Genomic DNA, 59,759 nt, shown 5'->3' with positions numbered 1-59,759 from the left:
CTTCTGTAGGGGAGGATGCAATACGGCAGCACAAGGTGAAAAGGTTTCCCATCTCTTCCATCCCGTTGCAGGGGAGGGAGCCTCAAACCCTTGCTTCCTGCGTAAGGTTTTCGGCAGTCTGACTAATCATCTAATCATGCATTTTAGCAAGCCTTGCTCCATATGCTTACAACATGATTTCTCAGCCTTTGCATATTACCACAGAGAAGTTCAGGAAGGATGTAAATGATCGAGGCAATCTGGACTTCGAAAAGGTAAAGCAAATACTGCTGTGGGGGAAGGAGGGTCTGGCTCAAGAGAGATGAGGTGTGATTTGGAGGTTGGCCGCACTAAAGAGCCGGCTGTAGCCGTTCAGATTTAATTTTGGAAGCAGATACTGTGGCTGGCTTGAATAACCTTGAAGCTGAAAAACTGTGTGGTGTTGTTAATTTTGAAAAGCACTCCGGATAGCTGCCTCTTAAAATATGAAGATCTGTTTATGAGGTGGAAATGTAAATAAGCTACCATCAAGTAATTGCAGGTGAATGCAGTGATTCCATATTGATGTCTTGCTGAAGGGATTGTAGGTCATGGTTTAAGCCTTAAGCCTATGGGGGGAAAACTAAATGAGAACTAATATTTTGGGGAGACTGTTCCCCTAGCTTAATTACTGCAGTCTTGATCACTTTTAGGGGAGGCATGTGGTACTAAGCACAAAACTGCAGAACTTCAGGTTTGCTCTGCTGTGGTAATTACTGTGTTGCTAAAAGAAACTGAATAGCATTGTGAGAACGTGGAGGAAAGAAAGAGCCACTGAAGAAAAAAATCTTTTCAAGCTGCTACATGATACAGTATGTAGTTAAAAAGGGGTGGCACGGGCAAATGGGGCTAGCAGCATGCCTGGGCTCGTGTTCCTGCTGGAGGCATCCCTGATTGTATCAGAGGAGGGGGATGAACTATTCAGGCTGCATACGTGTGTGGGTGTGTGTACCTAAAAATACATGTCCAGGTTTCACACAGTCATATTCGTATTTGTTTTCTGTTCTGACAGTATTCTGTGAAACAACTTCTGTTCATTCTGATGCTAGTAAAGCCTGGCCTTATGAAACAAAACCTGCTTTCCTGTTACGGCTGCAACTGCTGTGCTTTGTCATTGACTTGGTACATTAGTATATTTTGGCCTTAAATCCGTTTATTAGTCACTGGGTTTCCTGCACATTCGCTTTTCATTCAGTGATGTCCAATGGACACCGATGGGATGTGCAGAGAAACTACAGCGGCCGCAATAGCTCCTTAACCCACAGACCGCCTGATGCGATGCTCGCGCGAGCAAAGCTTGCAGAGCTGAATCAGCCGTGATGGCATTCAGGAGTGGCTCTCAAGCCGTGTTGCAAGAAGAAATTTGCTCCTTCCTCCCATGAAGAAAAAGGTTTGCTTTTTCTTACAGACCTGCCTGGAGTGCTGTATATACAAGAGTTTACATCTGGCTCCATTATATAATGTAACCCCGAAGCTACTCCCTTTTGTTAAACATGCACTGCGCTTGTTTTCTTGTGAGAAAAACACGTGTGCAGATCACATCCATCTTACTGCTTCTGTGTCCCATTTTTCTGGCTACATAGTCATTTAACAAGCTGTTGAAAAAAATAAAAAGCTCCTGCAGGATCTTTTCAAAATAAAAATCTCCCTGGTTATCCAGATAAGAGTTGCAGAATAACAAATCAGTGCTGCCTTTGTGTGGTGCCTGCATGACTCTTACTAATACAAGAGTCATAACTGAGGAATGGAATCTTTGGAGACAGAAGGTAATCTGGCCATAATATCAAGGAGACTTAAATAATAATAATATAAATTGCTGATTGCCAAATGCTTCCACCTTTTTTTCCTTTTCTTTTCTTTTTTTTTTTTTTTTTCAGTGCCTGAGCTTTTAAATGAGTTTGGCTCAGACCAAACTAATACCTTGTTTGGAATGTCATTAATAGTAGGCTCAGTTTAATTGTCTGAGACTTGTTCTAAGAAACATCCCTGCCAGTCGACTGCTTGTATAATGGTTGCAAACCTCCCAATCCCCACATGACAAACTGATCCTTTCGTATTCGTATGTTTAGAAAGTGTCGTTCTATTGGCACAAGACACAGGTACTAGTTGAGGATGCTTAGCAGCTTAGAGTTGAGCTCTTCCTTTCTCTTGTCTTCAATAAGAGCTGGAGGCAGACAGCACCTCTGAAACCTGAGACAAGAGGAAGATCAAGAAACTGAATGAGAAACAAGTATCAACATTTTAATGACAAGGGAATATTTTCCTTAAAGCTTTGTTTAAATGATTGCTATGGTTACCAGCTCTGTAACCAGGATGCTCCAGTTACACAAATAGTAATTGAGTTTAGCCTGCTTTTTAATCTCAGTTTTCTGCCAAAGAATATATTGAGCCGCGTGGGAGTCTTTCCCCGCCATCGGGCAGCCTTTCCATTTGGTGCGGTCAGTGCTAGATTGGTTGGCCGGGCTGACGGCGGAGAGGGAGCGGGCTGCAGACCTTGGCGTATGGCCGGGGAGGACATGGGAACCTTGTGGTCGGTAGCAAAATACTGCCGAATTACTGCTGTAATTCACTGCTGAAGGCGGTGCAGCAGCCAGGTCGGTTGGAGTACAAGCCAAGCGCAGAGTAAAGGGGTGTTCCCTGTCAAAAGTTTTATGGCAGTTCTTCCTGATGTTTTTGTAAGCAGTCCTCACTTAAAAATTGGCAGGGCTTGTACCTTGTTGAATTTAAATTCCCATGGCTCTGGCTGGAAGAAACCCTGGTTTGCTTCTTCACATATTCCCTCCCACTGGGGCTGAGGGGATGCTCAAAGCCTGGGCGGGGGGCACGGACCTGGCTCCTTCCATACCTACCGAGCTGGCTCTCCACCTCAGTGCTTGCAGGTACCAGAGGCAACACGGAGAGGCTGAAGCCAGCCCTGGGGCGGGCCAGCACCGGTATGACAGAGCTGAATTATTTTGCCTCTGTGTTCTGCCTCCCTCACCTGTAACGTGCTTGTGACCCACTTCTGAGGACTATTTATCTTAAAGGTTTGCATGGAAAAGGAAGGACGCTTAACTGCCTCAGCTGCTGTACGTCAATGGCATAATACTTGTTGCCCAGGGGAACATAAAGCATCGCGAGCTTGCTCACGTTCCCTGCACCACACAGATGTCTCGTGAAGGTCCTTGCTTCGTTCCTCACGTGCTGGAAGGAGATCGGCGAGGGCGTACTGTTAGCGCTGTGATGTGACTGCTTAATGCGAGGCGGCGTGCCCGTGGAGGTGCAGCAGCGGCGCAGCAGGTGGAGCAGGATTGCCCAGCCATCTTTCTGCTCTTTGGGAAGATCCTAATAGAAGTAGCCTTCAGGAGCTGCCTGTCTGTAGCTGGAACAAATGAGAAAGGAGTAGCTTGCAGCAGAGCCAAGAAGCCAAGCCAGGATTTTGGCAACGTAGCTGTCCTCTGTCTCCTGAAGTCCATGGACATGGTGGTGTGCCTGTTTATGCCAGAAGAGGATCTGTGCTAGTACTTCAGATAATTGCCGGATGTCAGAAATTCAGAGTACAGGTATTGCTGGGAACAAGTGCTGTACAAATTAGTCCAGTCATGTGTTTGGCGGATCTCTCATTAACAAGGAATTCTTAGTAAGAATTATAATATTCTTATTAATGAGGAATTACCCTCTACATCCCTTTCACAGGAAGAAAAGAACCAGAAATCTGACTCATACATTTGGCTGAAGACATGAAAGAGGTGATGGGAGAATTAACATTTGACTTCCCCTCTGGAGAGCGTGCAGCAGAGCATGGTTGGAGGGAGGAACGGCCTGACACAACAGACTGTGTTGGAAAGGCGGAATTAGTATTTTGGTGAAGATGGGGAGAGCTTCAATCACGGTGTTTGATGACTAGTTTAGTTTACTTGCAATTTAAAATTTGGCTTGGGAGAAACCGTTGTCATGTACAAAGGGCTTCCTTTGGTCTCTCTCTTGTCATTACTGTCGCTAGAGCTGGTAGGAGTTAAGACCTGTAGCACTGGGCACAGCGTGGAGCTCTTTGAGTGGGGAGTCTGTGGGTTGCACTCAGCTTTTGCCGAGGACCACGTCTGCACGCTGGCGCTTTCCTCCGCGGGGAGGTTTGTTATTTGTGTGGATTTTGGCATGCTCCCTGCCTGACCTTCTCTGATGAAAATATGCTGGCAGGGCAGGAGCGCAGGGGAGCCCAGCCCTGTTCTGCTCCTGGGCTGAAAGCACGGCTGCCCCGTTCGTTGTCCCTTCACCGCTCGGCTGCCCCCTCTGTGCAAACACACACCTACACCTAAAGCAGCTGGACTTTCCAGGCCAGATTATTACTGAATCCCCTGCATGCAGCTGCTGATTAGAGGAAATGTAGTTTTGTGAGCCAAGCCAGAGAGAGCGGGCCAAATTTTAAAGTGGGTGTGTATAATCTTCAGAAAAAGTACTGCGTAATGGTGAACTCTTTATTTTCTTCTGATTGTTTTGACAGAGGTCAGGGGACGATAAACGTGCATGCGAGAACTTGCACTGGTTTAACTGCATCAATTTGAAAATGGATAGGCATGAAGAAGACCTAGAAATGTCTGTATTGCACTTTTGAAAACCTATAATGTGGTACTGAGGACCTCAAAATAAGCCTGACTTTCCTCCATAGTCCTGTCGCTCCCTCTGACTGCCGTAGGCACAGTGGAAGGTATTTCAGAGAGGCTTTTGAGTTCTGGAGTCAATAGTGCGAGGGCGCAAACCATGTGAACTTCATCATAGTGTCTTAACCTTGCCCTTGGCTTTTCAGACCAGGTAGCAGCCACTTCACAAGTCTAGCAGTTAAGTAGTTAATCATCAGCTGTGGCTGTGACTCTTAGCCAAGTTGTTTCACGGAAGTTTTTAAAACAAAATTGCATATCCAACAGACTTCAAAGTGGTTATCACACATTTATTGTTCAGACTTTGCTGGTTGGAGTACCCCTGGGAGATGCCCTGTGGGGTACGTTTCTGTTCAATATTTTTACAAATGAGCTGGATGAAGGAGTTGAATGCACCATTAGCAAGTTTGCTGATAGTACCAAACTGGGAGGTGCTGTTGACTCTCTCAAGGCATGAGAGGCCTTGCAGAGCGATCTGCATAGATTGGAGCACTGGGCAGCGATCAATGAGATGAAATTTAACAAGTCCAAATGCTGGATCCTGCACCAAGGATGGAGTAACGCCGGGCACAAGTATAAATTGGGAGAGGAGTGGCCGGAGAGCAGCCCTGCAGAAAGGCCTCTGGGGGTGCTGGTTGAGAGCAGGCTCAGTAAGGGTCAGCAGAGTGCCCTGGTAGCCAAGAGGGCAAACTGTATCCTGGGGTGCATCAAACACAGCATAACCAGCTGGTCAAAAGAGGTCATTATCCTGCTGTATTCAGCATTGATGCAGCCTCACCTTGAATACTCTGTGCAGTTCTGGGCCCCACCATTTAAGGATGTGAAGGTCCTTGAATACGTCCAGAGGAGGGGAACAAAGCTGGTGGAAGGGCTGGAAGGCGTGTCCTATGAGGAGCGGCTAAGGGCTTGGGGCTTGTCTAGTTTGGAGAAAAGGAGGCTGAGAGGTGACCTCATTGCTCTCTACAGCTTCCTGAAAAGGAGAAGTGGAGAGAGAGGTGCTGAGCTCTTCTCCCTGGGATTCAGTGACAGGACGCTTGGGAATGGTGCAGAGCTGTGCCAGGGGAGGTTTAGACTGGACATTAAGAAACATTTCTTTACTGAGAGGGTGGTCAAACACTGGAACAGGCTTCCTAGAGAGGTGGTTGATGCCCTGAGCCTGTCGGTGTTTAAGAGGCATTTGAACAATTAACTTTAACTAAGCCCTGAAGTGGTCAGGCAGTTGGACTAGCTGATCGTTGGTAGGTCCCTTCCAGCTGAAATAGTCTAGTCTAATCTAGGGTAGCTTCTCAGTGGTAGGCTTGTATGACAAGAAAAAATGTCTTTACAAGACTGATTTAAGCTTCTTAACCTTTAAGGATTAGAAAAGACTTGTTTGTTTTGTTTTCTGTGGTTGAATGTAACACAGATGGGTGTGCTTTAACCAAGTTCTTGTGGTGCTGCATTTTTCTTTTTATTAATCCTTGTAACATTTTTGCCTGTCAAGTAGGAACAGTACATGTGTAAAGTTCATACACCTGTGTAAATGTTATTGTTAACAATTACTGCTCTGCTGAGGACTCGGAAAGATTTGCCAAAGCCTCTGGAGAAGAACTTCATCAAGCGTTGGAACCTGAGCTTATGGGAGGTAAGGGCCAAGTAGCTGATGCTGTGTCACGCATCCTGTTGGAGCTGCAGCTGCAGAGGGGTGAGGATTTTGCATTCCCAGCGGACCTGGATGAACCCACTTGTTTGCCAATGGTTGCTTCTCTGCTCAGCTGGCACAGCTGCCTACGTAGTCATCCCACAAGCAAAGCCAGGTCAAAATGATCTGGTTTGCTTGAGCATTTTCCTAACTAAATGTAAAGCTGCCTGATGCTTTTTCACCAGGCTGAATTAGGAAATGATCACATATCATCATAGAATCGTCTAGGTTGGAAGGGACCTTTAAGATCATCCAGTCCAACCATCAGCCTAACACTGCCAAAACCACCACTAAACCATATCTCTAAGCTCCACGTCTACCCGTCTTTTAAATACCTCCAGGCAATTCCACCACTTCCCTGGGCAGCCTGTTCCAATGTTTGATAACCGTTTTGGTGAAGAAACTTTTTGTAATACCCAATCTAAACCTGCCCTGGCACAACATGAGTCCATTTCCTCTTGTCCTATCAGTTGTTACTTGGGAGAAGAGACCAACCCCCACCTCTCTACAACCTCCTTTCAGGTAGCTGTAGAGAGCGATGAGATGTCCCCTCAGCCTCCTTTTCTCCAGGCCCGGTTCCCTCAGCTGTCCCGCATAAGACGTTCTCCAGACCCCTCAACGAGCTGGCAAGGTGGCAAAATCAGTGAGGGGTTAAGCTGTGGTGGAGTTCATGGTGAGGTACTGGGAAGACTGGAGGATGAATGGGAAGTGGTGGCTGCTTCGCTTGCATAGCAGCAGTTCGAGGAGGCATGGAATGTGCTGCTGCAGTGCTGCAGTTAAGCATGTACGTGGGCTCTCTTTTCATGAAACAAGGGTGTCCCATGTCATCTCAACCTCAACAGAAGAAGAGCTGGGTTTGTTGAGCCTGGAGAAAGCTTGGGGGAAATGAATTGTTGTCTTCAACTACTGATGGGAGGCTATGGAGAAGACAGTGGTGCACTGTGGCAAGGCGAGAGGTCAAGGGCATGGGCTGCACCAAGGAAGATTAGACAGAAAGAAAAAATATTAATTGTGAAGGTAATCAAACAGGAGAATAAGTACTCAGAGATGTGCAGTCTCTGACCTTGGAAATATTCAAAACTGACAGGACCTGAGCAACCTGATGTAACTTCAAAATCGGTCCTGTTTCCCTTAGGAAGGGGGAGGTGACCTCTAGAGGTCCCTACCAACATAAAATATTCTATGATAGTAATATTTATGGTGTTTTAAATTAGATGAAAACAATGAATCTTACTGAGAAGTAAATGTTGCTTGGACTCAAAATAACTTACAACCATGTTCGCTAACCAAATTTTATATGCAGGAATATGAGGCAGAAATGTCATTCATTTATCTGAGACACAGGGTCCCAAGAGCAGGGATTATAATGCAAAAATTGCAGAGGTTTCAGGTGTGCAACCCGGTGTCGGCATTGTATGTCTCCCTCTGCTATCTACCAGTGCGGATGGGATTCTCCAGGGTGCAGCAAGAATCCCAGCTCCTCCCTGGGGAAGAAGGGTACCAAGTGGAGCAGCGATGTTGCAGTGGATCCCTGCAGCTGTGGCGTTACAAAGCTTACACCATTAAAACGCCTTACTGCAGCTCTGCAGGTCTATGCGCCTCATAGCTATAATACAACGTGCTACATCATATGCTATGTTACATTAATACATCATTAAGATGGTAGTATAGCGTATGTTAATTCACCAGTAACTCTGGATGAAGCTGTGTTCCATCAAGAATCACTATTGGTATGTGTATAATACAGACATAGAAATAGATAATAGCAAACGTAATAAGCCGAAGATGTGGAAGACCTGGGTTGGTTAATGGCAGCCACTGTTCTGCACACACAAGGTAAATGCGATCATTTATAGAAGGAGAAGTTCAGTCTCCTTTCTGGGGAGCCAGCTGAACTTACCATGCTGTTGTGCACCATGCTTGTAAATTGCAGTTATTTTAATCTATGTTTTAAAGTGTTGTGGGTGTATTTAATGGTGCAGAAAATGACAGGTGAAGAGGAATGAGTTGACCGAGGCAGGTGCAGAAAACTGCTGCTGAGTAAGGCTTCTCTCGTGGTGGCAGGTCCATCTATTCCTGACCCTATGTCAAGCTGCTATTTCTGTCGCCAAGACTCTTCTGAACAGACTTTCTAGCTGTACAGAATAACACCAGTCAAAAGTGTGGTTTTGTGCAATGGTCTGGCAGTCTAGCAATGGTTTAGAAGCACAAACTTAAAACTAAAACTGTCTCCAGTTGATGTAATTCAGATGTGACCCTGAATTTCGGGAGGTAACACTGCATTACCAACCCACCAAAAAAGGCTGCTTCTAATAAAAATGACACGGACCACACTGGTTTTTTCCTTTCTTTGAAACAAATGCCTCATTTTCTTTACATTACATTCAGCCTCCAGTGTAACAGAAAGATGAGTCTTTTGTGTTGTGGGATGCTGTGGTCTATAGACATTGATTTAATAACATTTTGTAGTACAATAAGCAAAGAAAGACAGAAACTCGGTACATTCATATTGCTGAGGGAATTTGCCAATTAGGATCTACCAGAATGACTGGGAGCGGAGAAATGATCCCTGAAGCCGGAGCGATCACCTTGCTGCTGGCACATGTCCTGTTCTTGTGTGTGAGAACGCAGGGCGTCCGTATGGAAGCACGAGAGCTTTCATTTTCTTTGTGAGCAGAAAATGTAACGCACAGTTCGAAACACTGGAGCTGGTCATTATCGTCGTGTGTTGGGTATTGTCTTCCCCCTCTTTTGTGTAGAGGGTCAGAATGAGATTTAAAATACAACTTTTCAAATCTTGTTTTCAGTCGAGGAGGCATCTGCTAAAATAGTCGATGGAAAGGCTACCATTAACTCTGAGAACAGCATTATGCTCCAGAGATAGCATCCAGATGTGTGGATTCCTTTACAAGCGAAGGATGGGTGAAGTTCAATTAGCAGTTATTGTGACCAGAATTCAGGTCAGGGTTTTATGAGATGCTGTCACAAAAAAAAATAGAAAAAACCAACTGGATCACTGCAGTGATCTGAGTTAAAATTAGCTCTTCTCGGTGGTGTGGGGGGTATTTTTAACCTGCATCGTTCGAGTGATCCAGTTCAAGCTCAGCCACGCAGCAGCACGCTGGCGAGGGCAGTGGGTGCAGTGCGTGGGTGGGAGCGATGCCTTGAACGGGGGGACGGGGGAAGGAGCTGTAAGTCGTGTTACTGCTGGAGCCCGCATTTTATTTTTAATTCTGTGGAAACCGGTGGAAAAACCCGGGAAGAGATAGCTGAGTAACATGATGACTAGCACAACTTGACTCTCCCCTTGGGACTTGCTTAAGGTTTTTTCCATGTACGATTGCTGCGACACTGGAGGTGTTCAGCTTGCGACTGTGTTTTGCAGAAACTGAACTAGCTGGCAGTTTGTAGGCTGAAGCTTTCTGGTGCCAGCCATAGGGCACCGGGACTGCCTAAACTGAGAAAACAGGAATTCCAGAAAAAACAGTGAATCTCAGCAAATGCTGATTTTAAAAAACCTATTGCTTTTGTTGTTGTTGTTTTTAGTTATACCCTCCAAAGGAATGGATTGAAAAGGGGGCTGAGCATCACAGTACCCAACTTTAATGTTGCTGACACCTGGCAAATCATGGAATGTTAAAGCTAGGAGGGACTTTGAAAGGTTCCCTCTCTGGTTGAGGTCTGGCATGTGCCGGTGTCCGTGTGCCCAAAGTCGCACAAGCCAGCCCTGTTATCACTTTGGTAAGGTGCCTGGCCCTGTGTCCACAGCAGGCCTCGCTGAGCTGGCACATGGTGATGAGACCTCAGAGGCCTCTCCAGTCCCCTGGTGCCTAGACCACAACCCTTTCTTTAAGGAGTCCACAGTGTTGTGTAGCACACCTATTCCCTCTGGGCTGCAAAGACAGACGCTGCCACAGCCTGCCATTCAAGGTAGGTTTTTTGCCTAGAATACTGCCCAGCTTTGCAAACTGGAAGTGGTGTGAAGTAAGAGTGATCTGCCAGAGGAGATCTTCATGGCCTGAGTGTTACTGCTGTGCAGGGGCACATGGATGCTCAAAAGCCTTTGGCTCCTCTCAGCTTCTGCACTGAGTGAAGCACTAGCACCCCAACCCTGCAGTAAGCTATTTTTGGGAGCCACACCAGCAAAAAAAAAAATAGTATTTTTTTTCTTTTGCAAGCTTGGTTTTCTGCCAGGTTAAACCCCAAACCAGCCTACAGCTGGGTCAGAGGGGTGCCGGTACCCAAATAGGAGAGGAGGCTGTGATACCCAGCAGAAGTGGGGGAAGGAGGACTCCGTCGGTAGTAGCTAGTCTTTAAAAGCTTAAAAACTACCTGCTGCGCACACCAGTCGTCCATCTGGTCCTGTATTCTGTCTCTGACTGTGGCAATAGGATGATCCCACTTTAGGTAGTACTGCGATTAAGTAGTAAGCCAGCAGGATTTCGGTACACCTGAGCTGACCTAGTAGCTTGCTGCTGCCAAGAAGACTATTCCCACTTTATCCAGCACTTGAACATGCTGGAAAATAGTCCTTTTTTCCATAGTTGGATTACTTTTATGTTGGGCTAGTTCACCAGAGAGCCTGACAAGCTCCAGAGCTGGCGTGGAGGAGGGTCTGCAGAGCCGTAAGCTGGCGAGAGGAGCAGGACCCTCCTCACTGGGGAGACAGAGAGTGGTTGCAGCACCTCAAACGGTATTGTCAGCCCTGACCTAGATCTCGTGTGAAATGAAACCTGAATCTAATCATATTTTGTTCTATTTTTAACATGGACTCTCCAGCAAGTTGCAGCGAGCGGAACAGGTTTAGACCCGTCATTGGGTGGGAGGAGTGTGAGAAAGAGCGAAGAGCTGCAGGAAGTGGGTGAAGTGGTGGAAGAAATGGTGCTCTGCCTTTCATCCTTTCTGAGGCGAGGATGTGAGCTGGAGCGCTGCAGCACTTGGTGTTTGGATGAGCTGCAAAGCAGAGGCCGTAGCCACTTGTGGTCAGTAAAGATTGCTTTTTTGGCACTTTTCCTAAAAAATGCAATGTGTTGGCCAAATTCTAATTGAGTAAATCCATTTTGTCTCTCTCAGAGCCCCTGAAGTATTGGCTGGGTAAAATGTTGGCTTCATAGGAACAGTGCTAATGACCCAGTAATTCAGCCCCTTGGATGGGGTTCTCACTGGACAACAATGTGGGGAGCTCAGCTGGCTTCAAAGGAGCTACTCTGATTTACACCTGCAAAGAGCTGGACCTTTATTTTCTGCTGATGGCAGTGCCAGAATTGTCAGGGCAAGGTACAAAAAAATAAGCAATTAGGGAATAAACTGGTCATTGAAAAGGTTTCTTTCTATTACCAGACAGTTAGTGGTCGGATTCTGCTCTGAAGTTTTATACCTAGTGAAAGCCTCTGCTCTAACTCTCTGTATTTCTGCAGTGTATTGCTGTTGTTTTACAAGCCGAAGCAGGTGGCCCTCAGCCCAAAGTGAAGTCATAAGTAATTCCTTAGCATTTATAGCTTGAAAAGCATTTTGGGATCATCTAAAGGCACTCTCTGTGGTATATTTTGATAACCAGCATATAAAATGATTCATGCCAATAAGAGATTTTCCCATACGTCCTTTTTTTCCCCGTTTTTCTTTTTTTTTTTTTTTTTCAGAAAAAAAGGAATATTCTACTAATACATAACTTATTTTCTTGATCAGTGAACATGAGACGTTTTCTTCATCTCTCCTTTGTCTCAAGGCTCATGGCCACAAGGGGCAGCATCTTAGCTCAACTTTAGGATCCCTTTTTGTGCTGAGCGCAGAGTGTTTTGCCTAGGCTGCCTTCCTTTCAGGCTGGAGTGCAAGTATTTCATCTGCGCCTCAAAGTTTGAGCCTGCTAACTTTGACAGAGACAGTCTTGCACTTAAGCCTTTCCCTTTTATTCTTTTCAGCATAAAAATATTTTCAACGGGATAAGCAAAGTAACCTCAAATCAGAGATGCAGGAAGGAAAAAAAAGCCAGGATCCAAATATAGGGAAATGTAAAGCTTTTCCCAGTCTTCCAGCCAGAGCCGCAAGCAGCTGTGACAGGGAAGAAGGATGATGTGGTTGTTCCCTCCTTGTGAGACATCCTTATGGGACACAGAGCACATGCCTCATTAGGCAACATGAATGGGTGTATATGCGTGTCTTTGTTGCATCCTCAGGGTAAATCCAGGAGTGCCCCAGCCTGGATGCATCACTTCAGTTGCTCTGTCTGGTCATGCTTACATTCTGTGGCTCCCTTGAGAAGGGGCAAAGAGCAAAGAGCATTCCCTTTAGACCCTTGTCCGTACACATGTGATGTAGATATTGTAAAATACACTTTTCTGGGCTTATTTCTGAACCACTACCTCTTTTGGCTTTTTATATGCCCTTTCTTTCAGACCATCTCCACATATTAAGGGGTGTGGAAGCTGCTTTGCTGATGTAGAAAATTGCTTCCAAATGGCATGTACCCTGGCATCTTTCTTTGCCACCCCTCTCCCAAGGTCAGCACTGAAACGTAAGGCCCTCCGCTGCTCCTCGCCATGCCTGCGGAGGGGGAGCTGGCCCATGGTTTGTTCAGCCATCTGTGGCCCACAAGCAATTACCGCTTGACTTGTTGTGTTGGGTCAAACGCGATGAGTGGCCGGGGCTGCAGGGCGACCTGAGCTGTCAGCCATGTGAAGCTGTGAGCCAGTGGGGACTGCGGATGTTGACATTTCTGGGTTTCCCTGGGGTTTGAGCGCTGGCCCAGCACTGTCCTGCCACAGCCACAACCACCGTCTTCTCCTGCATCTTTGAAAGGCATGTCGTAAGTCTTTTCTAGGCAGAAACCCCAGCATTGCACAGTAGTGAACAACCTTAGTGCAAAAAATTCAGGGGACAGGGAGCCTGCCAGCACAGCAAACATCCTTTCTCCACGTCTGCCCTTCTCTGTCCTCCAGACTCCCTCATCCAGCTGGCCCGTGCTGCATTGCTGGGCAGGCTGGCTGGAGGGCAGGGTTGTCTCCGTCCCTTATGCTTGCCCCTTGGCCCAGCAAAGGTCACAGGTGAACGTTAGTATGAACAGCAGTGCAGGGGTAGCGTGTGGGCCCAGGAGAGGAATGAGTCCTGCTGCCATTTCTTAATAAATTAAAAAGAAAACTCTAAATTCATTATGGATGAGTGCAATGGTGTTCATTGCAAAGGGAGACAGGCAGTGTGAATTTGGAGACGGCTGCATATGTGGTTGGTTGCAATCTGATTGACAAAGTGAATCTAAAGATGACATTAATAGCGAAGCCTAGAATGAAAGTTCCACTGTATTTTACCGTATGTCCTTGTTCTGGGTCACTTGCGCTGTTGCTGCAGTTCTGTCATCTGGATTGTATATTCCATGCCTGCCTCTACTTCTGTTCAGTTTTGTGGGAAAAGTTAAGCTGAAACAGATCAGCTCTTTCTTGCTAATCACTCATCAACAAGATTTATCATTACTGTGGTCTGCCACAGGGATCAGAAATTAGGTGAGAGGGTCATGTTAGCATCATGGATGTGATTTTAGCTGTCATCATGAAAATCCTCTCACATCTGGATAAATTCTGGGCTATTTAAAAATATTGTGTTTTACATGTTCACCAGGGGAGCTGTTAAATTTTTGAGGTGACAAAGGACAGACATGCAGAAAGGGAAAATATTTTTGTTCTTTCCTTGCAACTTCTGCAAATAAAGGCTGTTGCTGTTTCAGAAGCACCGCGGCAATGAATGGTTTTAGTAAGGAAGATATAGCTACCATCACCACCTTTCCTCACCCCCAAATCTGTGCCTGGTGGTATAGGAATAACCGTGTGAAATAAAAGCAAGACTGAAGGAGGGAACCACAGTACACATCGGGACTGGTGAGACCGGCAGTATCAGTAGGAGAATGACGATAAGGATGAACAGCAGGGAAGACGCATGTGTCTCTACTACTTACTACTTCTGAATGATCACAGAAGTGCGCTGGGTTTGAGTGTGGAGGTACCTGAGGGATGTGCAGCAGAGCTGACAGGCAGACTGCGATCCCAAAGGCTTTTCATGAAGACACTGCTACCGTGCAGAGGCAGCTTTTCTATTGGGAACCAGTACAAGAAGAGAGTAAGAGGAGGCCATCAATTAATGTCAAAGAAGAATAAGAGAAAGTAGGTTAACACACAGAAATCTGTGATGGTGATGGTGCTTTAAAATGCCAGTCTGATGCAATGGATGATGAAGAGGTGCATGGTTAAATTTGATAGATTTTCTGCCTCTACTGAGGGTACTTCAGCCTCCCACAGCTCTACGGGCCATGAGATTACACATAAACCATCCCCATAGTGTGACTATAAATGCTCCATCCAGCCTGGGATCAGCCAGAATTTTCCCTACGTTTTTTTTCCCCATCTCCTGCAAACATGCAAGGCCCAATCCTGGAATTAAAAGCGGGGAGGGTCGCTCTCCTGGGCTTTGAGTGTTGTACGTAAACACTGAGAATGAGGAGGAAACTGTAATAAATAAATGCAGTTGGTAGACGGTATGGAAGAAGAGAAGCAACAGGTAGGTACGTGGGTAGAAACTCACAGGGAGTAATAGGAATTGCAAGTATGTGAGTGCAGTTTCAGATGCAAGAATTAAAAGGGTGAAAATGAGGAAGGCAGAATAGAGTGGGAGTGATTTTCCCAGAAGGTTGTGTAATTATTCATGAGGGATGATGCTGTAAGAATCAATCATGACTATGTAGGAAGTTCTTATCTATAGGATCTTTGTCTCCCTGCTTGCTGAAGTTGGAAGGTATGAGGCAACAATTATATAATTAAAGATGCAACCATAATGATTATGCAAAATGGAACCAAGTTACAGTTGCAAGGCCATGTTGATCATTATTATTATGTAATTGAATATTTGAATATATAAGAAAACAACTAAGGCATTCTAAGGGCTTCCTTGAAGAAAAAGAAGTTGGTTTCATGCAGGTAATTACTAAAATGGCAACAGAATCAAACAAGACCAAGAAAGGAAAAAAAACCCATTAACAGCTATATAAATTGCATTAATTTTAAAAGTCACCTTAACAACAAACAAAACTTGTACTTGTAATGGAAGCTAGATTTCTACAGACTCAAGTCAATGGAAACTAAAAAAAGTAAATCAAGGGCGTGTCACTTTTTATCTTAGGATAAGGATTTGTTATAGGTTAACATTAATATAGGCTGCCCAGGGAAGTGGTTGAGTCACCACACCTGGAGGTATTTAAAAGGTGTGTATACGTGGTGCTTAGGTGCATGGTTTAGTGGTGGACTTGGCAGTGCTAGGTTAACAATTGGACTCAATGATCTTAAAGGCCTTTTCCAACCTGAAATAGTCTATGATTCTATGATTTTCACAGGCACATAAGGGGCTTGATTTTCAGAGATGGCTTAGGGCTTTGAATCTGAATGTTTGATGGGATTCATCTTACCTAATTTAGACACCTAGTAAAAGACATTCTAAATTTAACCTAGTTGTCTTTGGCTGACTCTAGAATCAGTGAAGAGAAACGTCTTCAGAGAGAAAGTAATTTCTTCCGTCTTGGATGCCAGTCTTACCGTGAGACAACTTCTCAAAAGATGCCTATTCTTCTCCACTGCTTATAAAAGGAGCTTGTGGTAACTAAGACTTGAATGATCTACTTTCAGGTGACTAAAGACATGGGATAAATCCCATAGTCTTGGTATTTAACGTAAGGCATCCACATTTGAAAACTGTAGCCGTAATAGCTACTCATAAGGCCTTATCAAAACAAACTTTTGCAAATCACACTCTGTATACTCCAACGGTTAGCTCTCAAAAAGGATGGACCAAGTAGTGTAGACACAGGCCTATGCAACCAGAGTGTAGACCACGTTGGCAGCAAGCAAAGAGTCAAATCCTGCTTTTGGAGGGACTCTGTGGACACAGTCTCCCATGGTCTGCCAAAGATGGCACCTTTTCTTGTGGTTCACCTGTATTTCAACTTCGTTTTGAATGAGCCACTTTGTCTTCAGGAGCTTCTTGGGATTTGCGTATGAACACGGGTTGGTTTGATTGTAACATTTCCCTTTCCAGCCTCTGGACATCTTATTTAATTGCCCTTTTCAAATTGTTAAGCTATCCAGCTCAGACTCCAAAAGGCCTAGACAGAATTCAGAGGAAGGAGATGAGAAACAAGAACTGTGCCAACAGGATTTTTTTACTATTCTTCCAAAAGCCTTCTTGCTCTCCTTGCTTGAGATCTTACAGCTGTCTGGGTAGGTGCCCTCTCTTACCCTCCTCCTTCTTTATCTTTGTTCTTGGTACTAGAATCCAGCAGTTTCTGACAAGGTGGCTACATTATCAAGCAGTGACGTGTTGGCAGGCAGACAGGAAAAGCTGGTTAGACAAGAGAGGGGATGAGAACGTAGCCAGTCCCCGAAGGTGTCTGTAAGAGGGATTCCTGCTTTCCTGATACCTGTTTGCTTCTGGGCTATTTACTTGTGCTCCACTCCAATGAGCGGGGTGACAGGCAAGTGTGCTCGTCCTTCTCCTGGGAGCATCAGCACATGCAGCAGGGTCAAGAGGAAGCTGTGGTGTATGGGTTCATGTGGCTGTGACTGGGAGAGATGGGACCATCTGAAAGCATGATCTCAGGGGTATCTTCTGGAATACATACTGGTACCTTCCACTGTAGCTCCACTCTGCTTCCTGTTCCTGGCCTAAAGCCATCATCTGCAACCCATTTCTGAACTTATGACCTCATTTGTGAGCTGGAAGCAGCCATGACCCCCTCTGTTGGGTTCATGATTCCCAAAAGTACGACAAACTAGGAGGTTTCTGTTGGGTGCAGAAAGAAGGTTGTGAGCCCTACCTTGGGAATTGCCATCAATTTGGAAATTGCTGTTGTTTTCAGTCATTTTATGAGGAATCAAAAAAAGATCTTCTCCCCTTTTGAAAACAAAACCTCTTTTAGACGACTAAGCAGAAAAGACCAATTCAAGGTGAGGCTAGGAGCTTGTGGGTGTTCAGGCCATGCAGCGCTGAGTGGTAGTTTACTTGTACAAGCATTCACCTTTTGTTATTGCACCTTTCCTTGGATATGGCTGACCACATCGATGGTTTCACTACTTTACTTTATAATTACAGATTCCTTTGACCTCATTTATTAAAATCACTACGTGTCCCAGTAGGCCATCATCGTAACATTGTAGGCAACCTCGTAACAAACAGATACAATTAATTATGAGTCTTTAAATATAGGTATGTGAATTGCAATGATTTTTGAAACATGAAACTTCAACACTTTAAAATTATTTTGCTGAATGAGATGACTCATTATGCCTGGGAAAAAAGATCCTGTAATTTCATTGTATTTTCCTGTCATTAAGAAAATATTATGCTTCAAGCAGATGAACAGTAAAATTTGCAGACCCATTATTACTGGATAGTGGTAGCAAAGAGAAGTGCATTACATTTGCCTACAGATATGTGAGTGTGTTTTAGCACCCACATTTTGTTTCTTTTTTTAAAAAAAAAAGGTATCAATTTAGAGGACAAAGCAGAGCTGTGGTTTGTAGAAGACAAGCCTGGACACCTCAGTGTCTTCAATCGACTGCTTCCATGTCTGTGTACCCTGTTTTCTCTGCAGACTGACCTTGGACAGACCACTCCGCTGGTTCATCCACACGTTCTGCAGCTTTTGGTGGGCTTTTCATGGTTATCAGCGTATTCCCAAGGGGAGTGGGCACGTTTTGTGTGGGTATTGGCACGTTTTCGGGGGTTGCTGGCATGTTTTCAGTGGGTTTTGGCGTGTTCCCAGTGGGTACTGGCATGCTCTCAGGAGGTGTTGGCGCACTTTCTGTGGGTGTTGGCTCCCTTTCTGGGAGCGCGGGCATGCTTTTGGTGGGCTTTGGCACGTTCTCAATGGGCATTGTTGTATTTCCAGTAGGCACTGGTGGGCTTCCAGTGGGTGCCGGCATGTGTTCAGTGGGCATTGGCGTGCTCATTCTGGGCTGCTCGCAGTGATTCCTGGCCTCTGACAGTGGGGTGAGAGGAGAGGGGAGCTCTGGCACCAGGACAGCATTGCATGTTTGAGCACCACAGGTCTCTGGAGTGCTGCAGTTGCTTGGGAGGGATTCCTCTGCCTTGTGGGACACCCCGAAAGCTTCAGCCAGCTCCTTCAGCATGTTCTCATCAGTAGTGTGCAGCTCAATGCTTGCCTGCTCAGAGGAGGAAGGGCTCGTATCAGCGTCATCTTCTTCTTCTAAGATGCCATTTCCATTCACCTCCTCAGGGAACTGTGCCTGCTTTATTTTTTTGTACAATTCATTCCTCTCTTCCTGCAGAGCCCGGCAAAGGTTCTCTAGCCTCTGGATTTTCAGCGCGAAGCACTCGTATTCCTTGGACCTCATGGCTTTCTGTGGTCAAAGATATCAAACAAAGGTGTGGCCTAAGTCTGGGTGCAATGCAATTCATCGGTGGAACTGACAATTAAGAAACAATTTGAGATCTAGGCAGCCCTCACAGGACTCTGCCAGGTAGCTGGCTTTCATCAACTGCTCTACAGTAACTATGGTCTTTTGCACTGAAGCTTCAGGAGGAAATTCACCCCTGCTACTGTAGCGTATTAGCATTCTCCATATGCATTCAGATTAATTTCACTCAAAAATATTTGCAGGAATACCCGTTGATGATCTGTAGAGATGGAAAAACATACTGGATGCCTGTACAGATAAGCATCCAAAAACCTACCTGGACTTCTGGTGGGTGTGGATGTGAATTTGGGGGAAAACAAGCTGTATTGTATTTTTTGTTTATTTTGCTTCCAGTTTCTGTGAGAGCAGCCTAAATTGGAACATTTTCTTGCTTCTACACCCAGTGAGGAAACAAGAGATATAGAAACCGGTAGAAATGGCAGTAGCACAGAGCTACGAAGTTAACCAGAAAGACCTGGTCCAAGTTCAGTGTAAGTTTAGGGTGAAACTTCAGGCAGCCTCTTATCTTATTTGAACGAGTTCCAACATGCTTATGAATTTCCTCTGCAATGCCCCTGTGACAGCGTGTTTAAAACTATGGTGAGCCATAGTACTTGCTTTTGGCTCTTAGAGTTTGCCTACACAGGAAGTCAACGAAAGGCAGGAATTTAAAGTTCATTAGCTAGAGCACATTAATTCCCTGGGTGGATGCTCTTATGCAGAAAGAAAGTAGCGTGAAGTGAACTAATGCCAATTTGCTTCTATGTGAGAGCATTAACAATAGCACATTTTTAGAGCACTTAAAATTCACAGTTACATAATTCAGTTTCCCGTGGACGTAATGAATCTAAAAGCCATAGCAGTTGGGATTTTAGCACAATCTAAAAGCCATAGCAGTTGGGATTTTTGTCTTTTTTTTTTAAAGACATCTAATTATCGAGGTAGCTTGAAAAAAAAGACCCTTAGATTCAAGAACAAATCTTTTATTGACTTGTGGCAGTTTCAGGTCATCTCATCTCCTAGTTAAAGCATTATGTGGGGGAAGAGGTGCATCCTGAGAAGAGAAAGACCACTCACCTCTTCAATCATGTCCAGTAATGCTCTGTTACAGCTCTCAAACCTGGATTTCCAGGTAGCAGTATCCTTTTCCAACTTCTTCATTTTCTTTGTCATCTATAGAAGCAGGAGGAAAAGCTGAATTACAACAGGAATTCCATGCCGCAGATTAAATTAGGGCAGCCCTTTTATTTAGGTCTTTGGCTGCACTCATAACACTGCTACCAGGTGCTGTAGTGGCTGTGCTAAGTAATATTAAAGGATGCATTTGGTTTTAAGTAGCTGCCATATAACTTTCAGCCTCCAGTCTGTAGTCCTAAAGCAGGACCAGTTGATTGTGTGTGTAAAAGTATAGCCAACTCCCGGAGTACAAACTATCACAAAAACAAAAGGCAAAGAAAAGATGACGTTATTCTGTTTGTCTCTTTACAAAGACCGCAGTGTTGCGCTGCTGGGAAGTTAAAGAAGGGCTTGTATCTTCTGAGTCAGCACTGTCAAGGAAGTTCCCTCTGGATTAGTCACCTCTGTACTAGCTCCAACGCACACTGCTAGCTATATAGCACCATCTTTCCCTTTGGTTTTCTGCAGGCTGAACTCTGTGAAGATCATTAGAAGCTGCCCAGATCAGAGCACCGGGATTTTGGGCCCTGGTGGCAGAGCAGAACATCGTTTATTATGAAAGCGGGTGTGTGTGTTTTTTGATTCTCATTGATTACAGGAAACAAGTACACCAGCTGCAAGGGGACAATCACTTGAGCTTAATGGTGGGAAGGTGTTGGTCGGCTTCAGCTCTGCCCACACGCCCCAGTGGGAAGACATGTAGCCTGTGTCAACCTTTCTGTATCAGTGTCAGTCATCCAGGAAGCTCTGGGCACTCCTGGAGACACGGGCTGACAAACGCAGCTCCAAATTCCCCCCCTTTGGTATCTCTGAGGGGTCTGTACCCAACCACCACATTAGATTTTAGGTAAAATGTTTGTTCTTCAAGGCAATTTCTGTTTCAGATGAAAGGGAGAGTGAATTATTCAGCTTGCAGTGTTGAAGTCTACGCTGCTGTCTGTTGTGGCTAAGTGTGCCCCAGATCTTATTTGGATGTTGATGAGATTGTTCTCCAAAATGTGCAGAAATGTCCCCATCCCAGATAAAATTATTGCAGTGAGAAATATCAAAATCTAAAAGGAGAGTCTCAAGCACAGAGTTCAGGTATGAGCTGCTACTCACTTTCTCCATCTCCTGTTTGAACGTGGCAAACACTTCATTGCTTTTGGTCAATGTTTTCTGAAATTCTTCAAATCTTTCAGAGTAGAGAGTGATCTGCATTAACAGGGAAAAAAATAACAACAGTCATTTCAGTCTCCAGAATGGTGAGCTTCTATTTTGGTAGAAGGTAATAAAATAAGTATTGTGTTTGGACATGGAAATAAGCTTCTGTTTGGAGACCATGGACGACAAATATTAGGGAACTGAAACTCTATGCATCTTTTTAAGGTTGCAAACTATTATGATTCCTCTGTTGCAGAAAGGTAAACTGAAGAAGAATAGACTGAATACCCAGGCCAGTGATTTTAAGAAGGGAATTATGGGTGCCATATTTTCCTGAATGTTGTAGCTATGGTGTCTCTACGTGGGGTGCCCAGAAGCAAAAGAATTCCCTAGAAGTGGAGACTTCTGAGAACATTTCCCTAGGTAACTCTGTGGAGATTTCAAGAGGACAGCATTAAAGCCTACAAAGATTTCCAGTCCCTGCCTTTCCTCACAAGCCCTGTATACTTCTTTTCTATATACCATTGTGGCTGACACCTACTGGAAAGGACTCCTAGGATGACCTACAGAATGGAAACCAATAATGTGATCCCCGGGCCGTCTCTGTGGGCAGGGATTAACCTGAGCTGGTCTGACCACTGATGCTGTGCAGGACCAGGCGGTGGGATTAACTCAAGGGGAGAGCCAGCGTGGTCAGAGTTGTGCCTGAGCTCTAAGCCTTGCTTCGCCATGCAGACATCGCCAAACTCCAACTTTAACCTGAGGGCGTAAACTCTGGCAGGCTTTAGGTGAGGAGCCCAGTACAGCCCGGCTGCCCAGCTGTTTACCTGCCTTCTTGATAACCCAAGAAGCCAGGCTGGGAGCTGGGTGCTACCCTGGCTACGCTGCTTCTGATGTCTGAGCGAGCTGGGGGGAGAGAAATCCCCACATCACGCTGCAGCCACAGTTTCCCCTCTTCCAGCTTTCCAGTCCCCACTCGGTGGCTCAGGCTGTGGCCAGGAGCTGCACCAGGCAGCAGCTGATGTGCTTCACTGGACTTCACCGCTGAAGGGGAGCCTCACTGCTCCCTTCCTGTGTTATCTGGCACTTGGGGCAGCCCCACCACTGAGCAAAGGCCACCCTGTGCTTCGCACCACCATCATCCTGCGCTGGATTCCTTCAAGCTGCATCCCTGCATCGCTGGCTTGAGTGAGCTGAGGGGGCACCTTGTCAGCTCTATTTTGTAGCCTGTGTGCAGATTGCAGCTGCGGGCAAGGCCAGCAAAGGCAGAGAAAACAATTCCCTGCCAGCCTCTTCTGCCAGCTTCGCTTCACTTCATGAAGCAGAGCAGAAGAAAGATGTGTTGCAATGTGCCAGCGTTTAAGACTATTAGGGCTCCATATTTTGCTATCGGTTTACACCTGGTAGGCACGTGAAAGTTCATCTGTGGCTGTATTTTGTCAGTGAGACATATTCTTATATCTAAAATCTGTGGATTTTTTTTTAAATTGTTCTAAAGATCTGAGGTTAATTTTTATGTGAGAATATCTTGGTTTCTGCATTTTCTTTCTTTTTTTTTTTTTTTTTTTTTTCTGAGTGGGAAAAGCGCTTCCGAAGCTCCAAAATCACGCAGGATGCTATACAGATAAAGCATCATCATCTGCTCATTGGAAAAGAAGATCAGCTCCAACTCAGCCACTTCCTTCTGGTGCCAGAGCACCCCCAGCAGTGTTTAGGTGGTTGGACATTTCATCTGTCCAGCCTGACAGCTCTCATTAGAAAAAGAGTGATTGGCATAACACTCAGTGGCTGAGGTGGGGCGGGCGCAGTGCAATGGGAGCTTCAAGAGCAGCCTGCAGTATTCAGGCATCCGGCTGGGGGCTGGCTGCCCTCTCCGCACTGGCGGGGAGCTGAATAAATGGTTGGATAGGAGTTTTTATTTTGTGTGGTGCCAGCCAACATATACCTTCCCCTGCCACTACTCTTCACTTACTGAGGAAAAGAAGGTTTAGGATATGTTGCTTATAGTGGGGTGTGTCTAATATGGGTACGTTATGATTCATGTTCTTTGTGGTTAGTTGTTATGATGCCCCTTAAAATATGTCGTGGCCATAATTGCAGTGTGGTGTGGGTGCTCCCGAGCTCGGCGACCATGAATACGGCTGCCCTGGCTGCAGTCCTTCCCTGCCGAGCTGGGTGAAGGTCAATAAAATGGGAGGTCAATCCATGCAGAGCTCCGTGGTGCCAGTATCGGAGCTAGCTGACATGACGCTTGAATGTGTGTATTTATACAAGGCTGTAGCCGGAGCTGTGACCTATGCACAAACAGAAACGCAGAGGGATCTGTTGTAGCAGCCTGAGTGCCACAGCGTAAGTGGGACACTGGTACCAAGTGAGACATTTGGAGTAGACGTCATGGCTCTAAGGAATAGTGCCTGAGCATCCCAAAGCCAGGTGAGGGAACAGGGGTGGGAGCCAGCAAACTGGAGCTCCTAGCCCAGAGCCATTGTCTTAAAAAAACTTGCCTCAGTTCTCTGCCTCTGCTTTTCCCTTCTAACTTTTCCCTGTTGTTTAATTAGATTAAAAACCTTTCAGGTTTGAACAGGGTGAGCTCTGATCTCAGCCCTAGGCAGTACCATAGTACCAAGAATAGCTTCTGCAATTTAGATTTGAATAATAAATGAATGTTTTCATAGTGGTTGGGAACAGGCTGCGAGAGCTGTCTCTCACCATCAGCATGCGCTCGTGCTGCTCGGTTTGGGAGACGAGGACCCCCTTGCTGCTGCCCACCACCCGTCCAGCTCCCCTGGCAGTGTGGGCAGCGCTGCCGCCAGGTGAGAACTTGTCAGTGCAAAGCTTTGGGAAGCGAGGGCATCTCCACATCGCCTTGCCATGAGGGTGGTACAGAGAGGACACCACTTCGGCCCTATTACGTTCTTCTTGATTGCCATAGCCCAGTGGTTGTGCTACGGCAGGTACCAAAAATTAAAGGCCTTGCCTGACTTTTATCTTCTCACTTTGTTTAAAAGCACAGAGCTAAAAAAGTCCGTCTAAACAACATGCCTGGGGAGGGTGTGCAGCATCCTGGTAAGCACCACCATGGTTCGGGTGTATTCCCTCAGCTGGTGCCAGATCCTTGTCACCATTTGGAGGGCCAGATTTGGCTGCCTCAGGCACACTGTGCCACCCAGAGACAGGCAGGCATGAAGCTGATGTCCCCTGACTCCTTCCAGCTCCAGAAAGCAGTGGGTGTTCATCACCTCCTCTAAAATGGAGTGGTATCTCACTTGCTAGAGCAGGCAGGGAGGGCTATGCTATGGCTTCTCCTTATCTCATTGACCAATGTCTTCTCATAATTTCCATGCAGCAGTTCCTCTGTTAATATCTATTTGTTGTTTTGAATCAAGGAGCTATTTATGCTCTCTCTGTTCCGTGCTTGCACAACACCTTACACAATGGCACGTGGTCCATGGGGGAGGTCTTCAGTGCTACCATACTACTACTACTACCACTACCACCACCAATGGTGTTATTCCCAGTAATTCCAAATGAAGGTTGATGTGTAAGGGACAGGGCTCTCACGCTTGCACAGAACACCTAACTGCATGTTGCATTTCAACAAGTGAATCACTTAATTTTCATCTGTGCAAGTCTGCGAGGGGCATATGTATTATCAATGCCTTTCCAGACTTGTTTGACTGGATTTTTCTAAAGACAATTTTACCGTTTCAAAGGTATGCTTAATATATTCTAGCTTTTATCAATACCTTCAATTTCATTAAACTGGCTACAGAGGTCTGCCTGCATACAAAGCTCTTTCTGGTTGAACATAAAAGTTTAATTACAACCACTCTGAGAAAATTAGGAGCAGGTTCGCAGTCAGGACAGACTCAGCTGGAGGCCTTTGAGGTATGATTGCAAAACCTGTCAAACTGGTGTCAGCAACAGTTTATGTGATGTTCTTTGGTGCGCTACTGGCTTATCTTAGCCTTTGAAAAAAACACGTAAAGGACCAAGCCTCTCTTAGCATATTTCCAGGTTATCAGTTTAATGTTAGCCTTTCTTGACTGCTCAACAGGTAGGAATTAGACCAACTAGAAGGGCAGGGCTGGAACAACTTACCAGTACGATTAACTATGAGCAAGGGCGAGGAGGAGGCTTCCTGATGGGTGAGGAGACGGGCAGCTGCAGAGGGGCTGAAAGACTGACACACACCCACCCCCCTCCCAACGGCTCTGCTGGGAGGGTCCGTTCTCACAGACAGGTCAAAGAAGATAAACCTACATGACTGTTTCCGTAAGTCTAGGAAAATCTACTGATGCTGCCTCTTTTTGGTGTGAAAATCCAGCATGTCATCTAGTGTTATCACTCGTATCCAAGGCCAATTATTGCATTGCTCTCAAAGTGTAGTATATACTGCCTGTTTCTTGTTTTTCCTGCCTTTCACTCCAGCCTGACTCTTAGTGTAATTTTGGCAAGTAATTTTATTTTATTGAATGTTTCAAATTCCAACTAAACACTGAAATCCTAGAGGCCCCTTTGTATAAGCCCTTAGTAGGCAGGAATCCTGCTAAAGTTAATGAAAACGCTGCCTTCACACCCCAGTCCAGAAAAGCACGTGAGCACATCAGCTCTGGTTTGGTAAATATGTTTCATGATATGTATGTACTCCAGTGCTTTGCCGGATTAGAAACTGTCCTGAAGGGTAGTTGTGGTGTATAATCAAGCCAAGGCACACACATTGTTGTGTGGTTGAATACTGTGAACACTCATAAATCACAGTACCATAGATTGTTTTTAGGTTGGCAGGGACATTGAAAGATCATCTTGTCCACCCCCCCTGCCTTGGGCTGGGACATCTTTCACTAGATCAGGTTGCTCAAAGCCCTGTCTGACCTGACCTTGAACACTTCCAATGATGGAGCATGTACAACTTCTCTGGGCAAACTGTTCCAGTGTCTCACCACCCTGAGACTAAAGAATTTCTTCCTTATATCTAACCTGAATCTACCCTCTTTTAGTTTAAAACCCTTACCCCTTGTCTTATAACTACTGGCCCCGGTAAAAAAGGCTGTCTCCATCTTTCCCTTTAAGTGTCAAAGGGCAACACACAAGAAGGTCTTCCCAGAGCCTTTTCTTCTCCAGGCTAAACAACCTACATGCCACAGTATGATCTGCAGTATGGGCATTACCTTACAGTTGGCTTGAAAATAACCTGTTTCCTTTGCAATACTCTATGGGATATAGCATGAGGCTAGAAGGGAAAGCGGTTTGGATACTTTATCTGGAACGTGCCTCATGGGTTAGAAACTGGGAAACAACAGCACACCATGCAGTCACCTCCCCTACATCACCTGTGCCTGCAGGACAGTCTCTTGCTCCTTTAACATTTTGGCCTGGAGCTTCCATTCTGCAGCTTGGTTCAGGAGCTGTGTTTTGGGCAACAGAGAGAAAATTGTTAGGTCCCTAGTTTATCAATCAGCTGGAAAACCTCATCCTCCAGCTACCTATGCTTCTGCCACTGCTACCTTGATAAGGAGTGATCTAACTTTCAGATGAATGTAGTTAGAGGAGTTAGGCAAGACAGAGTATTTAGTGCTCTCCAGAGACGTGGGACAGGGCATTTGGTTTGCAAAGGCATATCTTAATAGGCGTTCAGAACCTACTTGGAATTAAGTGTGCAGTACAGTGGGCTCTAAAAAGCGTGGTATTTAACCTATCTTCACTAGATTTCTGGAGAGTGGTTATGATACTCTCTGGCACTTTCATCTCAGCACAGCTCCGGCCAAATTCCTGCTCTTCAGTGAATGGCAAACTCCCCTTTGCATTAACGATCAGGACTCAGCACACAGGCACGGCGACAGTCAGGCCTGCCTCAAAAAATCTGCAAGCTTTCAGGAAAGGAACGCACAGTAAATATCACACATCTGCTGATGCCTGTTATCTTTGGGCTCTGTTTGCATTGACATGCCATCAGCGGAGAATCCCAGCTCGGGGGCGACAAACGCCTCCCTTGGATCAAGGAGGCAGCCCAGGAAGAGCTTGACTGCAGTTTCATCCCTGGCTGCTCCTGAGGAGATGTGATTCCCTACTTCAAGGTATTCAGCAAAATGACATGCTGACGTGCAGGCTGCAGATGGGAGAGTTCGGTGGAGGCTGAATGAATTGTAGAAGTGAGGTGTACAGTACAGAGATTTTTCCAGGCTGCAGTTCTGAGCCAGCACTTCCAAAGCGTGTAGTAATATTCTAGCAACTGGTTTAATCTGAAAGCAGGAAACATTTACTGAAGTGTTAAAGAAATGTGCCTATGGCCTACCAAACATTTATAAAGCATTTTACTGGCTAGGCCAAATGTATTTTAGAAAAAGAACGTTAATGATAGTTTGAGAAACGACATATAAACAAGTTAGTTTACCACAGGACTTTCTTCTGTTAGATTAAATTGCACTGTTTAGAATAGCACAGTTCGGTTCTGAAAATATATTGAAAATGAAACCACAGTGTAAAAGTCACCTACTCTCATACTGGAAGTGAAAGGTGAGTAGAAGCACATGCAGAAAATTTATTTGATCCCTCATAAAAACTTTTATTCTAACCATTTTTTTGGAAATAACACATGTAAACCACTTGAATACCACCTGGAAAAAGAGCTGAAGATGTATCCTACAAATGCTGACTGAACAACACAATAAATTCCCTCCCTGTCTCTAGCTATTTGTGGCACAAAGACAATCTGAATTTGACTTGTTGCCCATGTGTATATATATATCTATCTATCTTAGCTCTAGAAAAATATTTCTTCCATCAATTTGGCTTTTTGATTTGGACCCACTGAATTTTTATCATCTGCAATTTCATAGACAAGAATGTTCTACAGCTCAAGTATGAATTTCATGAAGAAATACCATGTTCTGATTGCTTTATACCTGACTTTTAGAATTTATGGTGAGAATTTAATCTGATATTTGGTTCAAAGGAGATAAGTCAAATTCTTGACTTTAGATCTTGTTGACTAAAACTTCGAATAGGTTGCTTCATAGCTGGTAAAAAGAGATGGTATGAGTAGGCCTAGGTTAAATAAACCTCAGCTGATGCATTTGTTTTCTTGGGAGAGGGTATATTTTATACACACAAAAATAATTCATTTTTTTAAGTTTGTATGAAATCTGGTTTTTTAAGTTTCACATTTCTCCCATATCTACTTGTTTGGGTTTTGGGGTGGGTTATTTTTTTAGGAATTATAGGGTGTCCAGTTTGATTGTTTTAATAAAAAGTGCTTTGAAAACCTTCAGAGCTACCCAGTCTCTTGGCCAGTCATTACTTCCAAGAACGGGGCTTTTATCTGTATTGCTTAAATCTCAGTTAGAGTTACCCTTGTACCCAGTGTTCCTGGGATAATGAAAAGGTCCCACCTCCCGTGCCACATCTTCTGCCACAGCACAGGACATGGACAGAGAAGGCAGAGAAAAGTTGCTTCTTTTGCCTGTTAATGAAATAATCCTTCTTCTCTCCTATTGACCCACATAGCTTCTGCAGCCAGTAAAAATCTGAGAGTTGATAAACTCTTCTGTAGTGGAAGCAAGCCACAGAGAGGCTTGCTCAAATTAGCACGCGGTCTTATGCAGCCTGAGGTTATCTGCAAACACCAAGCTGGGAGAAAACGAATCAGGAGAACTGACACATTTATTAATAGGCTATGAAGTGGTAACAAGGAGGCTGAAGTATAAAGAAATGAATAAATATTGCATGTGGTGTTTACAAAGCAGCACTTCAGTGAAGTGTGGTGATATTATACTGTATTATTAGCATTGTGATAGCTGCTGGAGGCCCAGATAGTCACATCATGCCCAGGACTGAAAAAGCCAGTCCCCAAGAACATACATTCCCGTTTAATGACATGGATCTAGGGGCTGGCTTAATGAAAACTAAGCTTCTCTTTTTGCTGCCAGAGTCTGCAAATTCCAATTATGTAGAAATCTGGTCAATACCTTCCAGTCATATACTTGAAAGCCACAGAGACTTTAAACTGCAATTAATTGCACCTCAAAGTTCGTATTACAAGTGCTAAAAATGTATGGTATGGGGAGGAAGTCCAAGTAGCACTGACCAGTGATGGGATGATAGCAGAACTGCATCCTTAGGTAAAGCGGACCCTTTGGGAAGGCCACACAGTGTGAACCATTACTCCTCATATTGGGAATCAGATTCTTAGTTGCACGTGTAGAGTGAATTGTGCAAGCAATGAGATGACCTGCCTATCGAGATGTGATGTACAGAGGCTGCAGGAGGGGGCATCTCTCCTTGTCTGAGGTAAAGAAATTTTGTACAGGGGCAAAGATTCCTGTATGGGAGAACTGCATAGGAAGACATCAAAGTGAGCCTTCAAGGAGTAATCACATAGATAAAAGAATACAAAAACAATTAATTTAAAGACATTTTCAAAACCCTGCAGCCAAAGTCATGCACAGGGATGTAAAAAATGGTATGGAGAGAATCGGCACATAGTTCTGAAAGCCTTTCCCTCAAATGACAGGATGCTGAAATGCAGTAAGGCTCCGACTTTGCACATTACTGAGCAGGAGAGAGATGCAGCTAAAGGAGAGGACTCCATCAAAACCACCTTGATTTCATACATACTTATATATACATTACTCCCACAGACAGCAGCACGATAGCTGGGTGGGTGGGACTAAGCACTCAGCAAGATGATTGAGGTGGGAGACACGAGTAGGCCAGCTCTCCAGCTGCTGGGCTACCTGGGATGAATCATGACATGCTAATCATGCCTAGACTCATTGCGTGGCTTTCGGCCGGTCATTTAAGTTCTTCAGCTAAATCTACCTTGCTCTGAGGTGACGTTAGCAATACATCACCAGCCTACCTTAAAGGCAGGGATTTTAAGCATTAGCTTGGACAGTGTGAAAAATATTCTTTGTACATGGTGCATATCATTATACACCTACTTCTTAAAGGCTTTGTAGCTTGTTTTCAGACCCATTATTTCATAGGTGCTACTCATACGTACAGCAAAGCCACAAAGAAAACCTCCCACTCCCAAATGTAGATGGTGATGACTTTCACTGCTTTAAAAGAGATGAAAATAACAAAACTGTGCGTATCAGTTCTGGATAAAATACACAAAGAAGGTTTAGCTAGAAACAGGGCCAGTCACAGGCAACAGGCAGCCCCAAAACCCATGTTCTGTGAGGCACAGCAAGAAAGGTCATTGCTACAAGGCCGTATATGTCAGCCTTCCACAGAGCCAATGCCCTGTCTTACACAACTTTTTCTTTTTTTTTCTTTTTTTTTCAGCATCTGAAAACTGGTACTTGGTAGCAAAACTTGCAGTGACTGCAGTAAAGTAAACCCAAATTTGCTTTCTCATTGTAAAGTATTTCTTAGAAGCGTTTCCTGGGGTTTGAGTCTGCCAAGAATCAACCATCATGAATGAAATTTGGGGTTTTGGCTTTACACAGCTTTCACAGTTAAAGGGAATAACTCAGCTGGACTACAAATTGTCATGCAGCAACATGCAGATGTGCACACAGAGAAGCCCCAGCTCCTCTCCCCCTTAAGTCCTTAGCTGGGAGTAAAGCTGAGCAGGAGTGGGTGTCCCCGCCACCACATTGGTGCAGAGGAAGAGGATAAATGCTCTTATGGGCAATTTTTGGTAAGAAGTGTTTTCTGTGTTTCTCTCTACCCACAGGGCTTAGAGTCCCACACTTTCATCCATATTTTATGATACTTTGACATGCTTGTGCTAACGTATCTGTTTCCAAATACAGGGAGGGGATAAATATCCTCTCTTTAGAGCTCTCTCATGCGGCTCCCAAGTTAGCTGGAGGACTGGTGAAAGCTGAAGCTTTCTTCCAGCCGATGACAGCCTGTCACTCCCCTTGAGTAGTCTCAGCTGCTGCCACCACTGCGAAGAAGGACTAGATGTCAGTCCGATCCTTTGTAGATGTTAGGATTGCTGTGAAACTACCAGGCAGCCTGAGAAAATTAATTTTGGTCTGATTGAGTTGCAAAATGTGTGAGACCAGGGAGGAGTGCCCTTCTCCCATTCCTGCTGTGCTTGCGGGGGGCATCTCTCCTGCTCTTTGCTGTCCCCCTGCCAGACGTGTGCCCCCTCAGGTGGGGAGGAATGGCAGAGGAGGCTGCTGAAGGGCCCCAGGCCCTTCCTGCCTGAAACAGGCACCGGCAGACCAATGTGGGGAGGGGAACCTCTGCAAAAGAGAACAGGAGGCTTTGTCACAGCAAGCAGCTCCTGTGGCCTCCTTCGCTGGCAAAACCAGACCAGCAGGAGGACATCTGGAAGGGGCTCTGAGCCTGGGGGAAATACTGGCCTTCAGCCCTCTCACTTTAATCCCATGTTCCTGTTCTCCTCTCTGGTTGTTTAAATGTGCTCATTTGTCACGTGAGGAGATGGAGTATCATGTATCAGAGCTGTTTGAAAACTAATGGCATCACCTGACCCAACGTCACCATGAATCAACTGTGCAGGAACGGTGAGTTATCTAGAGCAGTCTGCTCTAACCTACCTCTCTGCAGTGTGCTTCAAAATCTGTAAAAGCCAATGAAAGCAGCCTTTCAGGGGCTGTTCCTTTACATCGAGCATTGACAGTAGCAATAAAAATGTCTCTGCTACTTTATCCCAGCTCGGACCTGAAGAACCAATATATTAGTGAAATAGCATGCAGGGCTCGTTTTGGCCTAAAGTTAGACAAAAGACAGACAGATTAGAAGGATAGGTACGTATTCCTTTTCTTTCTGATGTCGCTCCTCGGCTTCCTTCATCATTTCCTGAGACTGCTCCAACTTGGCATCCACCAGTTTCTGCTGAAGTTCTCTGTGCTTAAATATTTTATCAAGGTGCTGTAAGAAAATAAATTCTGCTGAATGCACAGGTTAAATTGTGTACACAGACCTTCATGCTCATGCATGTACAGCTATCTCCCGGAACACTCGTAACACAAAAATACTGCAAAACAGGAAGACTCCCAACCTGCTGCAATTACTAAAAAAACTACAGCGCTGATAAGAACAAACTGTGGTAGAATTTGCATGGGAAGGGAAACCTGTTTACATTCTCTATTTGGATTTATTATAGCAAAAAAAAAAAAAAATTAAAAGTGCCTTAGCATCTTTGCCAGTTCTATGGTCTACATATGAAGTCATCAGTATAATCCAATATAGCTGCAGATCAAATAATTGCTCATCCCTAATAAATACGCAGGGGGGACGCTTTCTTGGAGCTGGTAAGTGGCCAGCAGATATAAGCCACTGCATGGATAAATGTGTAAAGGCACATTGCACCTGCAGTACTTGGGATCATGGGCACGGCTCGTGCTGTTCTCTCTGTAAACACAATAAACCCAAACCTTGTCCACCCCTTTTGCTCTGACCGCACAGGCACAAGGTGGGCTTGGAGCGCCTGGGTGAAAGCACACGAGTGGGGACGTGGAGGAGATCAGACCAGATGAAGCAGAGGCCTCTTCCAGCCTGTCAAACATCTGGCTCCATGGTGACCTTCAGGAGGTAAATGTTGCTGGGAGCCCTCTTCACTCTTGCTTCATTTAGATAAAATTCTCAGGAGCAGATATTCTGAACACAAGCCTCTGCTTTACATTTTCTTCTCATAGAAACCACAAGACAGGAATGTGCATTTCCTTCATTCAGCATGAGACTTCATACAGGATGCGACAGATTTGGAAATGCATGTATCGTATCGGGCATTCCAGATTGTAAGGACAGATTACTTATGTTTTATTCAGTAGGATAATGTTGTCTGGTTGCACTGAGGCTCACATTAAACGTATTTAGAAACAATAAAAAGACCCATTGTGATATTTGTTAGTGTTTGTCATAAAATAAAATTTAAAAAATGTAGTTTGGGATTTTACTGGAGGGTTTTTTTGTGTGTCAAAAATTTTCTGACCAGCTCTAATGTTTACAGAAAGAATAATTTCCCATCTGTCTATTAGCTGATAGATTTTATGGTGAGCACTGTGCCTGCAAAGAAGAATTTATTCCAATGCAAAGGGCCTCCTTTATCTGTCGTCTTCATTTTCTGCTTCTGCGGAAGGGTCAAAGCATTTACCTCAGAGCCCTTCTCAGCAACCTGTGTCTGGAAGGAGCAAAAGTATATTTGGCATCACCAGCAGAGCAGGCTGTCCAAAAAGATGGGAGCTGGGAGGTGCTTGGTGGGGACTTGGGGAAGGTGGGAGCAGGAAAGGGGTGCTGGGGGGGTTCCCCGGGGTTTTGGGGGAGCTGTGAGGGGGCTGGGGGTGCATTTTATCAGGCAGTTGGCACACTTCGCTGCTTGGGCGCCTTGGCCCCTCTCCCCACAGCAGCCAGGCTGCCCGGGGTGCCACAGGCAGGGTGCTGGTCCACCACAGCTCCTTGCCCAAAGAGTTTGCCAAGCAGAATCCAGCAAGCTTGCTGCGTGCATAGTCCCACTCAGATGGCTTGTTACCTCCACAAGAGACCCGAACGACAGCCCGCGGGGAGGACAGGCTGGCGATTGCCTTCTGCTTTTCCCTGGGGCAGCTGGAGCATCGCTCTCACCTCTTCCCGCAGCTCGTACTGGTCGATGATGCTTTTCAGCTTCTCCGCCAGCTCCGTGTTCTCCTGGCAGAGCTTCATGTTCCTCTCGCCTTGCTGCTCAATCTGAGTCTGGATTTCACTCAGCGTGCCCTGGAAATGATTTGCTATTTCTTTCCTCTTCTCCTCTTCCTCCCGTGCCCGCTGAATTGTTTCCTCCTGTTGTTAAATGGGAGAGAACAGTGTCATGTAAGAAAGACGCATAATAAGCGGTTCCAGAAAGATACTGTTTCAGAGTAGCATAAGACTTCTCTTTGAAGGATTATACGTCTTTGCATTCCTCTTTGGAGATTTTCTTGCTTTCATCTGCTACAGCATTAGGCGTGATTCTAAATTTACAGAGCAAATTACACAGTGGCCTTGAAAAAAATTAGGGAAGTAAGAATTTGCATTTATAAAGATGGATGTAGAGCAGAGTTTCAGATCAAAGCAAGCCTGGAATAGGGGACATACATGCATGTCTTGATTCATGACGCTGCAGCACAGCTTTTGTTTTGGAAGAATTTAGCAGAACTAGTCAAAAGCTCTTCTATTGGAATTCTTTTTGATTGAATTAAAAAATCACCCTTTAAAATGCCTCCTTTTAACTAGGAAACCTCATAGCAAATTTATGGTCTTCGGGATTTTCATTTTCAAGATAAATCCATCACTTTCTGCAGAATCCCTCCCAATTCCTCAATTTTTGTTCCCTAACTTTTTAACTGACATCAACATTTGCACTAATTTATTATGTAGTGGAATCAAGGATTGCTCGAGGGCTGTTTCTTACAGAATCAAAGCAAAGAATCAAAATTTTGCCTGGAGAAAGATCGATGGATTTTATTTTTTTTACTGAAATTCTGTTTTGGATTGGTTTATATAAAAGACAATGCGGAAAGAATCTGGATTCGTTGCTCTGGATCCAGAAATACGGACTGTTTTTTTTCCCTACTCATTTGCTTCCAGGGCAGTCTGCCCTTCTGGGGAATGTAATCCTGACGTGGAGAGGTTAGGACCATATCTGCTGTAGCTACAAATCATGCCAGAACCACGTTAAGAACCCTCTCCCCAGCATGCAAATGGCATACTCTAATAAGGTTTCAACTAGCAGAGTCATTTACATAAAAATCTCTGATAACACTGCATATGGATATTTTCTATAAATATACTTGAATAAAGCCTTAGCTGACTCTAATGAGGTATAATTTATATCCTAAATGTGACATAAAAGGTGTTGATTCAGGCCCTGCTCTTAAAGTAAGATGAATACCAAATGACCCAATTTCTACTCAGCATGCACACCACAAGCCTAATTTTGGACAACTGCCATTCAAGGTAGGGGACATTTGTCCTTCTGCTGACCGGGGAGTGATAGAGATGGCAACGCATGGATGATGGGAGGAAAGTATTGCAGACATTAGGGCTAATAATACTGTAGTGCACAGAAATCACCATGAAGCCCTGCTGTGCTCTCCAGTTTACAGAAGAACGTGTGTGTGTACTCACAAACAGAGTAAAACAAAGTGTGAGCCCAGAAGGACTCCTCTTAAGAGGAAGCAAGAATTACAGATGGTGCTGCGCAAATGACTTGGGGGCGTCCTGGTTCAGTACCTGGACTGGAAATTGGACACACAAAAAGTTTGCAGCAAGATGAAAGAGAAGCTCTGTAATTATTATTTTTTTTAATTGGTGAGAATGATTTTGAGTTAGCCTGAAACATTTTGCTTGACCAGACATTGAGCTGTGCTCTGTTTGTAGTTACTTTTTGGTTAACTCTTTCTAGGACAATTTTGAAACAGAAATGTTGTTCCAAAGTAGAGTTTAAAATGCTACTCAGAAAGTGTTTTAAATCAACTGCTTTTGCATTCCCAAAATGAAACATTTAATTTTCTTTTTTAAGGGGATGTTTCCAAACAATGCTGTCCTTCTTATTTTTGTTCAAAACTTTGCCAAATTTAACTTGAATGCCTAGATAGTTTTGGTCAAGTCAGAACTCCATTTTATCTCTAATACACTGCTTAAAAAACTGCTGATGCCTCTTTGTTCTCCATTGTACAGGTGCAGCCCTGAGCAGGGAGAAGAGTCACTTCAAGAAGTCAAAGACAGAGTGAGAAATGGAGCTTGCACATCTGGAGTCCTATTTCTATGGCTTCAAAACATCCTTCCTCAAAAATACCTTATTGTTTCAGTGGGCCAAATGGTGTTATGACATGTCACTGCTGTGATTTAAAGCTCTCAGGAGTAATAAATCCAGCTGAATACAAAACAAAAAATTGGTGGATTGTGCATAAGTCACATCACATGGTTCTGTTACAAGGTGAAATGAGACATCCTGAGAGTAGCAATCATGCAAATGTAAAAAAAAAAAGTGCATGTGTTACTCAGAGGATCTTATTTCCTGCTCACCCTCTCTTCTGCGGTAGAATAATTATACAGAGCACAGAGCCAATACCAAGATTCATGGTTAAAGACACAGAGCCAGGAAGCATTAGTTGCAGGGCACAGTATTTCTCTTGATCTCTTCTGCTCAGAGAAAAAGATATTTGAGGAGAATATTTACTTGGGGGGCAGGGGGGTGGGTGTGTCCCAGAGAGCTCTTCAGAGTCCCTCATAAAACGGCAGTGATTTGTTAAATCCTTGAGATCCTGGTTAGAGATTAAGGGCGGGTGTGGGTGAGAGGAGCTGGCTGAGCAGAACGGCGACTGCGGGGCTACGCCACTCTGCAAACACCTGCGGACATGGCCTCTTCCCTGTGCCAAGGGACAAAACCCCGTGCCTCAGTGCTCGGCCGTGCCGTGGAGCTGGCTGCCGTGCTGCCAGGGCCCACCCGATGGTACGCTGGTGCCCGGTCCCCGGGGTTTTACCGTTTCAATCTCAGAGGCGTCTAGGTGCTACAGATAATACCATGGGAACACTGATGTGTGTTTGGCGGTGTCTGCTTTAAACCCGAGCCTTTACTAGCTGTAAAAGCCTATGGCTGAGGCTGCGTCGACACCAGAGCCAGGGAGAGGGCTGGACGCCCATGGTGCCACCAGCAGGGCCCTGCGTCCCTGCCAGCTCTGCTCCAGGGCTGTGGGGCCGGCTCCCCTTCACCCACCTCTCCTGGGCAGGCACAGTCTGGCAAACCCCAGGTCATTGGCATGACCCAGGTTTTATTATCACAAGGCTGCAGCCCCGACTCTTTGCTTATACCTGTGCCCATAACCTGAGAAAATGCACTTTTTGCCAATAGGTCCCTTAGTCCTTCCCATTTCAAGACCCCACAGTGTAAAGTAAGATCCTTAAGTTTTCCCCCATACTGGAGGCTTGAAGACTGACTTCTGTTTTGTGTTACTGCTGTTGCAGCTGGAGTAGCTGACTGGAGTCCAGAGCTCCTGGTTTGCTGGGTCGTAGGGATCAGAGAGGGTGTTTGGAGTGGCTGGGGTATCATCGTGGTGAATTCATAACATACAAATCACACTTGGCCTTGCCAGCCGCTTCGCTCTGTGCTTATCCTTTTAATAGTTTTAAATTAAGTGTTTAGTTTGAGTGAGAAAAATAAAGCATTGTAAATTCTTTTTAGATTTCCATTTGTAGAAGACTGAAGCCCAGCCATAAGCTATTATTCCTTTTCCTCTGCCCTTTCTTAATCTTTGTGCTCCGTATCTACCCCATCAAAGATATATTCTCATCTCCCACTGCAATACTGCTATCACTCTCGTGTTTTACTGCTAAAAATGTAAGAATATGTTGAATAAGACCTTGTAAAATTAAGACAAAGATATTTTGCAGTTTGGGATTTATCACTGGAATGTGAGATAATTTGCAAACAGAAGGGCAGGATTGTCTCCGGTCCTTGTGCCTCTCTGGGGCAACTCAAGAAGACTGTTGGTTTGCTGAAGTCATATCATCCAAGACGATATGAGCAGGGACTCCTCATTTTCAATGAATCATTCTCTTCATTCCCAGGCACCACGGTCTGAGACAGTTTGGAGCTGAGCCCATAACCAAAGCTGTTGACTTTTGTGACATTTGTACGAAAGTCATTGCTTAATGTCTGGTAGCAGGAAGGACAAGTGACCTGAGATGTTCATGTCACTACAAGATGCTAAGTAGCCACCAAACTGTCAGATAATTGGCAGAGAAATGAATTGCTGTTGGTCTTTGCAGAGCTGCTCTCTATTGCAGTGGGAACACATTGTGCTATTTCACGAACACTTATTCTGCTTTTCTTGGAGGGAGAATTAAACATCTGTTTTCTGCTGTGAAGTGTAACTGCAAGGAAATAATCTGAATAGCTGGACTGTAAGTAAGTCAGATTTTGAGGCCAGCATCCAATACTAACCAGAAATTTTTCTTCTCTGATCTGCCCTGTGGATTTTCAGCACAGCTCCGCATTGCATATTCATCACCACTTGGCTGCACCGATCTCCAGTTAATGGGAATTCCACACACCAGATGAGTGAAGACGACATTTGCATGACGTGATGTGCATGTAATGTACCACATGGCAAGTCAGAGGACGAGCCAGGTCTCTCCTTTGCTATTGAAATGACACAATCTCCTACAGTTTTTATTTTCCACGCTTTGGAAGATAACTAGAAGTGCTAATCCCAAGTGCTAAAAAATTATGAATCAGCTTCTCTGTCCTGCCAAAACCAAAATAAAAATTACTTAACCAGGAGATTTTAAAAGTAACATTTGATGGATTCTCCTGTTTTGGGCCCTCTCAGTACAGTCATAAGCGAAAGAAAATTGCACTCATTTAAATAAACAGAAGATGAGATTCACAGATCTCCAGAAGCTAAAGCTTAAAGGCAAATATCCCAAGAATTATGTTAAAACTCTTAGAGACACAAAACCAGATCAAGATATTAATGCCTTTATTTATTAATTTAATCCTCATTCATTCCGCAGGTGTATGTTGTCTTACTGTCTTATTTAACTTTGGGGTTTTTTTACACTGAAAGCCCAGGAACTAGAGGAAAGCTATCATTCTGGGTTTCTTAAAAGGTCTCCAAATTCCTAGAAAGAAGTGGCTAAAATTTGAACACTTCTTCCTACTACAGAATCAGCTCAGATACCTTTCCTGGCTCACCTGGCATAGGTAGAGGATAAGAATCAGAATCGAGTCTGAAATCGACCGGCTTATTTAGGGAACCTAAACAGTCCAACAAGTGGAAAGATTTTGGAAAGAGACTTCCCTAAATGTGAAGATTAAATGTGTAATGAAGTATTTATATGCAAAGAGAAAGGAAAAATTGTGCTCTCTAGTAGTGAAATGAGTAAGCATATGGTAGCTGGGAAATCATGTGAGGAATTCAACAAAACCTGTTCCAAATATGTTTTCCAAATATAATTAGTTTTTCTCTATACCCAAGTTTCCACTGATTCGTTCCACTGATACGATTTATTTGTTTTAGAAATATCAGTTAAGTCTTTGCCAACCACTGTACACTGTACTCTTAAATCACTTTAAAATTGTCTTGTATTTCTGTTGAAAGATTTTGCCCAAAGACAGTCTGGTAAATCAGTGTGGATCAATATCGAGGTATATAGCTCAGATCTGGTACAAATGAGAGGCAAATTTAATTGGCACTACCAGTTTTGTGCTACTATAACTGAGCACACAGAGATTTGCTTCTAGTTTTCCTAACTACCTGTTAAACTGCTTTTGTCCTTCTACTAGTGCACAGTTTGAGTATATAGGTAGCTATTCCCCCTCCCAGCTATATTCTTACCAACGTACAATGAAAGTCAGAGCTAGACCCTGAAGGCTCGTTCCTGAGCTGGTGGAAATGAATGAAAATCCATTAGAGTTAATAGAGGTTGTATCAGGTGAAATTCTTGCTGCTGAGAATTCATATCTGTAATTGTATACATAACTATATCCCTATAAAGAAGGATTTAAAATAGATCAAAGCAGAGGCTTTTTGTATAATAATAACACCACCATCACTAAAATGTACTCGGAAAAAAAGTAAGATCACAACAGAAATATACTTCTTCAACCTAAAATTTTTGAAGAAGCATAATCAAATTATAAATTTCACATTTAAATGGTGTGATGCACCAAGCAATAGGCAGACATGGCATATGGATCCCCGCCTTTTGACACTCCTGAAAATTTCCTTTTTGAACTGATTCTCATAATCCAAACGACTTCCACAAACAGCGTTGGCACTCTTCCTCTCTCGCGGTTTGATGTCTGGAGGCAAATGTCCTGATTTACTAACCCTCACAGATCACTTGAAAATGCCCAAGTGCTCAAATTACATGAAAACACCCACCCCCCTTCTGTGAGTCCTCTGGAGTGAAGCTGATGCTCCTGTTGTTCTGTCCACACACATGCATTCACACCTGCAGTCTCAGGGACCTGGTCTGTTGGCACCACTGGTTTTCTCTGCGCTGAGCTCCCTGATAACTCCAGGAGGGCTTACAGCTAATGTGGGCAAACTCAACATCCAAGAGCGCTTGGATATTCCCAAATGAGGAATAAAGGGGTCTTGGTGTAAATGGGCCTCAAGACTAGAGCGTATATATAATTATATATTGCACGTGCAGATGCAAACGTCTCTTTGATTTGGTACTAGAGCAAGATGGGAAGGCATCAGCATCTTCTTCCCCTTCCACTGCCAGGTACCCTGATAAGGCCACTGCTCACCTTGAGGTTTTTGTTGTGCCTCTGGAGCTCCCGGCAGAGGCTCTCGAGCTTGCTGCGGGCGAGGATGGCTCGGCTGTGCTCACTCTGCAGCTGGTCCTTCTCCTTGGTGATCTGGGCCTGCCTCTTCTGCAGGTACTTGAGCTTTTTCTGCTCGGCACGATGTTCTTCATGCTGGGCAGGGAACAGGGATTAAAATGAAACAAAGAGGGACAGGAAAGAAAAGAAAAGAAAATTAGCTCTTTTGGTTTGGGGAAAGCCTTCACACTTTCTTAACCTCTTAGGAGATGTTTTATATTTATCAGCACTAATGGGAGAGGAGTGAGCGACCTGGAGGGAGGCCCAAGCCTGCTCGCTGCAACAGTCCCAAGTGTGCTGTATTGTGGGTGGGTGAACATAATTTTGAATACTCTTGTCACACCATTTCAGCCCTTCCTTCTTTGGACTGAATTTCTTTGAACGGCTGCTGTGAGGTTTTTATTTTTGTTTCAGTGTTAGGAACCGGAGCAGTCGGCAGTGCTTTACATGGTGAGATTTCTCTAGATCATGAGATGATGCAACAGTTGCTCATTCTGTTTTGCAGCTTCCTGAAAAAGAAGCAGCTTCTTACATACGTAGGAACCTGCTGGAAAAAACAACAGCAGAAGAGGCGCTGGAGACCAGGAATGTCGTCTGTGTGGGGGCTTTGCTGCTGATGGAGGAGAAAGCTCTTCAGGGAAGAGTTGCCCAAAATGATGCATGGGCACCACTTCTTGCTGGGCTCCTCTTGCTCGTGAGTGCACATGGGACTGTCAGTTGTGTTTCTGGAGGTCCCATCATCAACGGGGGTGGGTTGCAGGGGATCAAACCTCTTTCAGGCTCTTTGGCTCCATGTAATACTGAAGAAAATACGGACATTCCCTGACATTCACTTGGTAACTTGCTGATCCTGTGGGTGCATGGCTGCTGCCTTCCCTAGAGGGCTGGCAGGGAGGAGGATGTATTTGGAGGGGGGATGAGGGGCAGCAACAGAATTGGTAATAGCGGTCCCTGAACAGACTGGTCATTTCTTCTGACACGTACCTATTACTGGCTGTTTTGAAAAAAAACCTCCTGCACTGCAAATTAACACTGTAACAGACAAAGAAGCAGTTTGCCTCTGAGGCTTTTAAAGATTTCATCTCCTGTTCCAACACACAGCAGCCCTCCTAGCTGTATTACAGGCATGCATATATTGTGGAATATTTCTGAAGTCCAGATGTTTTCTGCTTGAAAACCAGCAGCATATGAGCTGCAAAGTGCAAACTTTAATAACACCTGCTATTAAGATTAGATGATCTAATAATATGGTACCACTAGTGTTAATTATTAACCCCAGTATGACTGGGAAAGTTTGCGAGTACAGCAGAATGGTGGGCAACTCAAATAAGACAGTCAACAGGCATCGCATTTTATGCTTTCTCTGCCCCAGGATCTCTTTCCTGCAGATGTTCTGTAATTTATGCTTACAGTACAGAGCTCTGTGTATTATCAATCAAATCACAGCTAGGCATACCACAAAATAATGCAATCACCAGTTTAGAGTGTATTTACAGTTTATGTCCAACTTTCAGTATGCATATTGTGTGTTTTTACCCCAGCAGATCAGAATAGGGGCTTTTGCATCTAATCAAGCTGCACTAGCTGAAATAATTTTTCTAGCATTGTAGGGAAAAAATAGCCTGTCTGTAATTAAGGCTGAGATTTGTTTTCCTTTATGAGCTTGATTTTGGCCCCTTCCCCTTCCCTTTTAAAAACACAAAAAAGGTTCTTTTTGCTTCACATTTTAAATGCACAGCCTGTGCTGAGCAGATAATGATTTATCCAAATTTTAGATGATTCACTCAATCTGTGCTTGAGATGGGGGGCTTAGAATAAAATAGGTCTTAATTGTGATATGAGAAGTCTTCCAAGCTTTTTGCTCTTTTTTATTTTCCTGTAAAAATGAGCTGTGCTAGAAACTTATATTTCAAAGTTCTCAGGAATGTCTAAGACAAGGCGTTACTTTTGCACTGGTGAAGGGAATTCACTGGTAAATAGGAATGACAAAAGGGCTGCTAATGATACATTTTTAAGAATAATTAATGAAATATTAGCTAAAATTAATTACAAATAGAAGGAGTTCTGATTTTGGAAGGCTGACCTAGAGAGATAAACTCTCAATTATCTTGACCCCACTGCAGACAATGACAATACTCAGATTTAGTTATTAGTCTACAGTTCTCACACCCACCACTTGCAAGACCCTCAGGACCTCTGAAAATAAACTGGTCACGAGCAATTCTGCAACAGCTGTTTGTAGGCAAAAGCTGAAGTAAAGCACAGTCTGCTTTACTAACCCGAACTGCTCTGCCTACACCAGTATTAGTGAATAAAATGTTCTTTGATGGCAAGTAGGGTGTTGTGGCTTGTGCCCAAATGGCTACACTGTCTTGCTTCCCCATTCCCGCAGGCATGGCTTCCTTCACACTGGCCCATGCTCTGGCCTGATGCCTTCCATTTTCAGGTGTACCTGCCACTGTAGAGTATGCCAGGGCATGAAGACAGGCTGAGAGAGTTGGGGTTGTTCTGTCTGGAGAAGAGAAGACTTTGGGAAGACCTTATAGCAGACTTCCAGTATCTGAAGGGGGCCTACAAGAAGGCTGGAGAGGGACTTTTTACAAGGGCATGTAGTGATAGGACGAGGGGTAATGACTTCAAAATGGAAGAGGGGAGATTAGATTAGATATTAGGAAAAAATTTTCACTCTGAGGGTGGTGAGACACTGGAACAGGTTGCCCAGAGAAGTTGCGCATGCCCCATCCCTGGAGGTGTTCAAGGCCATGTTGGATGAGGCTTTGAGCAACCTGGTCTGGTGGAAGGGGCAGAGGGGGTGGAACTCGATGATCTTCAAGGTCCCTTCCAACCTAAACCATTCTATGATTCTGTGTGCTAACAGTTAAACAGCATATAGCTAGGTGGCTGTGGGGAAGCAGTGGTGCTGCATAGGGTCTCCGAGTGCAGACAGCCTCTTAAGCCACAGCCAGCAGCAGCACTATCCAACACAGCTGAAGCCATTGCCAGCCCCCAGCTCAGCCTGGCATGTGGCTGCACCTTCCCCTGGAGCCGATCTGGCTGGAAAACAACTCAGCAAAAGCAAAAAGGAACCTGAAGTGTGTGATGGGGATGGACGAGAGGGAGCAGAGAGTGGCAACCACTACAGCCGACTGCTGACAAGTTATTAATCACACTACACCCCTCAGCCGTGCTGAGTGAGCAGTGTAAGGCTTTCTCCAACAAGCTTTTGGTTCTATTTGTTAAATGATTTATTTTAGTGACATTGCACAGGATGCCAAAAATGAACGCTCAGTATTTTGGGTTTGGCACCTTTCTCCTGCATGGGTTACTGGAAATATGGCTCCTGTTTTATACAGTGCTCTGATGATATTTGAATGCAGTGGAGAGTACGTTATAGAGGAAGAAAACCTATTTCAGTTAAGCCGTGGGCATGAAGTCCCTTTAAGCATGAGCTAAACCATAAGCAATCTGAGCCCAATTTATGAAATCAGAGGATTTTATGTGAAAAAAAGGAAAGGTGAACCTCACGTTATGATGAGACACGGACACATCTGTGCATAAAACCAATTACAAAGTCAATGTTCTGCTTGGTACATTTTTCAGCACTCCACAAACTGTAGAATGCTGCAGCCTTTTCATTTGTAAGATTTCCCCAGCTTATGGCCATACAGCCTTTTAACTACTTACAAGAAAATACTTGATCTGAAAATAACCCATCAAAATTGCAGAAAGAACAGAGTCAGGTAGCTGGCGTTGTTACAGGGGTAACATTATGGTGGCAGGGGCTTTGACTCTTCATTTCACTGTGTTGTGGTTTCTCTCATGATGAAACTGAGTTCTCTGTCTTCTGATTTTCTGTTTCCTAACATTTTATACTAAACCCTGTATTATTTTTATTTTGATTAAATACATAATTTAAAGCAACACTCACATACAGAGGTATGCAAAACTCCGTGCAGAAGGCAAAGGCAGGAGCCTAGACACTGGTCTCCAGGGTGGGTCAGGTTGGTGGATTTGCCTTTAAGTACAAATATTCTGCCTCACCAACATTTTAGCCCAAAGTCGAGCTTGGTTTCCTCAGTTTTCTCCTTTCACCCATAACTGATTATTTAACCCTGACAATTATTTTGGGATTCACTTAAGAGGAAGGACACTGCTACTACATGAGGTTTGACCATGTTGCACAGCACATGGTTTTTATACCTTCCTGTATAGACAGCTTGCACAGAAGAGAACCAATGCTCTACTAACCAGCTCAGCATACTTCTTAAATAACAGGTCCATCTTCTCCTCTGGAGAATTCAGCTTGTTCAAGCTTTGCATCAGTAGGGTGGCTTCCTTCCCTTGAAAAAAAAGCACCAGAGATTTGATGGTAGAGGTAGTTTGTAGCTGACCTACTGTTATAAAACTGTTTTTTTGATGCATGTATCTGTAAAAACTCAGGGATAAATGAGGCATTTTGGACAGAAGAGAATAATTTTTGTTATGAATTTCTGGGTTTTTCTTCTCCCCATAAGAACAAACATGCCTGAATTTTCCTCCATTTCAGACCACCACGTGCTGGCTTCTAGCAAAAGCACTGGCTGTGAAATGCTTTTGTGCTGTATAATCTAATTTTCATTTAATATTTTTGCAACATGACCGGTCACATATATAGCACATTTGACTGAAATAGGATGGAAAGGGCCTGGACCTCAAAGACCTAGAAGCCGGATCTCTTTGCAGGCAAAAACTGATGAAAGCTGGTGTACTCAGCTCCTACGCTGCTCAGCCCGGACAAGACACAGGGAAGTTAGGTATGGAGACTACGGTGCAGATGCAAATAATCAGAGAGCAGCAGGTACTGCCAGCCAGATCTGGGCTACATGATTGTGGTGTAAATCAGTTCCCTGACTCAGTGAAGAAAGTATGAATACCAGACACTATGCATTCCCAGTGTAACAACTATCTGGGCGTGTATAACTAATTCACTGTGTAGCCATTTATGTATCGCTTCTCTTCTGATACGTTTTGGTATTCGTTTCAGCCCTGAGTATGAGCTGGAGCTTGAACACTGCTTGTTCATCGAATACAAAATGTCCCTGGCATCCCTGGAGATAAGGATGGCTGTGGTGCCAGGGACTTGGCTGTACTTTTCCAAATGTTCCTTTTTCCTGAGGCTGTGAGAACAAATTTGCTTTCTGCTTTAAGCTGGACTTTTTCTACTTCAAGTCTAGTGCAGTCCAGGAGTAATGCCTGTGGAGAAAATCCACTATTTCACACTACGTTCTCTCTACAACACCAGTATAAACACGTTGAAGACAGCCAAAATCAAATCCTGGAGTGAAAATTGTTGCAACTGCAGCTGAAGAACTGTGTAGTAGTTTTCTTAGGTAGTGTTTTCACTGATCTTGGAGAGGTACCAATAACTGCACCAAAGCCAAGGCAATAGAAACTGAGGAACTTACTTTCTCCTGGACATTCAAGGAATTTGGGGAAAAAAAAATCCCTGCTCTGTCCTATGCTTAGTCCCTTTGTCTGTAAACTTGTCCTGCAGTGATTTTCTATAGGTTTAGTCTGCGGTTGGGTTTGGGTTCTCATGCAAAGGAGAGGTTTCAAGACTGGGGGGAGTTAAATGTAGGAAGGGAAATAAATTACATGTTGCTAGATTGGGATGTGGCTACATTGCTCTCTAGTGGCTGCCCAGCAGAAAGGACATACTTTACAAAAACTAGCTGAGACTCCTTTCTAACTCAGCTAACAGAGCCTTGCCGTGTGGCCAAGGTGCTCTCCAAGTACTGTGCTTAGATAAAATAAGCGTATTGGCTTGTTTCATATAGTTCGCGATGGGACCAGAGGTCTGCAAGATGAAAAATAACCTGGGCATGACACTGCATTTGTTCCGCAGATTCCCACTCCACATAGTAGCACCATTAGCACCGTTATGACTGCTGAGAAGTCATACCTGAGGAAGGAGGGGAGGAGAAAATTTACTGAGGTACAAACGAGAGGCCAGGTTTTCCTTTGGCCAAGCAGCAGCTTTTTGGAGGTGTTGTCAGACTCACAGCTTTGGCTTTGGGTGGCATCAGAACTGTGTGATATAATTCTAAGCTTTTGTCTTTTTAAAAGGACTAATATCTGATACAGCCTATCTGTATCTGTCAGGTAGTTGCTGAAAATAATTGTCAGTTAGAGAAAAGTTGTAACAGTCACCGTAACTTTTAGTGGTGACTAGAGGTCCCTATCATCCACAGCAGAGGCTTAACATGGGAGCGGGCAAGGACCAGGGAGGTTTTGCTTCTGTTTGCAGAAGGGCTGCATAAGTGGATAAGTACTTGCCTAGTCCTTTCAGGATTTTCTTCTCCAGCTTTGGCTCCTTGCTGCCGCTGGGCTCCTTTGCTCTGGAAGTATCCCCAGGAGCCACCTTCTCTTTCTCACCCTCCTCATTTGCATCTTCGTACTCCGCATCCTCCATGCTGCCTGGCTCTCCCTTCTCAGGCCTGTCGGTTCCCATAGTGGCACTTTCCTTCTCCATCAGGCTTGCGGCGGACCCGTAGGTTTTAATAATGTCCTCCAGCTGACGGCTCAGCTCCTCGGAGATGTCACACACGGTTGCTTTGGGCTGGGCGCTCGGCTGCTCCGCAGGGGCTGGAGCTGGGGGCTGCGAGCCAGGGGCAGGATTGTCCCCGCTCTGCCCCTGGATGTCCTGCCCAGGCGAGGTGGGAGACTGGTCGTTCTCCATGCTTGGTGCAGTACCTGACATCAAACAAATGGAGCGTTAACTTAAAAGCACGCGAAATTAGTCTTCTAACTGTTCCCAAGGCTCAGACAGCACGTGAGTGATTTTGTGTGGAACTTGGGACGGCAGCTCATCGGTTGGTTCTAGCTTGATAAATATGTCACACTTAAACGAACAACCAAGGTGATTTACCTGCAGGGAGAAAAGCAAATTATATACTTTCCAAGAGGAAAAGCCTGCACAAACCTAATGCTTAAAAATCAAAACCTCTTATTTGTGTTGCCAACGATAACACATGAAATGACACCTGAGTCATTTATACCACTTCTCTCCCCGAACATACTATTTGCCACATGTTTACTCTTCTTGATCTGTTTACCTGCAACACTGGCTACCGATATGGGCAGTGTCACTTCAGTGCTGCATCAGTTTCATTTCCTCTTTCTCCCCCGTCGGCACATCTTAAGTCAATAATGACAAAAAAATGAATATCTTAAATGAAACCAGTACACCTAAAATTGCACTGTGCTCTTGGAGAGCCCAGCGTGGTGCTTGATCTACAAGAGGCCTGGCTTGGTACTGGCACCATAGTGGTAAAGAATGAGATAAGCAGCTATAAACTACTCTTCTCTTGTACTTGCTGCGTGCTGCTGACAGCTTGTTTGACAAAGTACAAAATACAGAATAAATCACAGTGAAGTAAAACCGATTGGGCGTAACATGGGTTGATCGTCAGTGGTGCTTTCTGAGGCGAATTTCAGCTAATTTATTCCCAATTTGCAATGGGAAGCTTTTGTTTTCCCATGTCTTTGAGCAGCTGCACTCAGCCAGGTGAATCCAGAGCCCCCGATGTGTCTGTGTTCCTCTGGAGGCTGCTCCAGCTTACCCAGGACCGGGCGATGAGGGTGTCAGTGAGAGCGTCCCGGGCATCTGCTCCCAGCTCCTGCAAGGTGTGGGCCAGCAGAAACAGCATCTCTGACTGCAAGTGGCTGGAAAACTCCATGTAGAGAAGGTTCCTTCCTTCTCAGAGTGCCAGCAGAGCTCCTGTCACCGCTGCATTGCCCTCACGAGGTAGTGCAGGTGTGCGGACTGCACAGCTGGGTCTCGCCCTGCAACCGGCCCTCGCTTCTGCTTGACTACAGACTCTGTACTCTTTTAGCCATGAGTCCTTTCTGTCTCTTTTGCAGCCTGATTTTTGTTCCTCCCTTTAATGATATGGTTTACAATGGTGCTGGGGGGGAACGATGAGAGCAAGAAGATTGCTTTCTTGGTTCTTTTCCAGCATCTGAGGTGGTTGCTTCCTTATTTTTTAAAAGACAACTTGCTTTGAAAACATGGAGCTAAGTGAGAAGCATTTTGTTCCCTGTTCAGTTGGCTGCAACATACACCTTCTATGGTGTCTAAATTTCTACAGCTCATAAACTAACTTGGCCAAAGGCAGTATGTGATAAAAGAGATGTAATTTACTGTAATACATGACTTGGTGTTCATTATGAAACTCTCCCCAGTCAAAGCGATGTTTGGAAGTGCAGTGATGGCCATCGCTAAGGCAACATTTTTCAAGATTTGATTGTCTAGCTGTTTGACTGGGCTTACAGATAAGATAGTCAAATATTGTGGTTTTATCATCTCCCAAGCAATTAATAACTGAAAGCTCTGAGTGGGGCTCAGGACGTGCTTGAAAACTGTTAGCTACAAATCCATGCCCCTGCAGTCCTCCCACAGGTACAACTCGCCAGCAGGAACAGCTTGGCAAGGTGGCCAGACCTGGTCCCACGGACCCTGTCAGACAGACACATCCCATTTTTTCCTTCCTGCTTGTGGCATGGTCATTATATCACCGCAAAGTGATTGCAAAATTATATCTGTCTGATTCGATTTCATATTGAGTTTTAATTTACGTTGAAAGATTAGACCCTTCATGTGCAATTTAGCTAAAAAATTCCAGATAGCATGAATGTTAGACTGCAGTTTGTGATCTTATTTTAACTAGAGTTAATTGACTGCCAATTAATTCAAGGTCAGTAAGATTACTGTAAATGTTAAGCTAGAAGCTCCACAAAATATGTGTTTATTTCTGACATGTTCAGACTAGTGTTTACAATTGTATTCATTAATTTGAGCTAATTGGCAATTGGCGATCAATCAGCTAGAAAACCCAGGATCACCAGCTCTTGTCTAGACAGAACAAAAGTCTCACAAAGTACATACCCAATTTAAACTAGCTATTTTTGTAGTATGTTCATCACAGAAGGAGAACAGGATTGCTAAATGCTCCATTTGCAAATATCAATATCTCTTTTCACAGAATGACAGAATCACAGAATGGTCAGGGTTGGAAGGGACCTCTGGAGATCATCTAGTCCAAGCCCCCTGCCTGAGCAGGGTCACCTACAGGAGGTTGCACAGGACAGCATCCAGGCGGAATTTGAATGTCTCCAGAGTGGGAGACTCCACAGCTTCTCTGGGCAGCCTGTGCCAGTGCTCTGCCACCCTCAAAGTAAAGAAGTTCCTCCTCATGTTGAGATGGAACTTCTTATGTTCAAGTTTGTGCCCGTTACCCCTTGTCCTATCACCGGGCATCACTGAAAAAAGACTGTTCCCATCCCCCTGGCACCCTCCCTTTAAGTATTTATAAGCACTGATAAGATCAACCCATCTCCCCCTCTTTGTAAGAAGGCACAAGTCGACGTGGTCATCACTGCACCCCGACTCTCTTGGCTGCCTCCCAGTTCCCAACTGCGTCACTCATGGAGCAGCACCGACCGGCTAAAGGTTTCCTCCTATGTGAATTACTAAGCACGCTTGCAAACACAGTAGGCTTTAAATCAACAGTGGCAATTGATTTATGCACAGCGTTTCTCAGCAATAAGGGAAACACACGGGTGAATGAAAGAGAAACTGGATGTTTAGAATCAAGGACACAAGATGTTTCAAAGCTGGCCTCACAGGAAATCTTCCCTAACGTACATTCCCGGACAGAAAGGGATTAGTAATAATCAATCCCTGAAACCACGGCAAGTCACATCTGCTGAGGTTCAGGCCACCTGGAGGTGGAACCACAGAAATACCCAGCAATCAAACTGTAACCCACAGGTGCCCACCTGATGGATCATACTGGGGATCGTATTTACACAGAGAAGTAAATATTTTAATGCTTTATTCCATTCTCCTTCAGGCTAAACCAGAGGTCTGATAACTACTTTCAGCACAAACACAACACTTGTTAAGACTTCTGTGCCTTGTTCTGTGTAATGGTTTCCCCAGTGTTACGGAGTTTATATTTAGGGAGAGAGGGCAGCTCTCATCTGCTGAGAGCAGCCCACTTACAGCCTTTGATGCTGGGAGATTTTATGGCAGTTGGCCCCGTTCCTCCTCGTGCTCCAGCCTCTTTAACCTTGATCTACATCAGGAATTCTTCCTTATCAGGCCGTAAAAGACTTTCGGTGCCAACCTCAGCAAGACCCGAAGTGTTTACATTATACGCTATCTTAGACACAGTAATGCCTAAAAATTAGGTGATTGAGCCCAGAAGAGAAATTCCTTGCTTCCTCAATGAATTTTAGACTTGCTCAATTTTAGTCTATCCACCTCTTGAGTTTTGTGACTCCTACCGCCATTACTGTTGCCTCCAGGCACCTGAATTTCCAACACGGCCTTATCCTGTTTTATGGCAAGGGGGAGGACAGACCAGTTATCTGGGTGAGTCTGAGCATTGCATCTTGTTTACTCTTTTCCCCCTGGCTCCCAAATCCTGGACCTGTTCCACTGCCCTGAGATCAGTATCTTTCATGGCCCTGGTGTTTTGGATGTAAGTTTCATCCCAGACACTTGTGGTTGATGCCTACAGATAGTCCTTCTGGTCCTCTCCTCCAGTGGGAAACACCCCCACTTGCCAGAGGGTGCTGCTTCCTCCCCACTGTGGGAGAGGCTTTTCTCCATTGTCCTCCTCCCTCCATTAAAAACTTGGGATAACCCAGTAGAGCCAGAGAGCTCCTTGGGGCATGGGTGACCTCCAGTCTCAGGTGGGAGGTGACAGACACCGGTCCCAGGCTGATGCCTTTCTGTAGTAGGACTCGTGGCCACGTCCGCCCTCCCACAATAAGGCTGGTGCTTGGGGTTGGCCCCAAAGGCACAAAACCGGGCTGAGCTCACAGCATGGCCACAGCGCACTCAGGGCACGAACAAAGCACAAAACAAACGTTGTCTTCTCAGCTTCTCTGGCGGACTGTCTTGCATACCATCGCAGAGTTTTGTTTATCTTTTTTAAACAGAGCGCTTCCCCTTCCGCCTCACGGGTACTGCTTCCTCCTTCCTTTCTTGCAGCTTGAACTTCTGGAGGGTTTGCAAACCGGTCTATATTTAGCTCTTGCGTCCTCATGTATCCAGCAGAAGGACACATGGCACCTGCTCTGCAGCCAGGAGTTATTTTAAGCGCTTCTAAATTGGGTAACGGTATTTAGCACTTTATGCTCAAAATTCACATACACACACACAATTCTCTAGAACAAAGTGTTCCATATACTTACACCAGCCAGCATATAATGATAAAATCAGAATTTTTACCTCGACATAACACCAGATTGAACTAAAGTAACACCTCAAAGCAGCACATATTAAACTCTGGAACAGAGCACGCTACTGCAGCTCCAATTACCCTCCAGAAAAATACAAGTGCCTTGTTATAGCCTAGACACTGTTCTATGTATTACTTCAGAAAGCGGTGATAAAATCAGCCGATGAACTACATACTACATTTGAATAGCTTTATGATTTATGGTCAATTTTCTAGTGCAAAACTGGACAAAAGTTTGGAGGCTTCATGGCAGGTTTTCATACAAGCATGGAAAGAACCAGACTCAGAGACTTTCTGAAGCCTCACGCAGCACCTGAGTCTTGATCACTTATTGTTGCAGCAAATCAGCCATGGCCCCTAGTCTCACTTAAAGGCAAGGTCGACCAAAGCCAGTTTAATTTTTTTTTTATCGCTTTATAGAGAAGCATTTCTTATTTTCACCAACAGCCTTAGATACTTGCCTGTTTTCCTCCACGCATCACCTGGTGCCCAGGCTTTTAAGGCTACCATTCCTAGAAAACATGGGCTAACAGTCCCAAAGGGAAGTACTTAGATTAAAGCCCTTGCACCATGCCACCAAGCAGTGACAGCAAGGAAGCTGTTCATCAGACTTACCGGAGCCAAGAGAAGAGCTGAATGGAGAAAAAAAGTCAGGCAGAAAGCTCAGACAAGGGCACGCCAGGAGCAGGACACTGGTACTGTAATCCTGCCACTCAGGGAAGAGGGACGGGAAGACCAAGCGAGGGGGGAAGGACAGAATGACACAGCAGGAGCAAACACTGCGGAGACTGGATGCGTGCTTTGCAGGGGACCGGCTCTGATAGGCGATTGGGGAGGCTGCCTGCTAGCTGGCAGTGTGAGCCAGCTATGTTGGCTGTTCCCTGCTCCGACAGAGATAGCGTGAGATTAGAGACTCGGGCCCTCCAAAAGAGAAAATAAAGGAAGGGTTCATACGCAGCTGTTACCCTTGAAAATTAAGCCTTAATGACTTCACACATTTCGCTGCGTGAAATTTGTCTATAATGACTATGGATTGGTCAATCTTAGTTTAATTTTTCTGTCTGCACTAGGAAGACTGGGATGGCTTTCCATAATGTGAGCTCGCAGCTGTGACTCCCCTTTGCAACCTGGGATCTGGGCAGGATTTGTTAAAAACCAGACTGATGCTTAATCATAGACTAACTGGTTGGAAAGGACCACAGGAGGTCCTTAGTTCAACCTCTTGCTGAAAGCAAGCTCAGCTGTGAGCTTAGACCAGGTCTCTCAGGGCTCTACATCAGTCTTAAAAACCTCTGAGGGTGGAGACTGCATGGCGTCTCTCTGAAGCCTGTTCCCCTGCCTGACTGTCCTCATGGTGAAAAAGTTTCTCCTCATCCCTAGCCTGAACTTCCCTTGTTTCAGCTTGTGCCCATTGCCTCTTGTCCTCCCACCTTACACCCCTGTGAAGAGCCTGCCTCTGTCTTCTTGATAATCTCCTCGTAGGTACTGTGGGGCTGCAGTTAGGAGCCCCCAAAGCTGTCTCTTCTCCAGGCTGAACATCCCACTTCCCCCAACCTCTCTGCATGGGACAAGTGCTCCAGCCCCAGCTGCTGTGGTGTCCCTCCAGTGAATTGGCCAGATTGTTCCATTGGAGCAGCAACGCTAATGGAGATGGCTGGTTCCCCTCATCCCAGTAGCCATCAAACAAATGTTCTCATTGCTGCTAAGGTAACCTGTGCGACCTACTTTCTGCATGTTACCACGCTGGCTCACATTGGCCCAAAGTTGTTTATACAAACAAGCAGAGCACTCCCCAGGGAGCTCAGCTGCATGCTGTTTATCCAGTGACCAACATCGCCCACTTCTGTGACCCACAAGCCACTCAGGCGGCATCTTGAGATGCCAGATGGCCTCAGGACCATCTGCTGCCCACTCCCTAGAGAGAGATGTAGGTCAGTTTAATATACAAATATGCAAATAACTGAGAAGTGATAGGCTGGTACTGGAAGTGCAGCCGGTGCTATGAGAAGCGGGACTTTGGCTCCAGTGAAAAATAATAAGGCTCAGAACAACATTAGGAGAAAAAACATGTGTATGTTACAATGTTTTGGAGTAAGCTCTCAAATGGACCTGTTGTTGCATGGCACTAGAAGATCCAGAAATATTTTGCACCTAATTTACAAAGGATATAAGAGAAAACAGTACCGGGCAGCTCAGTATCAAGAAGTACTGGCTCAGAAGTAGTCCCTATGTTAGCAGCATCCCAGATTTTCACTGGAGAGGACTAAAGGTCCTGCTATATTTGTGAAGATAGTGTCTGTGGGGCAGAAAGAACATACTTGGAGTGGTTTCTCATTCATGTTATTTATCTACTTGGAAAAGGCGGCTCATATTATCTGGGGATGTGTGGGCATCATGCTTAAGGAAACATTAATTCCTGAAATCTTCTTCAGACACTGGTGGTGGCTCAGTAGTGCTCCCAAGAAAGTCACAGATTTAAGAATAATGAAAGGGAGCTTGCAAAGCAGTGGGCTGCTTCTGTGAATCTTTTGGAGGGGGTTGGAAACCGGCTGGACATGTTTGGAGAGAAGATAAAGCTCTGGGGTTGTTTGTGACAGAGCAGAGCGAGCCAGCAGAATACCAGTGAAGATAAGAGTGCTTGTGTGGGCTGCTTATGCTCCTCCTGTTTTGACCGGAGAATTCTCCTGTTCCAGTCCTCTGTTCATTTTTCTTTTGAAACAAAATCAGCTCCACGGTTTCTGAGATCAAAATGCCCGACTGAGCTACCAGGGAGCGAAGCAACGGCTGAGTTGCAGAAAATTACTCTTGCATATCCACACTCCTTGGCAAACACAAGGCAAGACATGTTCAGCTTCACCCTCTTTCACTGGGGTTAAAGCTGTTATGCATTAGCTCATTTTTGCACCAGACTGACAGCATGCACACAGACCCTTATTGCAGCTCAAATGACATGCAAGGATTCACCAGGCGGTGGGAACCTGGTCATGTCCTTGAGAAATGAGAACGTACTGGTAACAGGAAATTAGTTGGGGCCATCATTATAACAATTAGCTACAAGAAATCCAAAGCTACATGTTCTGAATTGTTCCTAAATATGCAAGTAAAGAAAACAGTCTCCGGTACAGTCAGGGAACACAAAGGAGCAGATAAAATCTGCGCTTCTGATTATGTGGGGAGTATGTGTGTGTAGCTTCAAAAGATTAAAAGAGATCTGCTGGATTTTGGCCTGTGAATTGAAACAACCACCTTAAGAATGGAAAGGGAAACTCAGAGTAAGAAATTGAGAGGAGTGTGTTGAAACTGCCATGCAGGCAATTTACATGCTGAGGAGACTGACTGACCGGCATTCAGACTCCACACACTGGGACAGTTGCATCTGGCGAGTGGAGGAGAGAACTGGTTGAAAACACCCTCTGTGAAACCTGTACTGCTTCTGAGGTTTCTGCTTTTGTAATGCTTTGGGCATTTCATGTCCCTATTTAGGGGCAGGGAAAGAAATGCTTTCTGTAATCCATGAGAAAGAGGAGAAATATACCTTCTTCATAGAAGAGGTAGACCTCTCCTTGAGAATTTGCTCTAACAAGGCTGAATTTATTTTTCAGTTGTGTTCAGTAGCGAGCTGGATTGTGTATCCATAACCCTACACTCTCTTTGTTGTGCAGAGGCTTTTCTACTGATTGGTAATGTTACACAGAAATTGCCTGTTTCTGGATTAAACATAATCATAAACAGCATAAATCTGCTAAAGACATAGGCTTCCCAGGGGAAAAAAAAAAAAAAAAAAACAAAATAGTAAGTAAATTTCTAGCTGTGTTTATCATTTGCTTGATATGTTATTCAATGCATTCAGCCTTACCAAATGGAAGGTCAAGCTCATCATTAAGTCAATGCTATTGAAGCTTTTGTGTTTTCTTCCTATCTTTTTCCGACATATTTTTCCCTGTCTTTCCCCAGGCCATTTTCCTCAACTGCAACACTCAGCTCTCACCTGCTGGTGCTCTCCCCCTTCCCTCCAGTGCTAATGTCATCGACAGTGAAACAGTGACTTTTGTGGGTTTTGTGTATTCTTTTTGTGTATCATAGGAAGGTTTAGCTGAAATACCAATGGTTCAACTTTAGAATCTCTCTCTCAAATGCTCAAGGGCTTTAAAAAATGCGGACTCTGTCTGAAGGCAATACTGTGTTGGTTAAATCCACTTTAAAAGGTTTTGAGGATTCCTTTTCCACCGCAAGCAATGGCAAGCTGTAATTCTTCCACCTAAAGGAACACTTAATTTCTGCAGAAGCCTTGATATCCCCTGGAAGCTGTACAGACTGATTTGGCCTGCAGGCCAGTCTCTTGACAGAAGGTGAAGAGGCTGGGGAGGGTCTCCTGCCTTCTGCACTGGCCAGAAAAAAGCCATTTGCACCCCCCCACACACACACAAACTGTAGCTGCTCTGCCCCATGAGATCCTGCTTGCAGAAGCAAAAAAATCTGGAGACAACCATTCCCGGTCCCATCATACATGGGGGTGCAGACTGCAGTGGACTGTCACGGTCTGCCACTTCAGTGCCAGATCTCTATCAGTGAGAGCATCATTTTTGGATTTTCGCATGGAAATCCCACTAAGAACCTGGAGGAGTTCTTCACAGCTTTCCTGATGAACAGTTTTTGGTTTATTTTTGGAAAGATACAACCCTTTCAAATTATATTGTACCTGGGCAGAACCAATTCCTTTAATACCACTATTTCACTCATTTATATTGGAAATAAAATTGATCCATTCTGATTAAATGTGTACCATAATATACTTATGCCACTACATAATTATATAATGCAGTTTTGAAAATATATAGTAACAAGCAGGCTTGTAAGATATATAATGAAAGTATAGTGTGTATGAAAAAGTTAAAAATGCCTGTAAGGTAAAAGATATCATTTAGAAAGAGCCCTCATATAAGTCTTGAGACACAGAAGCACGGTGATGTGTGAGTAGTGGTCTAGAAGTTGGAAGCTTGCTGACTCTGGCAGCGTTTCCCCACTGTGGGCAGCAACAACTCAACCAGTGTTGGGAGAGTCCTGTGAGGGCCCAATGCAAAGTCTGTCAAGATGGATCTCCACTGGGTTTAATTTACTTCTATAGAAATGTCTTAAACACCTGGGCCAATCAAACATTTTGCACAGTGACGTCTTGGGAATAATTTCGCTCTTGCTTAGTCCTGTGTCAATGAAAAAAAAAAAGGAAAAAAACCCCCCATATTTGCATTTATTTGCATACACAAAGCAGGTGTTCCACACTGCATCAATTTTCTACAGATTTCCTAGCTCCAAATCAATCTCAAAAGGGTTGGGAGGTTATGATTTGCCTTCTAATAAGATTTTACGGCCTGAAGGGTTTGTCATATACCTAAGGTTTGCCAGGTTTTTTTCTTCTACAGCTCAAAGATCCTGGCTACAAATGGCAGTTAATAACACAGCCAAATTAGCTGACACAGAAAATCCCAATAGGCAACAGGCTTAACTATTTTAAGCAAATAATTTAATTCTTAATCTACATCAGTAAGAATATAATTTCTGAATTTTAGCAAGGAAACCACTCTAAGAATCTAGAGGAATTCCCCATGGTTTGCTACTGAACAGTTTTTGATTTATTCTTGGAAAGATTCAAGTCTTTTGAAACCTTAAGAGCAAGCAAAATCAATTATCAGGGTTTCAATTTTCTCCAGGCAATTTCCACCGCTTCAGCTTGCCCAAGAGATAGACTCTCCATAAATACATTATGCTATGTGCTATTTGAAGAATTTGGCAAAGTGGAGAATAGCTTCACTTGAAAAATCACACATAAGGTAAAGGAATCCCTCAGGTGAGGCATGCAGTCACACCTGAATGCATCTCTGCAGTTGGGAACCAACTCTTCTCCAATATATACAGGTAATTTATTGGGAAGGAGAAGAACATTATTAGCTGTTTCCAGATATTCTGGTACCGCAGTGAAGCTACCGCTGATTTACACCATTATAAGCTGACATAAAATCTAGCGTGAAACTTCAAAAAGGTACTGAATCCTGAAAGAGTCTATTTTAAATTAATTTAATTTTAGAATTATGCTCCTCTAGCGAGAAATGATCTTCTATCAACAGTCTGTGGGAACAGAGTTGGGCCAAGTCAACCGTCGACCCTGGACATTTTGTGAACCTGCCAGAGGAAACCTCTGGGCCCATTCAGATGTGATCATGCTGTAAATCACACATCAGGTGTAACCTGGAAGTCTTTTAAATGCCAACAGTACATTGGTCAAAGGTGAGTTGTAGAGAAGAAATTATCTATTCCAGTAAGACAATGTAAACTGACTTGCTTTGTATGAGGTAGCTTTTTGCCTTTCCCTCCCTTTTCTAGCCCCTTCCATTTGGTAGTAATGTTCACTTGCATCAGTTTCATTATCAATATGCAACTTCTTTTTTTTTATATATTGCTTCTAGAACTGGCTTGTAAAAACGAGAAATGGAAAAGACCTATTAAAGGCTCAGTCCTGCAGCTGCTGCGTATGTGGAACTGCCATTGATTTCCCAAGCAGCACCTGCTGGTGAGCAGCACAGAGAATAAAGCAAATTAGAAACTGAAGGCCAGCTCTCTCAGCTGTACGGGCTGTACACGGGCAGTAAAGCATCTCGTAATTGGAGCCAAACACCTTTCTCTGGAAAGGGCGAGGTCCAAATCCTGCTGACAATCATAAGTGAGCTGATGGAAGCGGGGGGCTGAGCAACACTGAGGTTATGACTGACCTGTCTAAGATTACAGGAGGAAAGAATAGGGACTGACACAATGGGAGCGACTCGGATTGAGATAACACTTAAACAACGCTTGGAAATGAGGAGAGCATTTGTGGTGAAAGATAAAGACCTGGAGAAAGAAGGGGGGAAATAACAGGGACAGTGATGGTGAAAGAAATCCTAATGAGAATCTTATTTTATAGGATAATGACAGGGTGGCTGATGAACTGTTAGTTCAGAAGGAACCACGTGGTGATCTGCAGAGCTGGCAGCACTGCTGGGTGATGTCTACAACTGCTGCTGATGTAAACACCAATGACCTATTTTTAGACATGTGTGGAAAGAGAATCACTACGTGGAAAATGCAAAAGGATGCAAAAGGCACATTGGCATTAACAGATCAGAACTGTGAAATAGTGTTAATTGCATGTGTGGATAAGGCTTTCCTAGCTGTCTAGGTAGAATCACCTCATTAAATATAACACGTTTGGGGGACGAAATGAGTAAGGAAGGAAATAAACCCCAAGAGATGAAAGGATGAATAAAGAAAAGATCAGGTGAGAGTGATTTTCATATATTACTGAACTGAAAGTCAAATACAAGAGGTGGCACCAATATCACCATTTTTTTTAGAATATAGTAAATCTTCATTTTGTGTACATAAAAAGCCTGTATAAATCAGTTATTGGGAAATGCAAATTGGTCTGTACTTTAGATCCTGGACTTCAATGGGAACATACAGATACATGCTTAATATTTAGTATTAGATATCTTCAGGCGTGTCTCCAAAACTCTACTACTACTATTACGAATTAAAAAAAAAAAAACAAACGTTCCTCTGACAGCACTGTAAAAGAGAGGACAGGTTGGATTGCAGTGCTTCTCAACAGCCTCAGAACGGTTATGTAATCTGGGGACTCCCAAACCAGCTGGAGTATGGGGAATTGCTGAAACAAGGAAAAATCAACCATTTAGCATCCCCCTTTGAATCAGAGAGAACAATACCAGTTCACTCGAATACTCTGAAATCATCATCTGCCAATCTGTAATATTGTCTGTGTTTCTATAGCATTGGAAGACACATCACTAGTTACTGTTTACCTTTTAAACTTTTTTTTTTCCTTTGGCTATTAGTTATGTTTGCTGAGCCCAAAATGTATTTTACTACAAATCATGGTGATCTGGGATTAAAATGTTTAAATCAAACTTTTAGAATTAAAGATGTAGGAAGAAACTTCTGTGGCAGTGATTTCCAGTTGTGTAGCAGCTTGCATGCAAGGATCCAATATCGCCTATTAAGCAAGTTCAACATCAAGCAGCAATGAACTGCAAAAAG

The 59,759-nt window shown here is 44.4% G+C and overlaps 1 protein-coding gene across 1 annotated transcript; it reads right to left on the bottom strand.

Annotated features, from left to right (window-relative positions):
* Nucleotides 1-15,177: 15,177 nt before the first annotated feature.
* Nucleotides 15,178-52,377, bottom strand: TXLNB (taxilin beta). Its single transcript, XM_082481205.1, has 10 exons — nucleotides 52,287-52,377; nucleotides 46,696-47,112; nucleotides 44,629-44,720; nucleotides 40,306-40,476; nucleotides 33,648-33,842; nucleotides 31,836-31,955; nucleotides 26,435-26,509; nucleotides 21,060-21,152; nucleotides 19,860-19,955; nucleotides 15,178-18,725 (listed from the first exon to the last, which is right to left on the bottom strand). Exons 2-10 carry the CDS (start codon nucleotides 47,096-47,098, stop codon nucleotides 17,913-17,915), a joined length of 2,058 nt encoding a protein of 685 aa, XP_082337331.1. The 5' UTR covers nucleotides 47,099-47,112; nucleotides 52,287-52,377; the 3' UTR covers nucleotides 15,178-17,912.
* Between the last annotated feature and the right edge of the window lie 7,382 nt (nucleotides 52,378-59,759).

Source organism: Vanellus vanellus (assembly GCF_965231255.1).
Source record: "Vanellus vanellus genome assembly, chromosome: 3".
NCBI classification, from domain to species: Eukaryota; Metazoa; Chordata; class Aves; order Charadriiformes; family Charadriidae; genus Vanellus; species Vanellus vanellus.
The sequence above is the reverse complement of the archived record's forward strand: the minus strand, read 5'-3'. Positions and strand labels throughout refer to the sequence as shown.

Bases quoted from the DNA above. Each gene is read 5' to 3' on its own strand.
- TXLNB (XM_082481205.1), bottom strand. From the start codon at position 47,098: ATGGAGAACGACCAGTCTCCCACCTCGCCTGGGCAGGACATCCAGGGG. The intron at 44,721-46,695 runs GCAAGTACTTAT...TTTTTTTTCAAG, and splicing joins GAAAATCCTGAAAGGACTAG to GGAAGGAAGCCACCCTACTG. The intron at 19,956-21,059 runs GTGAGTAGCAGC...CTGCTTCTATAG, and splicing joins TCAAACAGGAGATGGAGAAA to ATGACAAAGAAAATGAAGAA.